General features: G+C 38.2%; 1 protein-coding gene and 1 pseudogene across 2 annotated transcripts; both read right to left on the reverse strand.

Moving 5' to 3' along the window:
- Positions 1–22,437: 22,437 nt before the first annotated feature.
- On the reverse strand, positions 22,438–23,395 carry LOC148211786 (7-deoxyloganetin glucosyltransferase-like; annotated as a pseudogene). The gene is made up of 2 exons (XR_015790389.1): positions 22,843–23,395; positions 22,438–22,751 (listed from the first exon to the last, which is right to left on the reverse strand). The product of XR_015790389.1 is annotated as a 7-deoxyloganetin glucosyltransferase-like (transcript).
- Positions 23,396–26,504: 3,109 nt separating this feature from the next.
- On the reverse strand, positions 26,505–28,183 carry LOC111017578 (7-deoxyloganetin glucosyltransferase-like). The gene is made up of 2 exons (XM_022293385.2): positions 27,661–28,183; positions 26,505–27,569 (listed from the first exon to the last, which is right to left on the reverse strand). Exons 1-2 carry the CDS (start codon positions 28,166–28,168, stop codon positions 26,644–26,646), a joined length of 1,434 nt encoding a protein of 477 aa, XP_022149077.2. The 5' UTR covers positions 28,169–28,183; the 3' UTR covers positions 26,505–26,643.
- Between the last annotated feature and the right edge of the window lie 43,906 nt (positions 28,184–72,089).

Raw genomic sequence — 72,089 nt, forward strand, 5'->3', positions numbered from 1 at the left:
TTCGGTCCAATTCCTTGCCCTGGCTCGCCGGGAATGCCAACCGCAGCCATGTTCCGATGGATTGCTCCGGCTATTTTCATCACACGATGATAACCTTACCAAGGAAGGAGGTCACTGAGAGAGTCCTCACAGTTACCAAGTGTCATCCCAAGGTGAATCCGTCCAAGGTGATTCGATCTTATCACTAATTTTCACTCTTCTTTTTCCAGTTGATTGAGTCGTTTGGAAAAAAAACTAAAAACGTTGAATAGTCGATCAAACAATCTAACTAAATATAAGAAAATACAAGACATTGACTAAAGGAGAAAATTTACATATTGAAACAGAAAAGAAACTCAAATTCTGATGAAAAAAATGTTGGGAGAAAGAGTAAGAAAAAACTTTTTATATAGTTGTAGAAAATAAAAAGTTACGAAACTTTTAAAATTCCTTATTAATTATAATTCAAAATAAGTTATAACTTTTTAACATAGAAATAAAGAGACAAAACCCTCCATATTATAACTCTTTATATTATAACCTTGATAGTTTATTAGAAAGAGAAAATTAATTTGAGAAATGTAAAATTTGTAACAATGGAGATTAAATATTTTAAAAGAAATGAAAAAAAAAAGGGAAAATGGGGTGGGAGGGAGAGAAATGGGGGAGTGAGAGAGAAGATTTTATATTTGAAAGACAAAATTGCCGTCAAAGTATTATGGGAATGTTGAAATTAAAAGGGCAAAATGGGGAGAAAAAGTTTCTCCCCATAACCTCTTTAATATATACTAGCAATAATCACGTGTAATGCACGTGGAATTAAATGTTTGTTTTTCAAATATATTAAAAATGATGTTAAAAAAACTAAAATGTAAATTTACGAAAATTTAAAAGGCAAAATAAGAAACATACATTCTCCCCCATAGATACATCTCTACCATTTGATTGTGATGTTTCATATCGTAGTCTGGATCACACCATATGTGGATGATAACACTTTTATTTATATAACCACATCCAATGGATTAACTTCTCTCAATGAACATATTTACCTGAATAATTTTCTCTTTTCAATAAATTTTTGAAAATTTAAATGGCAAAATAGGAAAACAAAAACCCTTATAATATGAAAACTAATACAATAATCTAATATGTAAATAATTAATTTAACAAATCAAGTAATAAATATTCATGGTCATCTTCTCCATCTTCTACTTCTTTCTCTCAACTCTAAACAATTATATTACCTTAAATATCAATTTCTCGACCTTTTGCTTTTAATATTGACAAATTAGGGCACGAATCCGCAAATTAAAATAGGATCAAATGACACAATTTGCATAGCCAGAGCATTAGATTAGGGTAAATCTCTGTTTCGAACAAACGTGACAGCAAATGGTTTGGATGACATATTTGGTGGCAAAAAACTATTAAAGAGAAGAAGAAATTCTTCCGTACTTCGATTGTTGAATTGAATTCTTCTTTTTATCCAAATGCTTACCAGATGAATTTCGATCACGGAATTGGAGGCTTGATCTCTACCGATCATTCTCTACTCGATTTTTTGATCCCTCCGTGTCTTAAGGAACTTGAGATTATTGGGTTGATAAATAATTAGTTAGATTTATTTGGTAATTTAATTAGTTTATGGTTATGTAGGTTAGAGAGGATTTAATATGATTTTTAATTAGTTTGAAAGATATTCAAATTAGTTTGATTATCGTTTATCGAGGTAGATATTTTAGAGATTTACAACTGATTATAAACCAGATCTGTGGCTCCTAAAATCTAGGCGGGTAAAATTAACAAATGATGTAGTGACAGTCTCTGTGAACCTACAACAGATGTGGGGTGGGCGTAAATATGAAAATTTACCCCTTCCATAATTTTCTCATAAGATGTGTTGGTCATTTTTTTTAAAATTTATAAAACTTTTGGCCCATTAGCGTGTCGTGAATTTGGCCATTATTCAGGATTTCCCTTAAATAGGGGGTATAACAGTTCAAAAAGGGTTTTCCAAACATAGAGCTTTGAGTCTTATATGAACTTGAGCTTAGTTGGCTTTGGACCCAACCTTCGACTCGGGCTTATTTAGGCTCGATGTTGGTTTTAGTGCCCTAAGCTCGTGAGTTTGTAATTTGTAAACATTTTGTTTATTATTAATAAAAGTTATTTTATTATTTCTTTACATTACTCATATTCCAATAAATTGAGATCTAAGGTTATTTAATGTAACTGGAACAGTATATATTTGATATACAGTATATATTTAATATATAGTATATATATTTGATATACAATATATATTTATTATACAGTGTATATTTAGTATACAGTGTATATATTTGATATACAGTTTATATTTAATATACAGTGTCTATACATTATATATTCAATATACAAGTGGATAATATTCCAATAATAACCTAAATGATCTATAATACATGGATAAGATTGGATACCTTATCCTGGTAACACTATGGATACAGCTCGCTTTGTAATAGTTACAAATGATTTTATCCAGGTTGTTCATGTAGAGACATGCTAGTAAGGGTATCCTATACAATGAGTTTGTATAAAACCAGATCGTGAAATAATTAATCGTTGGCTCTAACACCGTTAGTCAATAGATAGATATCTCATAGGATGACCAGGTAACTCGATCTTAATCTTGAACGAGTTATGGACTCCAGCCTATAAGGATCGTCTTTTGATTTGTATGAGTGAGAGTAGCTTGGGTTGTTGACTCAACAATCCTACCATTTTAGGGACAAGACAGAGTGAGGAGCTGGAAAGATAACTACGCAAGATGAAATTCACTCCTTCCCTACTTTAGGGAAGTAGATGAGTGTTCCTTTACATGCTGATTCCGGGATTTGAACAAAGGGCTCCTCCCTCTCACTGACCCGAGAGGGACTTCTGGTTATTGGTCGGACCATAACCGGGTTGTTAATTAGAGGAGGAATGGTATTTAAGGAGCAAGATGTAACTCAGGGGTAAAACAGTAATTTGACCCAACTAGAGTTACAAGCACTCGTGAATGATTGACTTGCCGTTAATAGTCGTACATCCATGGAAATGAAAATATTATGCAGTGAGAAGAGTGTAGCTACGGGTCTTTAGTGGAGTGACCTGCATTTAATGAATGTTGAATATCTCGGTTAATGAGTTTGACTGATTAATCTCGCTAGTTAGAGCTTCTAATTTGTAGGTCCATTAGGTCCCCTTGCTAACTCACAACAGGTAAGACAATGATCAAGAATTATGAAATCATTTGAAATGTTCAAATTATACAAGGGAATGTATATAACGTATATTGATACATTATATAAATATATGTTAATTTTGAATAAAGATTCAAAATTAATACTATTAAGTTTGAGAGTGGGGGCTAACGTTATGGATGAGAAAAATCCATATATTCTACATTTTAAATTCCCTTTAGGAATTCATAAGAAGAATATATCTTGATGGTCTTGGGATTTCCCTTAAATTTAGGAGAAGATATCTTATATTCAAAAGGATAAGATACCCTGATGGTTTTAGAATTTTCCCTTTATAAACATAACAGTAAGATAAACCCTAAAAAAAGCTAAAAAAAAATCTCTTAACTTTCTTACTCTCTCAATCCATTGCAATTGGATTCCACAATCTGGATTCTCGATCGAGAGACTTAGCGAGAAAGATCAAATGGTGTTGCCTTATTGGGTTTATACGAAAAAGAGTCTTCAAAGGTAAAATCCAACATTCTTCCATGTTTTATATTTTTTTGTGATTTAAATTTCAAAATAAATTCAAGAACGCATACTATTGCTTCCGCTTCGGGATTCACATCCCTTCACTCGATTCATCTTAAGTTAATTTGAACTTATTTGGATTTGAGCCAATCCATCCCAATTAGTGGATTTTTGATTATCTAGATTTGACCTCAATCTATAATAGTTGAGTTACTCGGGATTGACTTAATCATTCTTGGTAGACTTTCACTCATTTGGATTGGACCCAATCCCTTCTAGTGGACTTTTGGATTAGAAATAAGTATATACATGGCCTATTTAAAGAACCTAATTGCACAAATGACATGAATCTTTATAATTTATATATTTTTTTTCTAAAAAAGAGGCTGGTTCAAAATGGTACCCACGCAAAAATTACCAAGATAGCCATGTTAATATATTTTTAATAAATAAAAAAAATTACAAATGTGGAAGAAACAAAAATTAGGCCACCTCCCGTAAATCAGTTTTACACCAAAAAACCCTAATCTTTTTCCCTCTCAAGGTATACCCTCCATTATTTTCTCCACTTTCAGCTGGCTCCAGCATAGCCCTCCGCCCCCTCCCCCCAATAACTTTCGGTCACCCAAGCAGCCTGTCTTCTTCATGCACGAGGACCTCCGACTCTGACTACAGCACAGATCTATAGTAGCTACGGAACACCACTCAAACGGTGGTGGCTCTATGCCATGACCGTTACAAATTCCTGGACCAAGCTCTCACTTTTAGCCATGTATTTTTTTGGCGTGAATCAATGGGTCGATAGATCTATTCAGGTCGTTGCTGGTTGCAGATCTTTGAAGAGTATTGCCGTCTGCAAAGGGAGTCGCGCCGCTACTGGGTTGCCGAATCTGTTCGTTGGTCACCAGATTTATTCATTGGTTGTCAGATTTGTTCATGGGTCACTGGATCTGTTCGTTAGTTGCCTCTGGTCATCGATCTCGTTGTCAATCACGTTTCACTTGGTCTCGCTGTCAGCCGTCGTTGGTGCTCTATGCTACTACATGTTGTTGGAGGTGATCGCTTTGCTCATTGCCAGAGAAGACAACCTATGGAGAGGAGTGGGCGTAAAGAAGAAGACAGAGAGCGGGTGACCAATGAAATATATACCAATTTATATTATAAAAATATACATACAAATATATATTATATAATGCATATTGGGGGTGTATTGTTATCATACAATTTGATTAAAAAGTATATATTATATAACCTTTTAATTTTGTATATATTATTATATAACCGTTTGGAGGAGTATATGTTTACCATGCATATTAGAGTAGTCAAATGAAAAATATATTATAGAAAGGTTGTCAGAATATATTAAATAAATCATAATAATTTAGTATATATAAAAAATAGTAATATATTATATAACATTTTGAAGGAGTATATGATTATCGTACTATTAAAAGAAAAGGACGTGTCAGGAAAAAAAGACGCTAGAAAAAAATAATTGAAAAATTAAATAAAAATTAAATCTAATACGGAAAAAATTTGAATATGTTATATTAAATACATGGAATCCAAATATGGAAAAAATCAAATAAAAATCATATCTAATTATTTAAAAAGGATAGAAACCCGATTAAATGTAAAAGACGTTCATAGCAGATATTGCTAACTGCAAGTGTATAGGTTAAGCTTTAATATAGTTGGTAAGTAAATACCGATATCATCGTCAGGATTGGGTTTCTAGATTTCTCAAGTACCACAAATACTTTTGCCCAATTTTATTTAGAAAATAAAATTTGAAAATTGTAATATGATTTAAGCAAATCAACATAAACGATTAAAGAATGTAAATTCAATGGGAAGAACGAGCTTAGGGAATAAATTTCACCGATTGAATCTATGGACCAATTATTTAATTAATAGAGATTGAACATATTATCAATTTAGGCCAAAAACTCTAAAATCTCAATTGTCTCTTTCGAGCGCAAGCCAAATCTCCTTACTAAATTACGAAACAAATATCTCTATTTGGTTTTGTAATAAGTAAAAAATATAATGAATAAGTCTCCTAACGACCTTTAAAGAAATTCTAAATGTCTCGATCTTAAAACCCTTTCAGTTATGAATCCCAGTTCTCAACTCTCAACCACATTTCTCAAGCGTAAGATTGCAAGTATAAGATCAATTAATCTGTGGCCAGTAAATTAAAGGCATGAAGCAAAGAGAAACATAAATAGAATAAACAAATGTATTCAATCAAGAAAATCAAACAATTATAAACGTCAATGGTTACATCAATTCCTAAGACAAGAAAATTTAGTTACTTATGTTCATGGTTAAACTAGCAAAATAAAAGAAAAGAGATAGGAAGTGAATTCGTCGCATTGATTGATCGTCCCCAACTCAATCCCCATAATCGATCTTCAAAACTCGGCTTCTTCCTCGAAATAATCTGCAAATTTCACTCTTCATTCCCTTCCCCCCAGTTGATCTACGAAGGCTCTATTTTATTGAAAATTTCAGGACATCGTTGAGATGCTAGGGGCAGTGTCTCAACACTGTACCCTAGATGTTGGCAAAAAACGAATCCTGACGTCATAGCGTCGAGACGGAGACACTACATGTAGCGTTGAGTCAATACGACGCGAAACATCAATTGTCTCGTTTTTCATAGTAGCGTTGAGACGGTCTGATGTAGCGTCTCAACGCTACCCTTGCTGGTCATTTGGCTGGAATTTGAGTGTTGAGACGCTACTATAGCGTCTCAACGCTACGCCCTCAGCTCTTCTGGCTCTAAATCATGTTGTGGGGTTTTCTCAACTTGCTCGGGCTATTACCTTTAACTCATGAATTTATCATAAAAAAATGGAAACTAGCAATTAATTCCACTATAATTATTATAAAATATAGCTCATATCGGGGGCTATTAACATTAGAACGAAAAAAAAAAGCCAAAAAAAATTAAGAAATTAATGATAACTTTTGAATAAAATTAGAATTGGGAGGATCTTTGTTATAATAGTGAAAATTCGAGAGAGAGAGAGAGAAATTTTTCAAATTTTGATTAAAAAAATGAATGATTTGGTATTAATTGTGATATGAGAACAATATGATAATTTTTAGGTATAGCGAGAGATTTGAAATCCAAATATGGAAAAAAAAGTGGATAAAATTAAATCTAAAAATTTAAATAAAAAAACGCAGTAGTAATTAAGGGCAATCTTAGGATTAATAAAAAGTTTAAATCTCGAAATCCAAATATGTAAAATTTGAAAAACACAAGTGGTGTGAAATATACTTTATAATTTGACCCACAACCTATTTGGCTTTTGCCAATCGCTTCATACCCTGAGTCCAATCGATACCCTTTTGTCGCTGTCAATTATTGTTTCTTAGGCTGACTGTCATAGCCCCCATTCTCTTTCATTGTAGTCAATTGCAATCAAGTCTCTTAAACACTGCTATATGGTTAGTTTCTACCGTTTAGATTTTGGCCTTGGGATTTAACTTCTCAGCAGGGCCAGTGGTACTTCTTTTGGGTTTCTAACCTGTTTGGCTTTTGCCCATGCCTTATACCCAGGGTTCACTCTCGAGTTTTTAACCTATTCGGCTTTTGCCAAAGGTTTTTATACCCTGAGTTTAGTCGACACCCTTGAGTTGCTAACATATTTGGCTTCTGTCAGTTTTTAACCTGAGTTCAATCAACACGCTCAGATTTCTAATCTATTCTAGCTTTTGCCAAATGATTTTCTACCTGTGGGTTTCATTGACCGGTTTAGGCTTGCCTGCTTTTTGTTTTGACCTTGCTGAGCCTATACGCCTGCCTTTTTCAGCACCTTGGGATTTTCTTCCTTGGTTTCACTGATTGGCTTCTAGCTTATCGGTCTGCTTCTAGGTCTGTCCTAGCTCGAGTTCCTTGACCATTGTTACTCACTAGCCCCTACTTGAGGAGATTTTGTTTAAGGTATTAAATGAAAACTATCTCAAGTACCTCAAGCCTTGTCGTTCTCTTCTATGCCGCTTTCTTCTATTTGCTCGTGTCGACTAAGTGACTTCTCCTTGTCGAGCATAAATTTTGGAAATCGGGTCGGCTTTCCAAGCAGTTCTTGTGCTACGTGCTACTGACTTTTGCTGTAGTGTAGTTATCCGGATCTGGTCATTGGAAGAGACTTAGTCGGTAGAAGATGCCTGGTTTGCAGAATAGGTTTGGTCAGCAGAATAAGCCTGGTCGATGGAAGACACCTGGTCAATAACAGAGACCTGGTTGGCAGAAGACATCTGGTCGGTAGAGACTTGCTCGGCCGAGACTTGGTCATGCAGTGGACCTGGTCATGCCTTGGATCTAGTCGTGCCCTACAGTCTGGTCATGACCAGTTATATAGTTCGCTTGTTAGATCTTTACAGTAGCTTTATCCTTCCACGGACCTTAGACGGGCGTAGGTTGCCTTTTCTTTTATTGCTTGAGTTTTTCAAAAGGAGGGTTGTGTTCTTAACACACTCCCTTGACTTTTCACAGCAGCCAGTTTATCTTTTGGATGCTTTAGAACTTCATCAAGTTGCTTTCTCCATTATGGGATTTGTTGATCGTTTCTCTCGAAACCTATTTTAGAATCCATCGATTTGCCTCATCTAGGATCTATCTTGAAACTCGTCGATTTGCTTGCTCTGGGTTGTGCCTCAGAACTTATAGACTTGCTTGGCTTGAGACCTCATCGGGTTTCAGCAGTCCTTCTCTTCTTCGTCCTCTGATGGGTTGACTTATCTTATCCAGGATCTGTCCTGGAATTTGTTGATTGGTTCGTTCTAGGTCCTGCCCCAGAACTTGTTGATTCGCTTTTCCCTCGACTATCTCATAAAATGGCAGCCCCCATAATCCATGTAGATTTGTTTAACCCAAGATTTCCTCGGATCCGAGGTGTTCTGGGTTAATTCGTTGTTCTTCGGATGTTTAAAGGGATCAATTCTGATTCTCCAGCAGGTTTTTCCCTAACTCGGGTGGATGATGCCATGTGATGACTAAGGCTCGGGTCGGCCTTTTCATCGCAGTCGATTGTGTCGTTATCTGTCGAGGGTATCAAACCAGTTGCGTGATTTAATCTCATGGTGTGACTTGTTCCCATCCTTCTGGTGGTTAAGTGATCACCTATTGGAGGTGTTGACCTACCGACATGACATGTTCTCACTTTACCATTAAGACCTTGTCGTCCATCTCGTTGATCTGATTAGGGTTCTAGGCATGTTGCTCTCCCTGTCTTGAAACTCATGGGCTTATCTCCTTTGAAATTTCATCGCGTAGGACCTGCCTTCGGCTCATCCCTCTTCTCGGATGACAATCGTAGTCGGAATATCGTTCATCTCCCTAGAGTTCATATTGTTGGCTTTTAGACCTTAGTCGAGGCAAGGGAAAAAGGTCTTTTGGTCAGGCTTTATTTAGGTCGATAAAGTCTATGTCCGTTCTCCATTTGCCATTTGGCTTCTTTACCAGCACCGTATCAGATATCCCTTGGGGATAATGCCCTTCTCGAATGAAGCTTGCTTTCTGTAGCTCATATATCTGTTCAGCTATAATCTTGTTCTTTTCTTGGTTAAACGCACGACGCTTCTATTTCACTGGTTTACAGCTCTCGTCAACGTTGAGTCGGTGTACCATGACTCCTCGATCGATTCCTGGCATGTTCTCATGCGACCACACGAACACATCGACATTGCTTCTGAGGAAGTCTATAGGGCTCTTTCGTTCTTCAATTCCCAATTGTTGATTCGTCGATCCTCAGACTTCAAATGAATAGATTCCACCTCCTCAGTTGGTTCTCCCCTACCAAGGGTGGTCGGATTTAATCGATGACCAGGGCTCGGATTTGGTTCCTCGAGTGGTCGGCAGCCTCGTTTGGGCTTTTCCTTTCGAAACATTGTCATCTTCCACCAGGGTTGCGTCGACTTGCTCCATGTTACCCTCCTCGGATTAGGATTTCATCTCGACTAAGTTTGCTCGAACTGCATCGTCCCCATAGACGGCGCTAATTATTGATGTAGAAATTTGGTCCCCTGAGATCTCGCCAAATTTGCATCAATCTTCTAAGTATGGAAGGGATCGATGTGACCTGCAAAACAAAATAGCACTAGGACTGGTTTGACTTTGGCCACACGGGCTCCGATGCTTAAGTTAGCATCGGGGAAGTCGAGTGAGGAGAGTATGAGAAGAGTAGGAGGTTTCAGCATACCTTTTAGGTGTGACCTGTTACGTCCACACAACTATGTTGACAACATGTGCAAGTATACATGATTTCTCGGTTGTAGTACGTAACGAGGTCATATCCACAGAGATTTTTGGTTGTATTTTAACGATAAAAGCAGATACCAACAATTAAAAATATACAAAGATTGAGTATGGATATTATCTAGGGAAAAAAAATAAAGTAATAACAAGACAATAGAAACTTGCAAGAGAGAATAGTTTTGAAACTGTCAACACCAGAAAGCAGTAGCACAGAAAGCGATAACGAAGGAATAACAGATATGGAAAAGGCGGGGGAGATTCAGCATACTGTCACAAGTTATCAACCTACTCTCTAGCGTAACTAACATTTATTAGTGCCAAGCTCGACTCGGTTTCCTTTCGAGACACCCAAAACATGAGTAAGTACAATTCTCGTTGCTAAATACCCAAGCTATATGCATGATTAGGGGACCCCATTCCTGAGTATTCCTATTGCTGTAGAAAAGCGCTAATCACAAGCAAAACAAATCAGCACCCATAAGCCCTTCCGAGTCAATATAGAAGCTAGCATACACGAAACAACGGCCAACAATAACGCGAAGATTAAGAAATAAAATCAGATTTGCTTAAAAATAAATGTAGCAGCTAGAGGTGCGGTCTCAAGTCAGTTACAACATGTAAATCTCCGCCCAAAATAGGGTTTAACTCATAATGGGTAAAGAAAACAAAATGGAAGAAGAAGAAATTCAACCCATAGCAGAAAAATAGCTAAATGACAGAGAGAATAAGCAGTCAGCTTGTTCCAGCAGGCGAGCTTCCCCTTTCTAACCTTAGCTCTCTTCCCAAAAATGGGTTTATTCCGTTCTCTTGTCTTTTCAGCTCTCAATTTTTATCTCTCTTGGGATCTGCGTGTCTGACGGCTAGGGCAACATACCCTTTAAATATCGGGTCCCATTTTTAGGCACCCGTCTGGAGATTGTACAGATATAAGTAAATCCCATGTTTTGAATTAACTGTACGGACACTAATGCTCTGGCATTGCAATGCACCAGCATTTATATGCTCTGTCTTGAAAATGCCTTGACTTCTCTGCTTTAGTTCAGCACTTCCTTCTCTTCTTAGCTCTTCTTTAAAAACCTGTGGAAATGAACCACAAATACGAGAGTTTATGCTGTTTTTTGCCAAAGTTCTCAAGACTAAGGATATTTACCTAAGAATTTGCATTTTAACACTATTCATGCTAATTATGACCTAAAATCAACATACTTTGCCATTTTAATGCACATTTTCACCCAAATAATCACTAGAATAACTCTCTTTTGGAGTTATCATCATCCATTTCCTTATTTATAGTTTTTCCCTGCTCTTAGAGTTTCATTATTCGAACCCTAGGTCATTCACATCATCGGGCTTCTTGGGCCATGAGATGCTTCGTTGTTGTGGGCTCCAACATCAGAATTGGGTCGAGGTTCTACAAACACAAGTTTGCTGGGATAGGGACCGAGAACACCTTGGCACCGAGCAGGCCTCGGCACTGAGGTCGGGTCGGCCCTTAGGTTCTGGGCTGACCCCAGTTGGTAGTTGTTTCGAGGTTCTTCCTTCTTCTTCCCTGTCTAATTCTCATTCTCGTTTGGACTGTTTTACTTCCTATAACATATGTTAAAAATAACGGTACCCTAAGTATCCCGAGTATCTTCACAATGGTATGATATTGTCCGCTTTAGGCATAACTATCGCGACTTCATTTTGGTTTCACTCAAAAGGTCTCGTACCAGTGGAGATAATTGTCATCTCTTATATATCATGGATCATGCTCTTCCCTAGCTAATATGAGACTATGTTTTCATTCACCTTACAAACCCAATAATCTACATGTCGTCGGGTCTGATGTTGGCCGCCGGAGTGCTAGGTGTCATTGGAGGGCGCCAATGGAGCGTTACAAATATGTTGTATGGTCTCCAGTGTTCGTGGAAGACATGGCGTGTGGGTTCTATAGTCGTCGGGTTTCCTGCTGTCATGGATGTCGGCATTTGTGCCGCTGCCAGAGTGTTGTCGCCGTTGGGGGTGTCATGTAGGAGTGAGACCTAAGGTTGAAGAATGGAGGAAGATAGAAGAAGGTGGAATTGTAGAGAGAGAAAGAAAATGAAAAAAAAAAAAGAAAAAGAAACAAATGGGTGTCTTAAGAGAGAAACAAATACTTTTCTTTTAATTCACTACTTTTCACATCCAGTTCTTTACTGCCCTCCGTGCTCTTCCCATATGCCTTCTCTTAAATATGCACAGAATGTAATGGTAAATTTGTGGGAAGTCAAATAAAGTTAGAGAAAAAGAAGAGAACGAATAAGTTCCAAGTTTTGACGAGGGAAAAAAAGGAAACAAATAAATTTTCAAAAAATCTTTATTTAAAAAAAAATCTTTTATTTAAAATCAAAATCCTTACAAAAAATTTGTTTTAATTTAATTAAATTTTACCTTAAAAACAATAATAAAGTAAACTTTAGTTTTTTCATTTTTTTAACGAAAATAATTAAGAAATAAAGTACGATATAAAAAATAAAATATAAATGAACTGGACCAAATACGATGTTTACCATTTTCATTCCCACACTTTTACATTTTTCTTCACTAATTAACAATATACATTTGCATTTGCTTCACTCAACTTAAATTTGTAACAATTTTAATTTGTTTGCTGTAAACTTAAAAGTAAACTTACCAAACATAATAGTGTAGTATAAACAAATAAAATTAAATGAGGCTTATTTTATTATTTTTAGTAAATATTTAAAAAATATTAGGTAAAATAATCACAGTATTATGTATAATAAATTTCAAAATTATTCGTATTCAATAATTATTTTACTAACCGCACTTTTAACATTTAAATAATTAATTTATGATTGACAATTGATAATTAACTGTTAATCTCTATATTAAATAAGGGTATTATAGTTAAAAATGATTTTTCTAACATAAAATTTTGAGTCTCAGATAGACTTAGATAGACTTGAGCTTGGTTGACTTCGGACTCAACTTTTAACTCGGACTTGTTTAGGCTCGATTCTCTTAAGGGAACGTTTGTTTCATGGAAATCTTATATTTCCATGGGATGGTCATTCTAGATGCCCGTGTTTGTTTGATAGGAATGTTGGATTCCCGGACATTCTTAGATGTCCGGACATCATAGGATGTCTATAAGGGAGGTATCTGAGCAAATTTAGATGTTCTCCGGTAACATGAGTTTCTAAGATTCCCAAGTTGAGGGCATCTTCTTTTGACAATTTGTCCCTCATCGTTTTTGTTCTATAATATTTTTTCATCAATAATATTTATTTCTCATTTATTTTATCTTATTTTAAAATAAATGTATGCACTAATTCATTGATAAATGTCTAAATATAATTTTATTTATATGCTACATTTAGATATAAAATAACATTAGTCAACGGTATAATATCTTAATTTGTTTTTAGTTCAAATCTAGGGTGCAATCTTTGATTTATTTTACTTTTCTAATAGTCACCAAACAAAAACTAAAATTGACATAAAAATATAATATTAAATTAATAAAAGTACAATTTTTATATGAATTCAAATAATATTAAATTTAACATATAAATTATATGACGACCGATAAGTGCATTTTTGGAACATTACATAAATTTACAATATTTCATAAATAAATTCAGCAAAACAAACGTGGTTATAAAAAATATTGTCAGATATCCTTATAAAATTTCCTACAAAAACAAACGTGGTTATTTGAAATTTCGGATATCTAAAATTCCAGGCATATGAGATTCCAGGCATTTGACGATGCCGGGTTGAACTTATTTGATATTTGATCCGATCTATCCTCATTAGTGGACTTTGATTATTTAGATTCGACCCCAATCAACCATAATTGAGTTATCTTGGTTGACTTAATCATCCATGGACTTTCACTCATTTTGATTGGAACCAATCCCTTCTATTGGACTTGGGTTATTTCAGTTTTTGTCCATTACAATTTGTTTAGACTAATAATGTCTATATAATTTGCTTTTGCCATGCTTATACGATGCCACTCCTACCACACCATATTTTGGTAAACAATCGTTGAAGCTCATACTCTTTTATCGATTTCATTTATTAGTGTCATTATAGATGAGTTTCAAACACTGGCACTAATCTCGATGGAGATTAGAATAAGTTTAATAGACGCTCGTATTCCTTCTTACATTATTGGTAGATACGATTCATAAAGCTAAGATAGTAATCTTGTTGGGAACATTATAATAAGCTTGGACCAATAATAGAAATGATTGAAGAGACATTTATAGAAAATCAACCGCTCATTTAGTTCGCTTTCTTGATTTTTAATAAAGAAAAATGAATTGCACAGCCCGACATTCATTAATTCCAAATATGATAAAATGATTTTTTTATTTATGTATTGAAACAAATTGGAATTGGGAACAAAGAAAAATAAGAAATTTGTTAGGGTGATTTTCAAAATTTCGATACAATTTTGAGAATATTCTTAAAAAAGAAAGGAAACAAGAAATATAATTAGTTGAAAAATGCTTAGATTTCTTCGGAAAATTAGAAATAGAGAAAAAAAATGAGAAGAGTTGCATATTTTTTTAGAATAAACTGGAATGCAAATATTACTTTCTAAAAAACTAATTTTTGGCATTCTTCTCGTGGATAATAAATAATCAGATTTTTCTCATTTTTTAAATATAAGAGATCTGTAGTTGTTAGGTTCCTTATAATAATTTTCATCTATCACCACCAAAGACGCCCACCGGCTATCGCCGGAGGCATTATTATATATTTTTAATGAAGCATTATTATTATTATTATTCTTTATTCTTTATTATTTATTTTTTAAACAAAATGAAGCATTATTACTCATACTTTTTTTCTTTAATAAAATTATTACACATACCTTTCTAAGGCAAAATACCTAACACGTAATTTTTTGACCTTATGCTTCTTTTTCTGGACAATTCCAGATTTACTATTGACCTAAACATAGCTTGTATTATATATCTGTTTTAAAGGTTACATGTTCAATTTTCTACCTACATTATTAATTCTAATACAACATTAAAAAATAATAGTGCCTTACTATGAAAGTTATGGACCAAAATTATTATCTTTTAAAAGTTTATATACTAAAATATAATTTTCAAAAGTACAGGACCAAGATAATATCAAATAGAGTAATTGACAAGTTAAGGCATGTTTGGTAATGTTCTCGTTTCCTATTTTTCATTTTTCGTTTTTTGTTTCTATTATTTTTAGAACTTGTGCTATTCAATGGACTCGAACATTGATCTCGAAGATGGAAGGGTAGCGCCTGCACCAACAGTCATAAGATATCTTCCGCTTATTTATACACAATAGCTTTTATTTAAACATTTGAGAGACGGAAACAACAAAAACGAAACTACTTTTTGTAGTTTCCAAAATTTAGTCTCTTTTTTAGAAACGTTTCTCAAATTTTAGAAACGAGAAACAGGATAGGTTACCAAACATACATGTTTCTAAAAAACGAGAAACAAAAATGAAAAGAATAGGAAATCGAAATGTTACCAAATGGGCCGGTAAAGTTCAAGTTGATGATCCAAATAGGACACAAACCTATTATACAATATGAGAATGATAATAAATACCAAATGGTTTTGTCATATTGGCAAATATAATAAAGTAAATATGACCATTTTTAATGAAAAATGTCAATCGTATATCACCACACATTTATATAAGTGGTTGTCACTAATAGACGTGCAGAAAAAACTGGCCATATTTACAATTATCTTTAGCTTGTTTCTAATTAATTATTCTAGCCAAATTGCTATATATGTTGTTTATGCAAGGATATGCACAACAGTGTACTTCTAGTTGCAGCTCGAACTCGGCCTCCGGACCGATCTGAATACTTGGGCGGACCTGCACAAAAAGGTGAGCACTCCGACGATCAAGTCAGTATAGGTCAGATTCCCAGTTTAGTTCGAGGTCAGAAATCATCGTACCTGATCGTGGAGTGAGGCCCTCTACTTATGGGTGGTAGTCCCGCTACTCTCGCGACGGTTTCACCCGGTAATCTCGGGGCCGTCGGTTACACCCGGTAATCTCGGGACCGACGGTTACACCCGATAATCACGCCGCTGACAGTAGTTCATATCGGCCCCCACCGAGCTTCCCGGTAGGTCGGACCTCGGCCAGGTTCACCTCGGCCCTCATACTTAGCATCTGTCAACGCTAGTGGTGGTGATCTCGGCGGTTCGAGCTGGGCATGACTCATGAGTCATCTTGGAGCACCAATAGAGGTCCTCCACGTGTCCAAGGTATTTTCTTCCCCAAACATTGGCCCCCTCTCTGTCTGGTCCGATCTCGACCTGGCAGAGAAGTTCATTCGATTCGCTTTGGACGCGTGGCGACTTCCTATTCGTGGGAAAATATAACCGTCGCGGAAGATTTATCGTCGGAATATTCAAATATTCCGACGCTTCGGATCTTAGGGAGGATCCTAGCCGCTCGTTGATTACACGTGTACGGTGGGGAAATTCTTCCGACGGGCTATAAATGCCCCCAATCCTTCAGGTCATACCTTACGTTCCCTGAATTCTTGGAGTTCGATCTGAAGGCAGCTCGAACCCTTGGTAGGTCGGTCTCTTCCCTCACTTTCTCTTTCGAACGTAGTTGCCATGTCGTCCTCTTTTAGCAGCAACTTAGGATCCGATGAGGACTTAGCTCGTAGGTTAGAGTCCGAGCTCGAGGAGATAGAAAACTTTAGATTCTCCGATGACGGGGAGGATAGTGACGCCTCCACTTCAGGTCAGGGCTTGGAATACCCTTCGTAGGGGGTTCGCTATTCCTGAGAACATCCTCCTCAGGCTTCCGGAGGAGGGGGAGAGAGCTGACAATCCTCCAGAGGGATGGGTCACTCTCTACTTCAAAATGTTTGAGTAGGGCCTCAGACTTCCCCTTCACCCTTTTGTCCAAGAATTTCTCTTCCGGACTGCGTTGGCTCCGGCTCAAGTGGCCCCCAATGGGTGGGGTGTCATTTTCGCTTTGGCCATCCTTTTTTGGCTACGAGCTCGGGATAGTGAGGAGGCTGAGCTGTTGGACGTAGACCAGCTTCTCGCGTGCTTCGAAGCGAAAAGGATAGCTAAGAAGCCTGGTCGGTTCTATATGTGCGCAAGGAAAGGCGCAGACGGTATAGTTAAGGGGCCGACCTCCATCAAGGGATGGGTGAGGAAGTGGTTCTACGCTTCTGGGGAATGGCTTGCAAAGGACGAGTCAGGTCGTTCCTTCTTTGACGTCCCCACTAGGTTTGGGAACCTAGGTACGGAGTAGTTCTTGCGTTTTTTGTAATTTTCTTTTCTGTCATTCAGGTCTAACTCGGATTTTGTCTTCATGCAGTTTCAATCCGACCAGTCCCCGAGCTTACGCAAGCCTCCTTCGACACGCTGAAATACTACAAGGAGGGCTTTCCGAGGGGTAGGAAGGTCGGAACCCTGGTGACCGACGAGCTGCTGCTTGAGTCCGGGCTGCTAGATTACAACCCTGCAGTTCGTCCCATTGAATCCTCAAGGCCGAACTCTGAACTTGGTATGCCGAGCTTGCCTCACCCATTTTCCCTCTAACCTTGTGATGACCCCTGTTTTTATTTTGCAGCCATGGTTTGTGGATTTGCAAGCAGCGTGAAGCGCAAGTCCAAGGGCCGAGCCCATGCTCTTGAGGCCGCCCAGAGTTCGAAACCTGCCACCCCTGCCGTGCCAGGGCCTGCCTCGGAAGATCCAGCCCCAGTGATCGAGCTGGAGTCTTCTGGGGGTCCCTCGAGGGAGAAGCGCCCCAGGGATCAGACCGAGGCGGTGGACGCCCCGCCTGTGGGCGAGGAGGTGAGGGAGGAAGCCCCTCTGAAGCGAAGAAGGAAGAAAAAGAAGGCGATCTCCCCCTCGGAGGTCGGAGCTTGCAGGGTCTTGCCTGCAAGTTTTGTAGATCGGGTGGACGATCCTGCGACCAGGATGGGCGGGACGTCCGACGTGACGGCGCGGTTCAGAGTTGAGCCGTCAACTTCCGGGGTGAGGGACCAGGTATCCCGCATCTCCGCTGCAAGTTTGGACCGCTGCCTAAGGAGGGCGTCCAAATTTGTGAGCGACCCTGGGTCCGTTCTGCAGAGGACTATCGACTACGCCGCCGAGGTAAGACTAGTGTCCCCATTTTTGCTTAATTTCGCCTAACAGGTAGCTCGGCCTAACTTTTTCCTCGTACCGTTTCTCAGGCGTTCGTTGCTTCCATTCAATCGGCTCTAGCTGTAAAGGCCGAGCTGGATGGGAGGGAAGTTCTGGCAGCGAGGGAGAGAGAGGAGTTCTCTGCTGCCCTGAAGGCTGCTTCCTCCACCATGAAGGATGAGCTGCTGAAGGCTCACTCTGAGGTGGAGATTTTGAAGGCCGAGGTGGAGTCCCAGGCCGAGCTGCTGAAGAAGGAAGAGGACAGGCGCAAGGCCCAACTCCGAGCTGCCCACGCCATCACCAGGGGCTTGGAGAAGGAGAAGTTCCAGCTCCTGAAGGAGAAGGACGACATGCTCCAGGCGCTTGAAGCGAAGGATAAGGAGCTGGAGCATGCGACTGCCGAGCTGGAGACGACGAAGGAGCGCCTCAGCAATGGAGTCCTACTGGAGGAATCGTTTAGGCAGCATCCTGACTTCGATGGATTTGCCAAGGACTTCTCTGACACGGGCTTCAAGTTCCTCATGAAGGGCATTGCTTCCGACATGTCTGACCTTCAGATCGATCTCAGCGGTCTGAAAAGGAGGTATGCCGAGAAGTGGGCGTCAGAGATCTGGACTCTGACTACTCCGACCTCGAAGAGGATCAGGTCGGCACCGCTCAAGAGGGCGCTCCTCAAGCAGGCTCTTAGGCGACCATCCTTCAGGAGGCTTTTCGCTGTCTTTCTTCTCTTTTTTTTGTTTGTAAGTGTCAGGGCAGAGCTGCAAGGTCTATAAGCCTTGGCTCTACTCTCCATTAATGAAGAAGCTTTGTTCAATTTTACTTTGTTGTTGGCAACATCTTTCCTTTCTTTGCTTTTCTTTGAACTGCAGCTAATGTCACCTCGCACCTCTTACTTCTGAGGTCGCGCCTTTAACTTAAAATAGTTGTAAGTTTGAGTTTGAATCCCTTAATGTTCAATGCATTGCACCAACTCTGGATTTTTAACATCGCACCCTTAACTTAAAAAAGGTTAAAAGGCTAAAATCCCAAGTCCGTAGCTATTCTTCATGTCGCACCTCGCACCCTCAAGTTCGGAGGCTTGATCATTTTGAACTTTTCACATCGCCCCTTTGCCTTGAAGGTTTGAGTTTTAAGCTCGTCAGTGGTTTTGACATCGCACCTCGTACCCTTAGGCTTCGGAGGATTGAATTTGAACCAACTGCTGGAATGTGATCGCGTGGGAGTCGGTGGCCCCCATTTAATTTCTGGTCGAACTCGGAAGCATGAAATTAAATCATCACATTTATTCCGATCATAATTCTTTTGGAACAGTCTTTACAGATTCATGGAAAATCCTTTTGACATTTCAAGGATAATAACGCTTCAGGTGCTCCGCGTTCCACGGGTGCGCGAGGACGTCTCCTCTCAGATCGGCCAGTATGTACGTCCCAGGTCGGACGATGCCCTTGACCTCAAACGCGCCCTCCCAGGTCGGATCAAGAGCACCCACATGGGTTTGGACCCGCCTTAAGACCAGATGTCCGACCTGAAAGGTCCGAGGTCGAACGCGGGCATTGTAATGTCAGGCCATTCTGCTCTGATATTCCGCCAGGTGTAGCTGGGCCATTGCTCTTCTTTCTTCCAACAAGTCGAGGTTGAGGAGCAGCTCTTCCTCATTTGTCGTAGGTTCGTAATGCTCTACTCTGTCAGATGGCATGCCGATCTCAACCGGGACTACAGCTTCGGAGCCGAAGGCCAGGGAGAACGGGGTCTCCCCGTCGACTCTCGTTGGGTGGTTCGGTACGACCATAGAACCTCTGGTAGCTCCTCGGCCCACCTGCCTTTCTTGGAGTCCAGTCTAAGTTTGATTCCTCGCTTGATGATCTTGTTGACTGCCTCCACCTGCCCATTTGCTTGCGGATGTGCGGGGGACGAGCTAAGATGACTTATGCCAAGTTTGCTGCAAAAGTCTTTGAACTTGGCGTTGTCAAACTGCTTCTCATTGTCTGTCCCTATGGCCTGCGGTATACCAAAGCGACATATGATATTCGTCCATACGAAGGACGCGACTCTGGATTCCGTTATGTGGGAGAGCGCCTCGGCCTCGGCCCACTTGGTGAAGTAATCCACAGCAACCACATCGAACTTGGTCTGACTCTTGCCCAAAGGGAAAGGACCAATGATATCTACCCCCCACTGCGCGAATGGCCACGGGGCCGAGATGGGGGTGAGCAGCTCGGGAGGTTGGTGGATTATGGTTCCGTAGCGTTGGCAATTGTCGCAAGTTCTAACGAACTTCTTGGCGTCCTGGCTGAGGGTCGGCCAATAGTATCCTTGTCGGATTACTTTGGCTGACAGCGACCGGACGCCTGAGTGATTGCCGCACACTCCTTCGTGGATCTCTCTGAGGACGTACAGGCCCTCTTCAGGGGTTAGGCATCTCAAGAGGGGCAGGGAAAAGCCACGTCGGTACAATGCCCCATCTCGGACCACGAACCGAGCTGCCCGCCTTGCCAACTTTCTGCGCTCCTTGGGGTCTTGTGGTGAGTTGCCCCTAATGAAGTCCGCGATCGGGTCCATCCATGAGGATTCTGGAGCGCCGATCTCCATCAGATCTGCCTCTAAGATCGAAGGATTATCTAAGATCTCGACGGGGACCGACCTGGCCAGGTCGGTCTCGTACGCCGATGCTAACTTGGCCAAGGCGTCAGCATTAGAATTTTCTGTTCGCGGAATCCGTCTTACTTCGTAAGTTCGAAACTGGGCGAGGTACGATCTGACCTTGCCCAAATACTTCTCCATTCGAGTGTCTTTGGCTTGGTACTCGTCCTTGATCTGGCTCACAACCAGCTGGGAGTCACTGAAGACCTTAACACAAGAGGCCCCCAATGCTCTTGCGATTCGTAGGCCGGCAATAAATGCTTCATACTCGGCCTCGTTGTTAGAAGTCCGGAAGCCGAACCGCAAAGCATACTCAAATCGCTCGCCCCCTGGTCCGAGCAAGAGGACCCCGGCTCCGCACCCCTTCTCATTGGAGGATCTGTCGACATAGACTGTCCAAGGTAGGTCGGACTCGCTCAGCTCGGAAGGTGGTGTGAGCTCGGCTATGAAATCTGCCGCTGCTTGTCCTTTCAACGCAATTCTGGGTTCGAACTGGATGCCGTACTCACTTAGCTCTATCGCCCACTTCATTAGGCGTCCAGAAGCTTCCGGCTTATGGAAGATGCTTTTTAGGGGCAAATTAGTGAGCACCACCACCGTATGGGCTTGGAAGTATGATCTGAGCCGTCGGGCCGAGGTGACCAAAGCGAGAGCCAACTTCTCCATCTGAGGGTATCTAGTCTCGGCTTCGGTCATAGCCTTGCTTGTGTAGTAGACCGGGTTTTGCCGCGCTTCCTCTTGCCTGATTAGGACCGAGCTGACGGCACTGTCAGACACTGCTAAGTACAATTGGAGCTTGTCCTCCGGCATGGGCTTGGCGAGCAAAGGTGCCGAACAGAGGTAGCTCTTCAATTGCTGAAACGCTTGCTCGCACTCCGCTGTCCATTCAAACAACCTTTTCTTTCATAGGATTTTGAAGAAAGGAAGGCACTTATCTGTCGATCTTGAAACAAACCGGCTCAGGGCCGCAATCCTGCCGCTGAGACACTGAAGCTGCTTCAGCGTCTTCGGTGCCTCCATCTCGGTCACGGCTTTAATCTTTTCGGGGTTGGCCTCGATTCCCCGGTTATTCACCATGAAGCCGAGGAATTTTCCCGAAGAGACTCCAAAGGCACACTTAGCGGGGTTGAGCTTCATTTGATATGCCCTCAGAACCTCGAAGGCTTCGGTCAGATCGGAGAGATGCGACTTAGACTGCTTGCTCTTGACAAGCATGTCGTCCACATACACTTCCATATTCCGGCCGATCTGCTTGGCGAACATTTTGTTCACCATTCTCTGGTAGGTCGTTCCTGCGTTCTTTAACCTGAAGGGCATGACCTTGTAGCAGTACAGACCTTGGTCTGTTATGAAAGCGGTATGACCTTCATCTGGGACATGCATCTTGATTTGGTTGTACCCAGAGTAGGCGTCCATGAAGGTGAGCAGTTCGTGCCCGGCTGTGGCTCCACGAGCTGATTAATCCTCGGCAGTGGGAAGCAATCTTTCGGGCATGCCTTATTTAAGTTCGTAAAATCTACGCACATTCTCCACTTGCCGTTAGATTTTTTAACTAATACAACATTGGAGAGCCACTCGGGATACGAAATTTCTCTTATGTATTCAGCTTTCAAAAGCTTGTTAACTTCCTCAACAATTACATCACTCCTCTCCTTGTTTATAGGCCTCCACCGTTGATTTGCCTTGCAAATAAGTGGAGTGGACCAATCGTGTAAATTGGAGGAAGAAAGCATGAAAGAGCATCCAAAACTTCTTGATCTAGTGCATCATAAGTGTTCAAAATAATAGCAGAAGCTTTTGGAGTCCACTTCGTTTGTTGAATGAAAAAGTTGAGAAATATGTCATCTGGATCGGTTGTTCTAATGAAACTTGGTAGATCCTTAAGTCGTATATTTTTCATCCCCGGAATCCAGTCCATAATGGTTTCGAGGCAGCCATTGGTTAGATAGCTTTCATCTGCAAAGCGAAACAAAATATATCTTATAAATATTGTTAGGTTCCTTGATCTTTTCAATTCAGGTAAGTTATAAGAGTTTTTAGAGCATACCTTTAAATGGAGTCACCCCTCGCTCTACAAGCTCGCGATAGTACATAAAACCAATCAAGCTACAAGCGCTGACGGGCCAAAACTGTGCAATGGGAAGGCCAAATTGCAAGGCGGCTTGAACAGAAAACGACATACAACCATCGCCAATAACACAACTAACTGGTGGGATGCTATGAGACGAAGCATCGTTGAGTTGAGACAGAAGGTTGCAAAATGGGGTGAGAAAATTCTTACAAACTGCGATGCAAAGTGAAGGCAAGTCTTGTGGTGCGTCAATGTGGGAAGGCGGCGGCATACCGTCTGGAATGGTTTTGAACTGAAAGTTGTGTGCCGTTGAGAGAGTTGAGGGCTCTAGACTTGATTATGTGATTTTGAGTGTATTCTGTATTCACGAAAGTTATGTAAAAACCTCTCTGGTGAAGAAGTTTGGCAACGCTTAACATTGCATTGATATGACTTTGAACTGGAAGTGGGATGCAAACAGCATGAGGCTTATCACTCATTCTTACATCAAAATTCATCTTTCTCTTATAATGATCCCCCATTTCCTTCACACTATTTATAATTATAAATTTTTCATTTTTGTTTTGAATCTGGAAAAAAGTTATTTGACATTAAAAATTATGAACATGATCGGTTAGAAATAATGGGCACCTCAGGTTTTCATAATAAGATAATATTGTCTCAAATAGACATAAATTCCTGTCACTTTTTTTAGCTTCATTCAAAAGGCTTGTATCACGATGTTGTCCCTTAATTATATATCATCATTTTTTCTTTATTATTGTTTTTTATAACACAAGATTTTTTTATTTACCTACTCAATGTAAAACTAGGTCAATTTCCAACTATTTCTTTTATTCACGTTTACGGAAAATAAAAAAGAAAAAAAAATATATATTTTATTCATATTATAAAGTTTTCGAATTATTGCGGTTTATTGCGACCGACAAACCACAATTATTGGGTGCGTGAAGAGGAAAATTCAAAATGCCGCTACCAGCCAAAGGACATATGATGTGTCTAATGGAAAAGGTATTCTGGCCAACCAATAGGATTGGAGCGCCTGCAGAAATTGTTTACAAATTTATTAATTTTTTATTATTTATTTTGCCTCGTTTGTGCAAAACCCTAAGTACACCCCTGTAACTGCGATAAATGAGAATGATTTTTACTTTTCGGTACTGTACCATTATCCAGATTCATAAGCTAGTAGAAGGTTAGATATCTCCGATATATGAATTAAATTTGAGATAAGTATATAATTATCTTATTTCGTAATTCAAATTATAAAATTGACTTAACTATTAAAAATTTACAATATTGTCTAAGCATTAACGTTTTATGGTTGGAATCCATAAGAAAATTACAAATTAGTCTTTTCTAACCTACAATATGATTATATGTATATTATATTTTTTACTTTTAACCTTTTATTGGAGTATATGTTTATCATATTATATATTATATAATCTTTTGTTGGAGTATATGTTTATCATATTGTATATTAGAAGATTAAAGTAAAAAATGTATTATACAATGGTCGTTGTTATATAATCTAGTATATACTAATAACCTTTTCGAGGAGTATAGGTTTATCATACTATTAGAAAACACTGAAAAAAACTGCCGGACAAGAAAAAGCCATCGAAAAAAAAGATGTAATGGTAGTTTCCGACGAGGAGGAAAATAGAGAATTGGAAAAGTTTTGTTAAAGTTAGAAGGATTGATTATTATTGATGGGAGAAAAATCGGATGAGGCGCACGAGAGAATGTATTTTAAAATTTTGAATATATCATATGGAAATCGTTAACTTTTGAATAAATATTAAATTTAATTATCTAAATATAATAGCAAATCTCATTAAATCAAATAGTATTAATTGAGGGCAAATTTGAGATTTAAAAAAATTCAAATCTCGAAATTCAAATATGAAAATAATGAAAATAAATGTCATTTTGTGAAATATAGTTTATACTTTGACCAATGGAAGAACCCATAAGCCTAACTTTTTAAGTTGAACAATAGTTCATCCTTAATAACAAGCTAATCCGAATTTTATTCGGATATCGAAAATGAAATTGACAAAATTCTGTTACTTTTATTAACTAATTAAAAACAAAATACTTTATTTTTTTAGACCATACCTTTCAACAACAACATTTTGTTGATTCTATTTTATATTTCTTTTTTTTCAAATAAGACCAATCTCTTTTCTCTTCATTTGTGAATTTCTTTTTATAAAATACAGAGTTTAATTAAACTACCTTTTGATCAAAGATATATATATGATCTAGACTGTGATGATATATTTTTGCATTATTTTAATTAGAGTCTATGCCAATTATCTTTCATACTATTATTAGAAGTTGGATTTGGGACTCATGATCTACAACTGGACAAGAATACCCGTATCAAAATTATATTCTTAGAAAGGAAATATCTCCAGGGTACCCAAATCGCACCCACATTTAGGCTTCTTGGGAATATAATAAAGAAGGAAGAAACCAAATCTTGTTGACGGAAAATTCGAGAAGAATGTTGCCGGGTCCTTTGGACTATTGAGGCTGTGCATTGTGTATTTAATTTTCTTTTTTCATATATTAATATGAATTTGAATTTTAAAAATGTCGAACATATATCAAATACTATAATTATTTGCCAATACGAACTTTAACTAAATATTAGTGGACACCTAAAAGTGAAGCTCATATGTAAACTAGGCCCATTCAACCAGTCATTTTCTTTTCTTTTCTTTTTCATGTTCTTGTTCTTGTGTTGCGCCTGCATTCATTTCTAAAGAAAAAAAAAAACTTAAAATTATTGCAAATGAAATCCAAGCCACGCGACAGAAGGCTTCTCTTCTCTTTCTTCAACTCTCTTAGTCTCCGACGATCTTTACTATCTCCTTCCGATTCTCTCCGCCGTCTTCCTCCGACCCTCTTCATCGTATCCGCTCCATCTAGTCGGCAGTCACAAGAACGTACCCATATCTGAAAATAACCTAAACACACGGAATAACCAGCGTCGACTGTCCGAATCCGGTAAACCGCCAAGCCGAACCGATAAACCGACAGACTATCAGTTCGGCGCGGCTTGGTTTTTATGATTTTGCAGTTTTGTTATGGGTTTGGTTTCGGTTTTGCTTCAAAATCGAGCCCAAGCGACCCACTTACACCCCTTTCAATTTTCGTACTGACCACTGAGTACAAATATTTGAATATTTAATATAGGAATTAAGAAAAAAGAAATTATGAAAATTACGGAAGAATTTGTTTAAATTATTATTTTTATAAGAAAAAGAAAAATTGAGAAATAAAAACTAAAAAATAGTGGGAATGATAGTGTGTAAGGGGGGAGGAGAGAGTCAATTGAGGCTTATTTTACATCGGTCCAAAGGTACGAGAATGCACAAATCCAATAACATCCTCCTTCCTTCCTACAAAATTTAAAATAGATTGATTAATTATCTCCTACAAAATTGTCTACAAATTCTATTCTTCTTTGAACAATAGAAGAAGAAAAAACAGCTAAAAAATATTATACAACACAAATTTAAGCTACTAAACCCTGCACCCGAAACACAGGTTAACCAACACAACTCTATACTTCAAAAGCTACCCAAACTCAAGTTACACAGCACCCTAAAATCAACCCCAAGTTTAACAAATCCAAACTATAGATATCGAATCTGTGGGCCAAACGGCCCATAAATGTTGGATAGCAACTTCAAATATAAGTTATGAAAATAAAACCATTACAAGAGGGGCCACCACAAGCAACTTTGTGTGGTGCTAAAATTAAGATAGTAAAATTTCAACTACTAGTTTATCAAAGTTTAGGTAAGAAGAGCCTCCAGGTAGGTAGGATTCCTCTGCTTTTCTTTTCAACTCCATGACATTTTTCTTCATCTCTTCACCCTTCTTTCCTTCCATTAGCTCTTTGATACAACTCTCCACTTTATCTCTCTTCACGTCATTGTCTATTTCCAATGCAATGCCCCACTCCACACAACAATATCGACATGTTGTTTGTTGATCGCCAAAGAATGGCCACGATATCATAGGCACTCCACCACTTATGCTTTCCATAGTCGAATTCCATCCATTGTGTGTCAAAAACCCTTTTATTGAAGGGTGCTTCAAGACTTCCTCCTGTGAGCACCAACTAGCAATCATCCCTCTTTTTTTTGTTTCTTCAAGAAAATCATGAGGTAAAATGATTGAACCATCATTGACAAGATCAGGCCTTATGATCCACAAAAATGGTTTCTTGCTGTTTGCAAGTCCCCAAGCAAACTCTGTGAGGTGGTGGAGTGTCATCACCGTAAGGCTCCCAAAATTTATGTAAATCACAGAGTTGGATTCCTTGGAATCAAGCCAATTAATACACTCACCATTCTCTTCCCAAAGATTTGTTGCTATTTCCTCTAGGCCTCCACCGTTGATTTGCCTTGCAAATAAGTGGAGTGGACCAATCGTGTAAATTGGAGGAAGAAAGCATGAAAGAGCATCCAAAACTTCTTGATCTAGTGCATCATAAGTGTTCAAAATAATAGCAGAAGCTTTTGGAGTCCACTTCGTTTGTTGAATGAAAAAGTTGAGAAATATGTCATCTGGATCGGTTGTTCTAATGAAACTTGGTAGATCCTTAAGTCGTATATTTTTCATCCCCGGAATCCAGTCCATAATGGTTTCGAGGCAGCCATTGGTTAGATAGCTTTCATCTGCAAAGCGAAACAAAATATATCTTATAAATATTGTTAGGTTCCTTGATCTTTTCAATTCAGGTAAGTTATAAGAGTTTTTAGAGCATACCTTTAAATGGAGTCACCCCTCGCTCTACAAGCTCGCGATAGTGCATAAAACCAATCAAGCTACAAGCGCTAACAGGCCAAAACTGTGTAATTGGGAGGTTAAATTGCAAGGCAGCTTGAACAGAAAACGACATACAACCATCTCCAATAATATTGCTAATCGGTGGGACGATGCTATGAGATGAAGCATCATTGAGTTGAGAAAGAAGGTTGCAAAATGGAGCGAGAAAGTTTTCACAAACTGAGATGCAAAGTGAAGGCAAGTCTTGTGGTGCATCAATGTTGGAAGGCGGGGGCATACCGTCTGGAATGGTTTTGAACTGAAAGTTGTGTGTGCCGTCGAGAGAGTTGGGGCCTCTAGATTTGATTATGCGTTTGTGAGTGTACTCCGTATTCACGAAAGTTATGTAAAAGCCTTTCTGGTGAAGAAGTTTGGCAACGCTTAACATTGCGTTTATACGACTTTGAACAGGAAATGGGATGCACACTACATGAGATTTATCACTCATCCTTTGGTCACAATTCATCTTTCTCTCTTACAATCTCTTTCTCTTACAATACTCCCATACTTCGAACTATTTATAACTATCAATTTTTTTTAATTTGACTAAAAAATTATTTGAAGTTAATAATTGTGAAGATGACCCGTTAGAAATAATGGGCACTCCACATTTTTCACAATACCATGATATTGTTTAATTTAGACAAATTCTTGTATCTTTATTTTTAGCTAAATAGGTTGTTCCTCAATTATATATTCATGATTTTTTTTCGTTCATCTTTCTTTTCTATAATGTACAATTTTTTCTTTATCTAGTCAAGGTAAAACTTGGTCAATTTCCAACTATTTCTTTTTTTCAAGTTTAAGGAAAATGAAACAAAATTATTTTATTCATATAAAATTTTCGAATGATTGCAGTTTATTGCGACCGATGAACCACAATTATTGGGAGCGTGAGTCATCTAAGCAATTTTCCATCAGATTTTATTTATTTATTTACATGTAACATGCTAATCAGATTTTATTTGTTTATTGTCTCAGAAAGAAAAAAAGTTTAATTTGTTTGTTTATTTATTTGCGTGTAACATGCTAATCAGATTTTATTCTAATATTCCAAAGGAAATAGACAAAACACTCTACTACTTTTATTGACTAATTAAAAACAAATAATTTTATTGTTTGTGCATAAGTACCTTTCAACAACTACATTTTGTCCATTATCTTTTAAATTTAAATCATGCTTTTTTTGGGCAAATAAGACGGATCTCTTTTTCATTTATTGTGATTTTTTTTAGTATAACATGCAGAGTAGAAATTCAAACTCCCAATCTTTTGATCAGATATTTATATTTGAACTATATTCAGATTGACCACTCATTATAATTTGTGGATTGTAATATTTTGATTTATGTGTCAATAATGTGCACAACTTTAACTTGCCCAGACTTTCCACAATTGAAATTATAGTCTATGCTAATTATCTTTCATATTATTATTAGAAGTTGAATTTTGGAGTCATGAACTACAAATAGACAAGAATACCCTTATCAAAATTATGTTCTTAGAAATAATTATCTTTCATATCAACTAAAATCGCACCCACATTTAGGGTTTTGTGAACATAATAAAGAATGTAGAAATAATATATAAAGTACACGTGGTGGCTTTTAATAGGTGTAAATAAAAGAAGGAAGAAACCAAGATTGTTGATGGAAACTTGGAGAAGAGTGTGCTGCGCTGTCATTTGGACTGTTGAGGCTGTGCATTGTGGCTAATGTCTTCTAAATCGGCCACCCTCGCTCAAAGGACAGGCTTAAATTTGGTTAAAGTATATGTATTGGGCATTGTCTTATTGAGAATCACTTGTTCTGTTTTTCTCCGTTGGCAGGTACCATAAATTACATAAATAGTCAATTTTAACATATTAAGGGTCTGCAATCTCAAATATTTACACTTTTAATGTTAAATATATAAACTTGTCTTAGAGGGAGATCATATATAAAGTATCGAGTTGCTCGTGATATATTTTTAATAAATAATTAAACTATTTTCTAAAAAAGGAAATATGAAAAATTTGGGTGGCATTTCATGTTATTATTTTTATTTATTATTATATGTTTCTATTTTAATAAATTATTCAACAAATATGGTGTTGGAAGAAACAAAGACACGAGCCAGGTAGGTAGAGCTTAATGGTCCAAGGTTTAGGCTGAGCTCCAAGATCGACACTTTGATTTGGATCATAGGGTTACCCTCGAGTTCATCGAAGGCGAGCTATGATGTCACAAGGTTCAGTCAACAGCGAGGAGTAGGTCCCCATATCCCAAAAACAGTTGAATAGTTGAAATAGATAGGCAACCACCCATCTAATCCCCTATAAATACACCATCACTCCACTCAATCAGGTATGAAAATCTGTCTGAAACTGATCTGTCCAGCTCATACTCAGAACTAACTTGAGCGTTGGAGTGTTCTAAATGTTTTTGCAGGTCTCTCACTTCCAGCTCGCTTGCCCAAGAGCTCGCTAGGGCTCAGCACGTGTCGCTCAACAACGTAAAGAAGATTTTAGCATAAACAATTGGCACAGTCTGTGGGGAACAACGTCTAGTCAAGCCAATCACTCTCCCATAAAGACGATTGAATGTTCCCAAGGTTCAAGTAACCGAAATGCGGAGGACCAAGATTGTTCTTTAACGATCATAAACACACGAAACTAAACACGCGAAAATCCTCCATCGTCGAGGAACTAGGGTGGACTCACAGAGGATGTGCTCTCTGTCGCCAATGAGCAGGTGGCCAACCTGCAGGACGAGGTCGGCGACATGAGGGCACGAATGGAGGTCATGGCGGAGGTGCTGTAGGTTTCTGAGGCGACACTTTGATAAGATGAAAAATACACCCATATTTTATATATTTATTTTACATTTTATAAATTTATTATGTTTAAATATTTGAATTTAATTACAATTTATCATTTTGCAGCAAATTGAAGATATTCAAGAATAATAATTTAAAAGCATAATTTTAGAGGATAATGCGAACTTCATCAAATTAGGGAAAGCTCAACGGATAAAATACATACACAATTATTATGGCGGGACGCTTAAATTTGAGAATTATGGATTTTTAGGATATTTTGTAAATAGAGAGATATAATCAAAGTAGGAAACATAATCCCTAATTGATTAGGAACTCTTTTATTTAATTTGTTTTTTTTTTTAAATAGGATCTTCCTAATTATTCAGGAATTTCTTATTAGAGATAATTCGTCTTTAAAAGAGGATAAAATTAACCTCTATACATAGAGAAGCCTTATTGGAAGATCCATCATCCCAGTTCCAACGAAAAGCTCTCTTCTCCTAAATTCAAGTTCTCTCCCTCTACCATGAGTAGCTAGAATTTAATTTCTCCAACTTAAGGGTGATTCAAGTCAGATTGTAAGTTTGGGTGGCTCAAGTTAGATAGATTTATTATTTTTCAAATATTCCTTGTTTCTTGTTTTTATTATTTATGAACAGTTTATATTAATTAAATTGACGCCTTAATTCATATTAATTGTTCTACTACTACCCATGAGTTTGTGATCCGTAATTGTATGAATGAAATAAGTAGTAAGAAGTTGGCTTATGTGTGTATATTTATGGTTTCCATGTTTACATAGCTTGCATAATAGACTCTAGGGAAACAAAGGGACAAAATTAATTCACTTGTAGCTATCTCAAATTAATTGATTTTGGTTTAGACATTCTCATTATCCCTAATGCTATTCTTTGATTGATATAGAACTCTATCGTGCTCAGTCGATTAATTAATTAGATTTAATTTTGATGCTTGGTCTAAATTAATTAAATTAGGTGAATTAAAACTTACCACGACTGTTTCGAATAAATAGACTAAATTCTTGAATCAAGAAACCAATTTTGTGTAAAGCCTATGATCAAAATTACAATTAGATGAAAATCATACCTTTGGATTGGAAGTTTGGTAAGATTGACTTTCGTTTTCCTTTTAGTTTATCTATTTAAATTTCAAAATTTGAATTCAAAACCCCCATTTTCTTAACTTTGAGAAATTAATTTCATTGGTTTCCTTGGGATTCGACCTGGTCTCACTACTTCTACAAGTTAAATTTAGTAAAATTAGTAACTATTTTGGAGGGTCTTGACAATCCTTATGACACTCCCTGAGATACTTGAGCCTGAGATTTCCCGAGACTAGATGAAAGGGAAAACAAAGGAAGATGGACAAAGCGCAACGAAGTAGCAAACCCTTGACCCTCCCAACCAGTCATGGGGGAAACAATTGGCCTAGACCCAACGAAGATCTCCGCTCATTCCTTTCCACTCGGTCTTCCTAGTAGAAAGATGAGGACCTAAGAAAGGCCCTGGATCGTAACCTAGATGTAAACATGGAACGACCAACTCGATCATAATCAGTCAACAACGTGGTTTTGCAACTCCAGCTCGAACAATTCAAGGAGCTGTGAGAAGGCCAAGGGCAGGCCTTCTTCCGACTACAATGAGCCTCAATTCACCTAGACGATCTTAACTACCCGATCTCCACTAAAGGTAAATTTCCCAACTTCGACAAATATGATGGATTCGCTGACCTAGTAGATCACGTAGAAACCTAGTCCATGATGGATTTCCACGCATACCATGACGCGATGAAATGTTGAGCATTCTCCATCATAGTGTAGGGCTTAGCTAGGAAGTGGTACCGACTTTGTAGAAGCAGCTTCGAAAAGTCTTCATCGCTCAATTCGCCACATGGCAAGAAACACAACATTCAACCAGGTATCTCCTCACCATTTGACAAAGGAAGGATAAAAACCTCAGAGACTACGTGAAGAGGTTACTAACCAAGCAAATTACGGTGTTGTGCAAAGAGGAGTTTGCCTGTGAAGCGTTCGCCTAAAACGTAGACACAAGAAGTTGAAATACTTCCTTGCCAAAAAACCCGAGCTCATTATCAAGGCTACAATCGAGCGAGTAAGGAAGTTCATGAAGGCCAACGAGCTCATCCAATCATAGGAGGAGCACGCAGCTAAAGGTAGCTCACCCAAGGAGAGAAGGGTCGTGATGACGAGAGCTGAACGTCATCCCACAAGCACAAGAATAGTCAATGTTTAGATCGATGATTCAACTACAGGTCGGACGACCGACCTGAAAATTTTGAAAGATTCACTTGCTGAACGTGGTAGAAATCTGCACCAACATCTAAGATTTGAAGACATTGACGTCTTCACTAAACCAAGTTCTATGCATCGGGAACTTGAGAAACGCAACAAGTCGAAGAACTGCCACTTCCACAAGAACCACGACCACGACACGTTCGACTGTTACAACCTGAAAAGGCAAATTAAGACTCTCATCTAGAAGGGATATTTCAAGAAGTGTGTCGGACAGACCTGAGGAAATGGAAATAGTGGAACTGGCAACTCTAAGAAAGAGAAGGTCGAAAGAGAGAGGTTCTGATCTCCCCCCAAGCGTGCAGATTGACGTACTTTCATTAACATGATATTTGAGGTGCCAAGTAGGGGCTAAAAAATCAATAAGCGAAAGGCGCTAATTCATGAGGCACGACACGAGGTGTGTGCCAACTACTAACATCTCGCTCCCTTCCATATCACCTACTTTGATAAGAACCTCGAGGACGTCCGTGCTGCTCACAACGATGCCCTAGTCATCGTGTCCCAAATTGACCACGTGAAGGTTAAGCGCGTATCGGTTGATGGAGGTGTCCTGGCAAACATCCTCTCATTCTCCACGTATATCACTCTTGCATGGGAGCAAAGTACACTCAAGCCTAGTCCGACCCCACTCGTTGGTTTCTCAAGCGAATCTGTCACTCTTGAAAAGTACGTCGACCTCCCAATCACTATGAGAGAGGGCAAATCCAGGTCACGACGGTGGCAGAATTTTTGGTCGTTGAAACCAAGTCAGCGTGCAACGCAATATTCGGCTGACCTATTCTTCATGACCTCCAGGTGGTACCTTCAACCCTCGACGACTAAGCCTTGAAGTGCCACACCCCAATGGGATAGGGGTGGTGCGAGGTGAATAAAAGACCTCTGGGGAGTGCTCGCAGCAACATTAAAACCCGCATGCACAATCGTCACTAGAGAACCTGAGCAAGTATGAGCTTCAATCACACCGAATGTTTTGATGATAACAAACTTTATTTACTCATGATTTTATCTATTTCATAGAGCTCGGAAAGATGAATCCAACACCTTTTGAATCACTCAAATTAAAGTTCAAACGAATAATTTATAGCCAACACAAGTTGGGAAGAAAAAGTACATGTGGTAGGTGATGTGACATCTAATAATAAATTATGCCACCGTGGTGATGTGACAGTAAAGTGGCATCAACAATTTTGGTGACATGGACAGATTATGTGATGACACGTGGCGCTTTTAATCTTAACAAATCAAATTCCTATTGTTGGGACTTTCTCTACCTTCAAAAAGATTAGAGACTCGTGCAAGCGCACATGGCCATAAGTAATACTTGGAAGAAATCCAAGGTCGAATCCTCAGGGACTTGTTGCTTTTCAAAACAATTTTTAAGAAGTGAATGGTTCAAATATGCAATTGTGATTTAGGAAGAAAATAGTGGTGAAATGTTGTTGTTTGAGGTTTTAACTAACAAGCAATTTAATAAAACTCAACCTTCTTGTCTCCTACTTTAGTTTTGATGCAAAACATGGAAAACACACTATGTTGGGAAAATGCACCAGGCGCAATTCCTGACGTTTCATGGGATTTGAGTTCTACTCTTTCACTACCGCTTTTGGTTGCTGCAGAGGCTAGGATAACCTATAATCGTATGCCTATATGTGATTACAATCCTGGAGAATATCTACCAACTCATTTGCATTATGGGTCAGAGGGCCTATGTCTAGGTCCATGTTTTATGCGCTTATTCCTAAGTCACATCCTTACTCGCTCTTAATATTGGTTTCCTATTCTTTTACATAACTTACCTTTCCCAAGGTTGAGCTTTAGTGTATAAATCAAGTTCCCACTGGCCAAATGGAAAAAAGTCGTAAAGAGAAGTTTTAGAAACCAACCAAAAAAAGTGCCAGGCGCAATCTATCCAAAATCCCGAGCATGTTAAAAATCAAATCATTGGACTAAGACATTCCATAAGGAGATTGATAACTAATTTAGAACATAATAAAATGATAGTAAATGCAAGAAAACACAAAGAAAGTATTTTGCATTGAATTTAAATGAATAAATAAGCCGTACAAGGAGTTCTAGCTTGACCCTCTTCCCTCTCGAGCGTGAGGGGAGTTAAACTCGCTAAAGAACTTTAAAATAAAAGAATGAACAAAGAACGGAAGTAAGAACTCGAATTAAAAGCACTACGAAAGGTAAAAGCGTGAAAAAGGAAGAAATGAACAACTAGAATATGAACATAAACCCTAAAAACGTGTTCTACAACTAGAGAGCATCAAAAAGAAGATGAAATGTAGCTTGGAAGGGATGATTTGCTAATAGAGGGATGACTTTCTTTTATAGCACTATAGGTTGGTTGAAACTCCTCTCAATTTTAGATAGAAATGAGTTGAGATTCACCTAACCACCTCACTTGGACTTGGACTCACGGTTTTGAACATGTGGGAAATAACCTCATTGCCCTTCATTAATCAAAACGTGCGTTTTGACATTTTGTCCTCCAAAAATGCACCGGGCATAATTCTGCAAAAACAGAATTCTGTTATTTTCTTCCAACTTTGACCACATTTATCTCATATTTTTCCTAAAGTACCATAGTTTGACTTTTATGCAGAAATAATTTATTCATGTTCTACTGTAAGAATATGTGGTCCCTTTTGGCAAATAATAATGGGAAAGGGATTAGAAACGTGGTCAAACAGGGCTACCGACACATCTTTCTGCAGTAAAAAGTCAACCCTAACACTTACAATTCTCTCAATTCCACGATCTTCTCTCAATTTCACATAATTTCTGAATCTCCACCAATTTCTCCAATTTCTCCAATTTCTCCAAATCTTCATAATTATCTTTAATTTTTTTCTCTCTACTTTTAATCTCCATCATCCATCCTTTGTTGCCCTAAATCCAACGACCAAATTTAATCTTCGAAACTCTATTTAGAGCCACCAAATTTCACCATTCTCCACACCAATTATCAAAGCAAATATCTTTCTCCCTTCAAATTATTTTTGCTCTCAAGTCTTCATTCTCTCCATACAAAAAGTTGTCCATATTTTTTTCTTGTGAGAGATACATTAGAGTGTAGCATTTTAGCTATTGATTTAGTGCGAAATTTGCAAATCTACCACAGTGAGGTATTTTATTTGTATTTTTCATTTCACATTTTGGGTTTTGTATTAAGGTGTGGGTACACCTTGGGTTGTGAGAAAACACAATTGGTTGAATCCTGAACTAGTAAAAAGGATCGTGGGTTTCTCTTTAACTTAGGCAAAAAAGAAGGTCGATCGGTTTGGTTCTCACCCGTAAAAGAGTCGGTGGAGTAAAAATACCCAATACCCAAGATGGTGTCAAAAGAGGTAGGATTTAACCAGCAACAAAAACAGCCAGAACATATCAGGAGGATCTGCCATCAATTCAGGAAGAACAATTGGGAAGTCAAAGAACGAGAACATGTTCTTTAGGTTGTCTGGGATTATCTCCAGTTTTTAGACGAATGGGTGAATTGATGAAGTCGCGTCAGCGAACAGTTGCATCAGAAGATAAACTCAGCAGGTGCTGAGGTAAAGAATGGAGTTTCAATTCAGGCAGCAGGCTTGAATATAGTTGTCAAGTCATCAGTGGAAAGTTCTTTCTTCAACACTCAGTGTTTGAGAACGAAGAAGGAAGCTTCAAATATCGCCACTTAGTTTGAGTGGGAGCACGTGACTGTGTCTCTTGCGTCTGGGAGACAAGACCACGTAGACTGCCCGACCTCAGGGCAAAGACAGATGAGACCAGCGATTTCTGATATTTTGTTTTACAAGTTTTTAAACTTGCAGGAGAAGCCTTGAAGATTTTTTCAAGAAGATCAGAAGTTGTTGCAGTAGAAGCCTTGAAGTTTTCCAAGATTATCTTAGACTGTTGTTGCAGTGGGAGGCAAGATCGATGTTTTGTATCCAAGTGGGAGATTGTTGGGATAATGGAGCCAAAACAGATGACCTGAGTCCTACGAGGAAAAAGATTTTCAAACACTACTACCAATTCCTACAAGGAGTAGGATATTATTGTCTTATAAGGATTACAATATTGTTTTTCTATAAGGATTTGGATATTTGACCTCTTATAAATAGAACCTTTTTGTTAAGGTTTCATTTGTACAGAATCCAAATAAGAGAGACTTGAGTGGTTGTGGACAGTGTATCAAAAAAGAGATTGTATCTCGTGGGTTTAGTGAGGGTATTTTCAATTGTGTAATCTTAGGTAGCCATTGTTAGGGTACTTAGAAGCAAGATAATAATATCTTGGGTGAGATCTCCATTGTAATATTCCCAACTATAGTTGAACCTGCTTTTTTTGCAGATGACTGGACGTAGTCCCAAGATAGGGGCGAACCAGTATAATCCTTGTGGTGTTAAACTTTTCTATCCCTATCTCTTATTCCTTTGTTATTGTTATTACTTTTCTGCTTTTAGTCTATGGAAAGAGAAAATCAAATAGTTCCTGTTTGAAGAACTTACAGGAGGATCGATTGATCTATATTATTTTTTCCCAACATATTTGGGACTCCATATGCAGTTTATCTCATTGAAAATGTAAATTTCCTCCAATAAATGTTTTCTTTTTAGCCTTTGAAGGATTCCATTTTGATAAGTAATTTGTTCGACTAAAATCTTATGACTTGTTATCTGCTTCTCTTGGTTCCAATGTTATATTGATTTTAGGTAATTGCTGAAGAAATTCTTTAAGTTTTGATTCAAGCACTTCCAATGGTAGTAATGTGATTTTTTTATAACTCTTGATTCCATCCACTATCAAAACATAGGGAAAGAGCTTGCGATGACATTTGATTATTTGCTTAAAAGTTTTGGGCTATTGCTCCTTATCTATTTACAACAGAGTTTGCTCAATTTGCACACAAACTTAGTGCTTAAGATGATTTTCTTTTGCAAGTTTTCCATGACCTAAGATTTATGAATTTACCAACCATGTTTATTACTAGATTTTATTTTGAACTAAGAAGATTGAATATCTAACTTATGCATTGTATTGTCATACGAGATGTAGAGGAGGTGGTATATAACAACATAGTATCTACTAAATATTACCAAGTTGTGGCTGCTTAATTTCTGCTTTAATTACCAAGTTTGGTTGTCGAATTTCTACTTTAATTCCTCGTCATCATAACTTCCACCCTTAGAATACCTTATTCAACTAATTATTACAAGTATTATATTGAGGCATAATTTGGTACTTGACATTGAAAGTTGAGTCATTCCCTTTGATGGTCTTTTTAATTTTCATCTATCAGATTTTAGATGTAGCAAGTAGAAAGTTGAAACTCACATTGACAGGGATAGGACATCCAAAGTAAGATTCAAATTCATGCCCTCTCTTAGGCATAATAAATAGTTTGCTTAGTTTTACTCGACCTAAAGTATTCTTTTCTCTCTCTCCTCCTTTCGTTTGAATATGCTGACCATAGTAATTTCTTATGAATAAAATTTTTTACTCATGTAGTGTAATTTCCTTAGATCAATAGTTTCTCTCTGTTCAGGTAAATAATATCAGTTGCCGTTCTTATTGCTTGATCCTCCTTCATTTATGCATTCAGGCTCAGATGAGTTTGTTATGGTGTTAGGATGATTATAAATGTTTTTAGAAATGAAAAATAGGGTTGAGATCATTAGAATTGTATTTCTTACTATTATAGTATTTAAGTGTTTGCAGGATCCAAAAGTAGTGACTGGCTCCCATGACACAACCATTAAGTTTTAGGACCTCATATATGTTAATCTGGTACATTTAATTCTTAAACCTTTAAGTTTTGCATTCATTTTTATACTTAATTTATGCGTTTTGTAGGAAAGATAATGACAACTGTAACATACCATAAGAAATTTGTTTGAGTGGGTAGATTCTTCAGGGGAAGATGATGATCATGGTTTGTATTTTATTCTAACGTAGTAAAGTGGATAGTACTAGATTTGGTTAGTTTAGGAGGAGTAATAATTTCCAAGGAAGATGGCCATCTAATGATCCATCAACACTTGTCTATCACATCCTTCTGAGTCCAAATGCCGTACAAAGTGTGAGTTATAAGTCATTTAGAGTTGAATAATGAACTTCTTGAAATCTCATTTAGATTTATGTACTTTATTTAGCTTCATATGTATTTACTTGGTACGACTTTAAGCTTATACTTGATATATGTATTAGAATCTTTTAAGAGTTATATGAATTTTTTTTGAGATTATATATTTACTTAATTTGATGTACACTTGAAATTTGAAGATTATATATTATATGTACTTTGAAATTTTTAATATTTTTTAGGCATGAATATGAAATTAGATTTCTTCATGCTTAACTATGAAAAGTATTTCAAATTGTGGCTCAGAATGCTATATAATGTTAAACTAAAAATTGAATAAAAAAAAACTATGAAAATTTGTCTATAGCATTTTTACAAAGTAAAGAAAAGTTTGTCATCACATTTAATAGTTGCTATTAAAGTTTAGTAATAGCACAATCATGCAAATTTTAATAGCATTTTATAGCATTTTTGTAAAGCTATAAAAAGTTTATTGTAGTGTTCTTTACAATGCTATGGAAACATTTGATAACATAAAAATTATGCAATGAAAAGCAAACTTTCTATAGCATTTGGCATAGCATCAAAAAAACGCCATGGAAAGTCTCGGACTTTCAATAACATCACCTACCACCACGTCTCAAAAACACTGGAAAGTCTATGATAGCAATTTTTCGATGCTATCATATATGATATTTGTTGTAGTGTCACTTCCGCAAGGAACATCCTTACGAGAACAAAGCTTCCATTTTGCCCCATCGCAAAAGGTAAGAGGGAGAAGGGGAAGCAGCTGGTTCTATAAGGCGTTAACCACCTACCCGAGAAGGAAGGTGATGAGTCGTATTGAAGGCGTTAATTAAAAAAACATTAACGAGGAATGGTATTGGGAAGAGGAAACGTCGTACGAACAAATTAAAAGTCCCAATGACGAGGCACTGCATGGGTCAGTTCATACCCTCGTGCCACGTGCCTCTTTGAAGGAAAGTCAACCTGCAGCTCGTGAAGGAATCCCCAAACCATACACCTGTCTCCACGGCGGACGCTCCAAGTGCACGTGAGTGCCCAAGTGGCACGTGACGAGTCAAAACAAGAAGAAATATGGAGGGGAAGATTGCGAAGAAACCACGAGGAGAAAGAACATGACGAAAGTTTTAGCTTTATTCATCTAATCGACATTACATGTTACATGAGATATTCAAAGATGCATAGAAATAGACAAAGCGAAAATAAGGCGCAAAACCTTTCAAAACCACAGATCTACAGAAAACCAGTTGTCCTTTCAAGGGCAAAAACGCTACGCTTCATTTCGTGTAGGGTAAACTTCATTCTTTTGAAGTGCTGCTGCACTATGAAGGCTTGTTTCTAGCCATCGCTCATGCACACTTAGAGTCTAGGAACTTGCGATTGCGAAAGTGAGACCGAGGCGACGACAGACGTGCTCCTTAAGGTCACGCTGACCTGGGGAAACCTCCATGGCAGAAAGAAAGAAAAAAAATAGAAGAAATGAGAAGTACAAGGGGCTGAAGGTTGAGGACACCCTCTCAATGGAAAGGTGGCACCGCCACCACCACACATAGAAAAAAAGAGAGACAATAAACAAAGACAGAATAGTGTAGGATCAGCACATAGGGACGTTTCGCACCATCCTCCATTCTAAGCGTCTCACCCAATAAAATAAGGACTGGAAGGCCTGCTCCGTCTCCTTCATCCCTCAAAGAACCTCCCGAACTGTCTTGATAGCGAAGCAACGACCATTCTCAGCATCGACGAACTCCTCCCACATTGTGAGGAGGTCTCGTTCGAGTTCGCAGATCCGCACAACACGTTCATTCTTGTTCAGTTGCATAAGGTCCATAAGAGCCCAAGAAGAGGGAACCCCAAGCTCCAACAAGCCTGCCGCAACATTTGAAGGTTCGCCCTCATCTCATTCATCGAACCCATCCTCGACCTCTCCTCTCCTTCTTCTTCCTCCTCTTCCTCCTCTGAAGGATGCACTCTATTAGAAAGAAGGTAGTTTCTCCTCCTCCGATGAGATATCGTCTTCAAGGGAAATAAGGTAGTTCTCATTTCCATCGATGGGATGCTCTTCCAGAAACGCGGGGCCATCCTCCAAGGAAGTGTCCACCCAAACGGGGTTGCTGTTGGAAGAGCCTGACATCTCCGTTCGCTCAAAGTAGACTCGGAAAGAGAAAAAGGAGAAGTAGTAATGACAACCAAAGTGGAGGCGTTCATCTAATTTATAGGAGAGGGAGACATTCCCTCAACCATTAGATCAAACGACCACATATCGCTTCGACAAAAAGGCGCATCGCTTCGTACTCTGGAGCAAGTGAAGTGACGCACCAGCTGGACCCACCAAGGATGCCTCGAAACGCATGCGACATCATGGCAAAAGATGTTCAAAGGCGGTGATGGTTGAGGTTGCAAAGCCTTAGGATGATCCTCCGCGTTCCAGATATGGTAATAAGTACGCAAATACGTACGAAATGAAAGTGGAGCACCGTGCACCGTAGTCCTCGTAGAACACTTTAAGTTCCAAGGCTGCCCCCGAGTCTGGATAACCTACATTGAACCACTCGACCACGAGCAAGCCTCTGGAAAACAAATATTCGAAGGCATTTCCCCGAATAGAATAGTCGAACAGGGCTCCCACTCGGACGCATTCCTGCCTTCTCAGGAACACTATAAGTTCTGAGGCTGTCTCCGACTCTGGATAGCCTACGTGGCACCACTCGGCTGCAAGCAAGCCTCTGGACAATAGATGTTCGAAGGCATTTTTCCGAATGGAACATTCGAACAGGGCTTCCACTCAGACACATTCTTGCTTTCTGAGGAACACTCTAAATTCTGAGGCTGCCCCCGAGTTTGGATAGCTCATGTTGCACCACTCAGCCGTAAGCAAGCCTCTGAAGAATATATGTTCAAAGGTATTTCCCCGAGTGGAACAGCCGAACAAGGCTCCCACTCAGACGCATTCCTGCCTTCTTAGAAACAGTCTAAGTTTCGAGGCTACCCCCGAGTATTACATAGCCGATGTGGTTCCACTCGACCGAGAGCAAGCCTTTGGAGAACAGATGTTCAAAGTCATTTCCCCGAATGGAAGAGTTGAACAGAGGTCCAACTCGGACGCATTCCTGCCTTCTCAGGAACACTCTAAGTTCTAAGGCTGCCCCCGAGTCTGGATAGCCCATGTGGCACCACTTCTGCAAGCAAGGCTCTGGAGAATAGATGTTCAAAGGCATTTACCCGAATAGAGCAGGAGAACAGGGCTCCCACTTGAATGCATTCCTACCTTTTCAAGAACACTCTAAGTTATAAGGCTGCCCATCGAGTCTGGATAGCCAACGTGGCACCCCTCGACCGTGAGCAAGCCTCTGGAGAACAGATGTTCTAAGGCATTTCCCGAAGTTGAACAGTTGAACGAGGCTCCCAGTCGGACGCATTCGCTAAACCACCGGGCTTGGTAGACGAACTTGGAGAGACGAGATCCGCAGAGTTCGTCGAAGCAGTGCTTCCAACGTTGGCCATGCCGCTCGAAGAAAGTTGGCCAATCTAAAGAAGAGAGCGAATTACAAGTTCACGTCTTACAGGTGAGACAGATGGTGGCTTCGTAGAATCTATACAAGATAAACCAGTAAGCGACGATATCCGAACATTGAAAGAAGAAGGATCAACATCCTACCTATTGGAACCATTATAGGCCGGACGCTCATCGTTGCCTCTGGTTGGGCCGTCGGGATTACCTACCAGGCAATGTTCGACCAATTTCTCATTCGTTATAATAAGAGTGGGACTCTTTGGGTCCAAGGAATTACGATGATTTTCTTTAGAATGCCATGTCGTCCGGAGGCAATGGGAGGGGTCCCACTCGAGAATACTACCAAGAAAAAAAATGAAAACTCAGAAGGCCATCGCAGTCGAAAAAGGAAAGCAGAGAAACTTAAAACATATAGAGCTCCCTAAAGCAACTGAACAAATATCTGACTACCGGACTATCATCAACTAGCCACCATCCGACAATGAAGAACCAGTAATCCTTCCAGATCTTGTTTGAAGTCGGGGCATTGAAGAGCCCAGGGTGAAGGGATGTGAATCCCGGAGCGGAAGCGGATTTTCGTTGCTGATTTTAGGGATACAAAATCGAAATTGAAAGAGGGAAAATACAGAGGAAATTCAATACCTTTGAAGAACGTTTCTTCGACAAAATTCCCTCGAACACGACCACCGAGCCTTCCTCGCTATTCTCTGGGTACGAGATCGTTCTTGTGGGAGAGTTTCTTTTGGAACGAGAGGGAAAATTTTATTGAGAGCTTGAACAGAGAGAGAGAGCATCACCTTGGGAGTTCTGTGTTCTTCTGTTTTTGCAGAACACTTCTGCAAAATTTTTCCAGAAAAACAAGTGACGTGGGGAGTTACCCCACGTCACTTAACTCCCCACTACCCTGCATTAATAAGGGGAGTTAATAATTAATATTAATTAATTAATATATTAAATAATTATTAATCAAATTAATAATTAATTAATTAACTGAAATATAAAATAATTTATTAATCAAATTAATAAATAAATAATTAATTAAATGTAATTTTAAATAATTAACAATTAATTATTTAACATTTAATTAAATATCTCATATTTAATTAAACCATATTCTCTCTTAGATTTAATGTACATCTTATGTGCATTAATTTTTAACCTATAGTTTTAATATGAATCATATTCATATTAATTTTATTTGAATCTCATTCAAATAATTTCTCTCATAATATATAGTTTTAATTTACGATTAACTATATATTATAATGTATCAATATACATATAATTCCTTAAGAAATTTGAACAGTTCAAATTCTTCCAAAAATTTGATCCTCATTTTACCCGTTATGAGCTAGCAAGGGGACCTAATGGACATACAGATCCGAAGCTCCAACGATGCAAGATTAATCGGTCAAACTCATTGACCGAGTTAGTCTAGATTCGTTAACTACGGGTCATTCCATTAAAGACCCGCAGTTGCACTCTTCTCACTGCAGAATATTTTCGTGTCCATGGATATATGACCACTAATGACGAGTCAATCCTTCACGAGTGTTCGTAACTCAAGTTGGGTCAAATTTCCGTTTTACCCCTGAGTTACATCTTACTCCTTAAACTCCACTGCTCCTCTAATGAACAACCCGGTTATGGTCCAACCAATAACCGGAAGTCCCTCTCGGCCAATGAGAGGGTGGGGCCCCTTGTTCAAGTCCCAGAGTCAGCATTTAAGGGAACACTCATCTAGTCCCCTAAAGTCGGGAAGGAGTGAATTCCATCTTGTGAAGTTATGTTCCCAGCTCCCCACTCGGTCTCGTCCCCAAAATGGTAGGAATATTGAGTCGGCGACTCGGGCCACTCTCACCCATACAGATCAAAGGACAAGCCCTCACGGGCAGGAGTCTATAACTCACTCAGGATTGAGAATGAGTTGCCTGGTCATCCTAAGAAATAGCAATCTATTAGTTAACGGTGTTACACCTAAAGATTGCATATTTCGCGGTCCGGTCTTATACAAACTCATTGTACAGGATACCCCCACTCGCATGTCTCCACACGAACGACCTGGATCGAGTCGTCTGTAACCTTTACAGAGTGGGCCGTATCCATAGTGTTGCCAGGATAAGGTACCCAGCCTTATCCATATACTATAGACCCTTTAGGTTATTCACGGGATATTATCCATTCATATATCAGGGGTATATCAAATATATACCCCGTATATCAACTATATACTCAGTATATATACTGTCCCGATTACATAAAAAATAACCTTGGATGTTTAGTTTATTGGATTTTGGACAATACAAAGCTATGATTCAACAACAAATTTATTGAATAAAACTTTATTAAATAGACATTTGTTTTTACAAAATACAAAGTACGAGTTTAGAGCAACACACCCAACACAGGGAATTCAAGCTGAAGAACCTAGGGAAGCCTCTTATGGACTTCATCATGGTTATGGTAAATAACAACGAGATGATCATCGCCTCTCATCCTCCTAGTTCAGGCCACAGGATGGCCATCACCATTAGAGCACCTCATGTGTTGAGAGCAAGTTGAGTTGGAGCCACGCCGACGAAAATGAGGAATGCCTGGACGAAAAGAGAATGGGGAAGCCTGACCCCGTTACAGAACAACTGCAGGTAGAAGCTCATTTAGCCGAGAGGAGGAAAGTCTATCCTTTCATTCGCAGACGGAAGGCGCATAAGACGGAATTGGATAAGTGCTCAGTAGTCAAGACGGAATGTGATGGATAAACGAATGGTGAGCCATGGAAACAGTTTATCTAAAGAGAAGGCAAATAAACATAAATGGAGAAAGGGTGTGATCGTCACCTCGCTAGCAAATGGATTTAAAAAGATCCCTGGGCGCCGTTTCAGATCCCAAAGACCTCGAAGATTGCGGCCGTCGATCCTGCCACTTCAAAAACCACGACAAGGACACGATTGCCCACGAAACAGCGGCAGACACATGTCCCCCCGTCACAACAGCCGTACGTACTGATGACTAATCCGCATAGTCACAATAACTCGTGGGTCCCATAGATCGATCAGATGAGATACGAACGAAGCACACACATGCCTTATTTGACCCCAAACGCTTTTGGGCCCAGCCGCTAGCCGACATGGTTGCCTGGTCCCAAAAGAGGCTAACTGTTATGGGTAGCTTCCGAATAGGGCACATGCTCGCCCCTCCGCTAGCGCGGGCCCAATGAGAACTAATTTTCAGTGAGGATGTCACTGAACAGAAGGCCTGTCTGCTCACAATGGGATGAACACCACGAACGGTTATGCCCCGTACATACCTACAGTTGGTGGCGCGTGCTGTCGGCACGACATGTGCATCCTGCGGTCTTATGCAACATGCTCAGGTGACACAGGCAGCTGGGCTACCCTGTAGTGTGGGGAACGCGCCCCTCTCTGTCCCAACATATAGCACGCAACACCTCTGCCAGTTCCAACCGTCGCCCTTCTTGGTCAGCCTCCTAGGCTATAAAAGGAAGGACGATCCTCCACACCAAGTAAGTGAAAAAACTGTCATTAAATTCTGCAGTGTCTTATTCCTATCTTTACTCTGATTACTAACTTGAGCGTCGGAGTATATTAGGCGGGACACGGCACCCACGTCGAGTACTTTGGTTTTAGGTCCAGTGGATCCATGGTTGGACTGTTCGTCCAGACGCCACGTGACCCTCAGCAAAAATTCGCCGTCAACAAATTTATTTTGAGATATTTTTATGATATTACATTTGAAATTGAATTTGAAATTTTCGATTGTTTGAACCAAAGCTTCTATGATATTATGATATTATGATATTGAGTAGATTGAAAATTTATTAATTATGATTATTCATTATTAATATTGATTTGAGGGATAATTAAAGTATTAATTTATTTTGACTTTCTAATAAGTGAAAATGAGATTATGATTTGATTGTTGTGAAAATTATGTTTGAATGATGAAATTTGTTTTGTAGATTTTTTATTACTTGATAGTCGAATTTTATGGTTGATGTTGTAGACTCGTGAAAGAAGTTTGATGAAAGAAATTTATTTTGAAATCTTTTTCTCTATTTTTATGTATTCTCTTTGAAAGGAAATTTCATTAAAACTATTTAATACTTGGTCTTTAATATCATATTGTTTTAGTTACACGCCTTCAATTAATGTTAAGTTTTTGTTTTTTTTTTTAATTTCAAAATTATTTTTTTCGTTGCGAACTACTTGGAAGAAATTATTTTAAATTTTTAATTAATATTGTTGGTAAAACTTGGAAGTTTATTTCATGATTGTAGCTTGTATGTTTTGATGATTAATTTTAAAGTTGTTATGAATGTTTGAAATTTTTTATTTTTTGTCTGAATCTCTAATTTTGATCTCTCCTATTGGTATTTTATTCAAAGATTTGATGTGATATATATTGGATGGAATTTGATCTCTCTACTTGCAATAAATTTTAATATCGTACCTAAATGATTTAAATTTGATTTTATTTGTGATCAATATGTACTTGATTACAATAATTTTGATATCATGTCTAAATTTATTGAGTTGGGTTCTTGTAATTGAGATATCTTTATATGCAATTCAATATTATGCCTATTTTTAAATTAATTCATATGAATTGGTATGTGACTATAAGTTATGAAATTATTTGTTGTTAAAGTGTTTAAAAGTTTTATAAATGCTATATTTTCAATTGGTATTGTATTGTGATCAATAAATTATTTTAATTCGTATATCTTAATGTTTCAAAGTTTGAATTTTTATTTGAGATGCTTGTAAGAAAATTAAAACTTATAAATTCCATTATTGATATATTTTAAAGTTATATACTCTATTGAAATATCTTGTATTATGCCCTATCTATTATGGTTAATTGAGTTATTAAGATAGTTTTAAATTGCCTTGAGTTATTAAGATAGTTTTAAATGGCCTAAGTTTTGAGTTATACTTAGTTTTAGACGGAGTAGTTCCTTTTAAAATGATAAAGTATTGTCTGCATATAATTATGAGAGTTATTTATCATAATGATTATGAATTATTTATTAACAAAAATAAGCACAAATCTTAAGAGCTTTTAAACGTACCCATCCCATCATATAACTATTTCACACATTTAACATTTAAAAACACTAAACAAGTCCATCCAACATGTTCCAACCACATAACGCTAGCACAAACGACCAACTTCAGATCATGCAATTCCATCACCCATATCTAACACATCCAACAATATTAATTCATGACAATGGAGAAGGAAACCAAAGCCGCCACTTCGGTGATGCTTGAACCCTCTCATGTTTTATAAATTTCAGATATTTCTTGTGTCTATTGCTGTGATAACCACTTGTATGAGAACTATCTAGCTAATCCAGCTTCTATTTTCTATGTAGGTCAAGGTGCCCAGTGGAATTTCAATCCATATTTCAACACCTACAATTCTAGATGGAGGTACCATCCAAACTTTTCTTGGAGTAAATAAGGAGGAGCTAGTAGCGGTGCGCAAACACCCACTCAACAATTCAAACAAAATTACACGCCTTCTGGTTTTCCAACTCAACCGGCGTTGCAGCCTCAACAGTACAATCAACAAAGAGCTCAAAATACTACTCAGCAAGGTGGTAACAATGCAAGTTTGGAGGCCATGATAAAAGAATTCATGACAAGAAGTGAAGCTGTAACAAAAGAGTTCATGACAAGAACTGATGCTGCGATAAGGAACTTGGAGATGCAAGCGGGGTAGATAGCGAATGACCAAAAATCTAGACCCCAAGGTACATTTCCTCGACACACGGAAAATCCTAAACGAGAAGGAAAAGAGCAATGTAAGGTAGTTATCACAAGAGGCAGATTGAATTATGAAGGACCTTCACTTTGAGTTGAAGGAACTGGTGCAATTACACCTGTTCCTGCATCCTCCTCCAATCCACAACAAGAAGAGAAATCAGAACTCGTAAGTCCAGAAGAAAAAGGTAAGAAGACGAATAAAGGTAAACAAGTAGTGCCTTGCACTACTCCACAGGTAGGTAGCTTTAAGATTCCTCCACCTTTCCCCCAAAGGTTAGTTAAAAAGAATCAGGATAATCATTTTAAGTAGTTCTTTGAGATTCTAAAACAGTTGCATATTAATATACCTCTTATTGATGCTTTAGAACAAATGTCTAACTACACAAAGTTTTTAAACGACATCATATCTAGGCGTAAGAAACTAGGTGAGCATGAGACGATAGCCTTGACAAAGTGTGGTAGTGATGCTCTAAGGAATCCATTGCCTGTTAAATGTAAGGACCCAGATAGTTTTACTATCCCTTACTCAATAGGAGGTAAGAACCTAGGAAGACCATTGTGTGACTAAGGAGCAAGCATTAATCTTATGCCTCTTTCTGTCTTTAAAGAGTTAAATTTAGGAGAAGTTCATCCCACTACTGCTACTTTACAACTAGCTGATAGGTCTATTAAGAAACCAGAAGGAAAAATAGAGGATGTCCATATTAAAGTGGATAAATTTATCTTTCCCGCCGATTTTATAATTTTGGATTGTGAAGCAGATCTTGAGGTGCCGATCATTCTTGTGGGGGGGGGGGGGGCATTTTTAGCAACTGGAGATACGGTATTCAATGTTAGGAAATGAGAGATCACGACGAAGGTCAATGATGAGCAGGTAACCTTACAATGTCCTTGATGCGATGCGTCTCCTGGATGAAGTCGAGGAGTGCTCTACAATAGGGGAAATCATGGAGGAAGTCCAGCAAATGATGATGGAAGACTTAGAAATAGATTTTGAGGCCGTAGAAAAAGAAGGGAAAATTGCGCTTGGCTTAATTTTGCCCCAACATGAGCATTTTGAGCTTTTGCAGCCGACAATAGCTGATTTGAAGGTCTTGCAACCTTCCATCATTGAACCTCCAAAATTGGAGAAGAAGCCCCTACCTTCTCATTTAAAATCTGCTTATTTGGGTTTAAACGATACTTTGCCAGTTATCATTTCTTCTTACTTAACTAATGAACATGAATATTTGCTTTTGCAAGTTTTATCAAAGTACAAGAGGGCTATCGGATGGACTATAGCGGACATAAGAGGAATTAGCCCTCCATCTTGCATGCACAAAATCATCCTAAAAGAAGAAACCACCAATTCTATTGAGTGCCAAAGGAGGCTTAACCCCAAAATGAAAGAGGTTGTAAAAAAGGATATCACAAAATGGTTAGACGCTGGGGTGATCTACCCCATTTCTGATAGCAATTGAGTTAGCCTGGTTCAATGCATTCCCAAGAAAGGTGGTATGACGGTGATTAAAAATGATGAAAACGAGTTGATCCCGATAAGGACGGTGTCTGGTTGGAGAGTGTGTATGGACTACCGTCGCCCAAACAAGGTAATTCGAATACACCATTTTCCATTACCCTTTATTAACCAAATGCTTGATAGTCTTGCAGGGAAGGAGTGCTATTACTTCATAGACGAGTATTCTAGTTACAACCAGATTACAATAGCTCCGGAGGACTAAGAAAAGACCACTTTCACGTGTCCTTATGGGACATTTGTGTTTTGGAGGATGCCCTTCGGTCTGTGTAATGCTCCTGCCACCTTCTAGAGATGTATGCCGCTATTTTCTCTAACATGATAAAAAGCACGGTAGAGATTTTCATGGATGATTTTTCAGTGTTTGGTGAGTCATTTGATGTTTGTTTAGAGAACTTAGAGAATGTTTTAAAAAGGTGTGAAGAGACTAACCTTGTGCTTAATTGGGATAAGTGCCATTTTATGGTACGTGAAGGTATAGTCCTAGGTCACAGAACTTTAGAAAAAGGAATTGAGATCGATAGGGTCAAGATAGACTTGATTGCAAAATTACCCTCTCCCACTACTGTAAAAGGTGTTATAAGTTTCTTAGGACACGCGCGTTTCTACCGTCGTTTTATAAAAGATTTTGCGAAAAATTTCTAAACCTTTGTGTCAGTTGTTGAAAGTGGATCGAACCTTTGTTTTTTATGAACATTGCTTGAAAGCTTTTAAGACACTTAAGAATGCACTTAGCTTAGCACCTATCATAATTGAACCAGATTGGAACTTGCCATTTAAACTAACATGTGATGCAAGTGATTTTGTTGTAGGTGCGATATTGGATCAACGAAAAGATAAAGTTCTTCATCCTGTTTATTATGCAAGTAAAACCTTGTATAGTAGTTAGTTCAACTATACTGTGTATGAGAAAGAACTTTTGGCTGTTGTTTTCGCATTCAATAAGTTTCGTTCATATTTAATTGGGACTAAAGTGATAGTTTTTACAGATCCCTCTACATTAAAATACTTGTTTGCTAAAAAAGAAGCTAAGCCTAGGTTGATTAGATGGATATTATTGCTACAAGAGTTTGATTTAGAGATAAAAGAGGAAAGGAACATAAAACCAAATAGCAAATCATTTGTCTAGACTAGAATGTTCTTTACAGCATGATAGTTGTGATATTAAGGAGCATTTTGTCGACGAACATCTGTTAGCTATTTATGAAGACCCTTGGTATGCTGATTATGCAAACTATCTTGTTAGCAACATAATTCCTAATGATTTGAGTAAGCACCAGATAAAGAAGTTCTTTCATGATGTTAGGTTTTATAGATGGGATCAACCTTTCTTGTTTTAACTAGGACCTGACAATATTCTTTGTAGGTGTGTCGCTGAGCATGAACCGAAGGAGATTTTGGAGGCGTGCCACAAATCACCGTATGGTGGACATTTTGTTGGACTTAAAACTGCAGCAAAGGTTCTCCAAAGTGGTTTCTTTTGGCCGTCCCTATTTTGAGATGCTCACATATTCCCTAATTGTTGTGACCGCTATCAAAGATCAGGTAACTTGACAAGGAAATATGAGATGCCTCTAAACCCAATATTGGAAGTAAAACTTTTCGATTTTTAGGGCATCGACTTCATGGGTCCGTTTCCACCTTCCTTCGATAAGAATTACATTCTTTTAGCGGTTGATTATGTTTCGAAATGGGTTGAGGCTTTGGCCACCCCTACTAACGATGCCATAGGTATTTTCTCTATTCTTACAAAAGTTTATTTCACTAGATATGGTACACCTCGATGCTTAATTAGTGATGAGGGAACACATTTTTTAAATAGGGCAGTGAGTAATTTGTTGAAAAAGTATAACATTCACCATAAGATTGCTAATGCATATCACCTTCAAACTAATGGACTAGCAGAGATATCAAATAGGTCAATAAAGTCAATTTTAGAGAAGCATGTGAATGTAAATAGGAAGGACTGGGCTTTTAAACTTGATGATGCTTGTGGGCGTATAGAACTGCATATAAACCCACGTTAGGCATGTCCCCATATTACATTGCTTTGTCTTCCGTTAGAGCTAGAACATAGATCATTTTGTGCTACGCAGAAACTAAATTTTGATTATGTTACTGCAGGTGAAGCTGGATTGCTCCAGTCACATGAGTTGGATGAGTTTCGTCAGTTTTCTTATGAGAATTCCAAGATGTATAAAGAAAAAACCAAAAAGTGGCATGATAGGAAGATAATGGACAAAAATTTAGAACCTGAAAACTTAGTTTTGCTATTTAATTATAGATTAAGGTTGTTTCCAGGTAAGCTTAAGTATAGATGGTCGAGCCCATTCGTAGTTGAACATGTTTATCCACATGGAGCAGTGGATTTAAGGGGTTCCAAAGGTAATATCTTTAAGATAAATGGGCATCAGGTCAAGAAATATTATGGTGAGTATATGGACTGAGGTAAAACCTCTGTATCACTGCAAGACCCATTCGTATTCCCTCAGGCAGTTTGGAGGGTGTTTTTATGTAAAATATTTTTTGTCTTCTTTTTGCAAAATTTTTACATTTTCTTTAAGGTTTTTTTGTGTAGATTCAAAATCTAATTTTTGTTTTTGCATTTGAATTGTGTAGGATCAAGGTCCGGCCCTCGTTAAAATTGCGCCAGGTGTAATTTATGAGTAAAAAATCGATTCTTGAGTTATGGATTAGGGCTTTCGTGAGCTTTATATGAGTTATGTCTAAATGAGCTTTGGGTTGTTTTTAAAACAAAAAAGAGGCCCAATTTTTAACCCAATTATGTTTTCAATATGTTTTAAAAGATAAAACAAAAAGCTCTAGGATTTCAAATTCCCCCCATTCACAATTTTCACCAAGATTTCCTCACTTGTTTTCAAATCTTCTCTGAAGAAATCTCAAAGAATCTCAAAGAGCCACTTGAGGAAGCCAATGAAGAGGAGCCCGATTCTACCGAACAAACACCATCGAGAGTAAAAAGGGTGAGATTGGAGGTGCGAAGGCCCAATTCCACAGCACGTGAAATCCTACTTGAGAGGGACTTTGATGAAGCACAAGAGCCCGTGCCGGAATATGTTAGGAGGAGGCTTGTGGAGAATGGTTGAGAGTCATTGTTTGCCCCAACTATGCAGGTATCTGAGACCTTAGTCAAAGAGTTTTATGCTGCCATTAATCCCAACCGAGGGGATATAGTGAGAGTACGGGGTAAAGTAGTAAAATTCTCGCCTTCCATTATTAACACTCACTATGGTTTGTTGGATGTCTTTAATTCCATAGGTAATGAGATTTTGGTGCATCCATCGAATGAGCAAGTATAGGTGACACGTAGGCTTATTTATAGACCACACAAGACATGGACCGTCTCGACCATGGGGAAGCTTTCTTTAAAGCCCCTTGATATCAATGAAACAGCGATGTTTGGACGTATGTGGTGAGGAACCGGTCGATCCCCACTTCTCACGATCCCTCTATTAAGCACAACAGGGCGACGATGATGTACATCCTCATGAAAGGGATTGAGTTCAACTTTGAGGAGCTCATAAAAACGAGATACGGAGTTGCTCCGAGAAAATGGTAGGTCCTCTTGTTTTTCCTTGACTAATAACTGAGTTATGCTTGCAGGCGGGAGTAGAGGCCGATGATGCAAAAGTAGTGACGCCCAAGAAGCCAGTCACATCCCTAAGAAGAGTTCGACGATATTTGCTTGTTCAAGAGGAAGATTCTCTCATTACCGCCGTGGATCCCGAGACCCGATGAGTGGTGACTAGGAAGCAATATGACGATGTTAGGCACAATTACGAGCTTCTTTTGGCTACTCAACATGCCACATTTGAGTTCCTCAAGAAGAAATACGGTGATGAAGTACCTTCTTTCCTCGACGAGCTTGCGGTCGATTTACCATCATCTTCCCGTCTTCCTACCGATTCCACCGACGATGAGTCTTTCGATGATGAATAGGGAAGTATCTCCCTCTATTTGCTTTGATACTTCGATCTTGCTTTTGTATGTTAAGTTGTTTAGTATAGGTTGTTTAGTTTATGTTGCATATTAGGTTGTATAGGTTGCTTTTGTGTTTTCAGTTTGAATGATAGGGTTTTTAGCTTAGTTTTAGTTGTAGGTTAGTTGTTGGGACTTTGTGCTGTTATGAATGTTTATAAAGTGTGTTTTTGCATATGTTGAAAGTTCAAGCTTGCATGCTTCCTTGTTCTAGCTACTAGTTTGTCCTTGGCTTCTTCAATGCATCTTTTCTAAACTCTCAACATGTTCATTTTTTTAATGAAATGCTTTCCTTTGTTCTTTGTGTTTGTTTCATGTCAATGAAGATTATTAAGGGCATGAATAAGTTAGATTTCCTAGTATTATGATCATGCCGTGAGTCATTTTCTGTTTCTTGTTTTGGTTATAAAACTGTGTTCTGCTTGTTTTTATTTTGAAACTTAAACTTTTTCATTGCTTTGGAGGTCCTTGTCTTTTTTGTGCCAAAATTTTGCATCTCTCAAAATTTCTTTCCACAGTGAGGATATTGTTTCCCTTAAGTTTGGGGGGGGGGACTGTTTGTGTCATTTGTTTAGAAAGAAAATGCATTTTACGTTTTGAAAAAGATAAGAGTCAAGAAAGAAAATGCAACCAATAAAGGAGTCTTATGTAAAAAGAGTCATATACAAGAAAATTTTTTTCGAAAAAAGAGTACAAAAGAAGAAAAGCAAGTCTTGAGGGGAAATAAGAATGGGGGAAAGAAAAGAAAAATAAAAGTGAGAGTAAGAAAAGAGTGGTAAGAAACATGAGAGGAAAGAAAACACACTTATTTTCGTGAGTCCTACTATAGACATTCATTTATCTTTAAATGGTTGATGTCAAGAAAGAAAATGCAACCAATAAAGGAGTCTTATGTAAAAAGAGTCATATACAAGAAATTTTTTTTCGAAAAAAGAGTACAAAAGAAGAAAAACAAGTCTTGAGGGGAAATAAGAATGGGGGAAAGAAAAGAAAAATAAAAGTGAGAGTAAGAAAAGAGTGGTAAGAAACATGAGAGGAAAGAAAACGCACTTATTTTCGTTAGTCCCACTATAGACATTCATTTATCTTTAAATGGTTGATGTTAGCATCTTAGCGGGTAGTAGCCTTCATATTAAGGTGACTTCATGAAAACCATTGTCAACATCATTTTATGCCGAGTTGCTACCTAACAAGTTTCTATGATTGGTTGTGATTTTAAACCGATATTAGTGTGTTGAAAACCTCAGGGGCTAGTAGCCGGTCCACTTGATGTTAGAACTTTTGAATCAAAACAGAAGTGTGCATATTCCTTGGTTCTGCAAAAGGTTTTATGTTTTAGGAAAAATGGAGATTAGAATAATTTTTATTTTCAAAACAATGGTGGTTTAAGGTTTGCTGGCTCTATGGTACTTTAGGAAAAATATAAGAAAAATGCGGTCAAAGTTGGAAGAAAATAACAGAAATCTGTTTTGTAGAATTGCGCCTGGCGCATTTTTGGAGGACAAAATGTCAAAACGCACGTTTTGAATAATGAAGAGCAAGGAGGACATTTCTCATATGTTCAAAACCGTGAGTCCAAGTCAGTGAGATGGTTAGGTGAATCTCAACCCATTTCCACCTAAAATGGAGGGGAGTTTCAACCAACCTATGGTGCTATAAAAGGAAGTCATCCCTTCAGCAGAAATTCATCCTTTCCAAGCTTCATTTCATCTTCTTTTAGTTGCTCTCTAGTTGTATAACACATTTTTAGGGTTTATGTTTATGTTCTAGTTGTTAATTTCTTTGTTTTTCATGCTTTTACCTTTTGTATTGCTTTTAATTCAAGTTCTTACTTCCGTTCTTTGTTCATTCTGTTCTTTTAAAGTTCTTTAGCGAGTTTCAACTCCCCTTGGGCTCGAGAGAGAAGAGGGTCAAGCTAGAACTCATTGTATGACTTATTTATTCATTTAAATTCAATTAAAAATACTTTATTTATGTTTTCGTGCATTTACTTTCCTTTTATTATGTTCTAAATTAGTTATCAACCTTTTTGTGGAATGTCTTATTTTGGTCAGATTGCACTTGAGTATGGTGTTGTAGACTTTGACCATTGCTACAGTTTCATACTCTCCCAACGTTCTCTTCTTTGTGAGTATTTCTTTCAGGAACCTCACATAATTTGGCATTTGCTCTAGAGCTTCCACCAACGGTGTATTCACATGCAGTTGCTTCAAGACATCTAAGAACTTCTTAAATTTAACATTCTATTCTTTCTTTTGCAACCGTTTAGGATATGGTGGTGTTGGCCTGTATTATGATTGAGCATTATCATGCTCTACCTACTTTCTTTTCTCGAGCACTCTGATCTGTGTTGACTCTGCCTTAGGTGCTTTATCAATTACTGGGTTTACTGATTGACTGGACATAATTTGAACTTCCCCTGGTTGCTCAACTATTTTCTCTGGTGAAGTAGGTACAACGACTTCTGTTGGCTCACTGTCTTTTTATGGCTGCGTTTCTCCTTGGTCAACTTGAGTAGGCTCTTTGATTGCTGCTGACGCATTTGGGTGTGTCGGAGGTAATGCTTTCCCACTTCGCAGTGTGAGGGCCTTGCATTATTCCTTACCTTCTCTTTTTGGCACTTCCATATCGCTCAGCAATGCTCTGATCAGTCTTCTCTTCAAATCTGTCACCAACTGTCCTACTTGCAACTCTAGGTTCCTTAATGATTCAGTCTAGCTTTGCACAGTGGCATAATTATTGGCCATGCATTGCTTCATCAGCTTTTCTAACGATGCAAATGATTCTTCTGACTGCTTTTGTGCTACCATCTGACCTTGATTTGCAACACCTGGAGGATAACTTACTTTCTACTGATATGTTGGAGCATTGGACGTCCCAGCATTGTTTCCTCCCTGATTGCCACTCCAACTAAAGTTGGGGTAATTCCTCCAGCTCAGATTGTACGTATTTGAATATGGATTATTTCTACCGTTCTGCAGGTTTTCCAAATAGTATACCGACTCAGGGTTTTCAGGGCAATTCTTATAATGATGATCTCCCTCGCAGAAAGAACAAGAAATCACTTGGATTTGACTAATATTAGCTTTACCAACTGATGCTCCCACTGAACTTTGTTTCGTCATACTTCTCATTACCAAGTCTGTCAGATTTTCAATATTTGAATTCAATATAGTATATGAGTCAGATTCAACTAACCCCTTACTTACACTTCCTTGAACAGCTTTAGGATCAGACCATGAGTGATTGTTCGACGATATCCTTTCCAAGATATTAAATGCTTCATCATAGGGTTTTGCTAGCAAAGCCTTGTTCGCAGATGCATCAATTACTAAGTAGAGCTAGACGTTAGCTTCGGCAGTAAGCTTACCAGATTTGAATGAGTGGGTGCCTTTGTCTGTGACCTGCCACAAGGCACCATCTACCCCTACAAGTTGTAGGGCGTGGTCAAGCTCTCTGATAGACGGCTGCTGGACAAGCTCATTCAACTCTGCATGCGGGTTACTTGGGAGTTTGAGGATTTTGTCGATTCTCTCAGGTGTCCAATCCACCTCGACCTCCCTTACCACTGTGCTGACCACCCTGTCAGCATCAAAGTTTGAGTAGAATTCTCGGACCAGCTCTGTTAGAACTAGCATAGGGGGCGTACAGAAATGCTCCCACTTCAGCTTAGCTGCTGCCTCCTTGACGAATTGGTGCATGTTCGCCTCTATAAAGTCCTTCTCCAGGTAAAGATCTCTGCCCTTGATGGTTCTATAGCTAGCCCGTGCCGCTTGGTCAACGAATTTCTAAAAGGATGCCTGGTGTGAAGGCACAATGTTGATGCGCTTGGTAGAGCTTAGCGTTGATGGTACCTGCAAAACAGAGGGCATGTGTAACGACCCTGAATTTCAACAATTATTTTGAGGTAATGTTATCAAACTCTCTGCTCAATCCCTCCCCAAAAGAAAACATAAAACATCTTATTGTAAAGACAAACGAGGAGATTTCATACTTCAATCGATTCCTAAGAGAAAATCTGTCTGCCTCAGTGGCTAGAAAATTCATAAAGAGAAAGGAACATTCCAGTGTCCAACAACCCTAGCTAAACAAGAAATTCAAATAAGTAAAACGATGGATCACTTGGAAAATCGTTCAACACATCAAAACAATAATAACTAATTTGCAACTAACAACAAGTCCCCAATACTCCTAATAATCAAAATTTATAAACCACTATCCTAAACAAAAGTTCGCAGCCTAATTGTCCTTCCTCGATCAACCCTCCTCCACGTCATCACCACGGCCAAGGATTCATTCTACACCTGAAACAATTAAAGTAGGGGGTGAGTATATAAGATACTCCGTAAGTAGCCTTCACTAACTATTCACAAAACATCATGCATCCTAACCACAACAATCATAAAAGAAAATGATACTAGAAATCAAGCATTGACGGTCATAACAGTCAAATAATCACAAGCGCACAAACACCCGAGATATCAAGACTCATTCCACTTAGGCCACATGGCCCGCTGAACTGTAACTCCTTCACACTTCTTCTGCCCAGTACACTAAGTTAGTCCTCCAAGTTTAACTCTTTGAGTCGTATCGGTTCTTAACCTTTATCCCCAAGACCTTGAACTGAAACTTCTAAACGAGTGCCATGTTAGTCCTCCAAGTCTAACTCTTCAAATTTTATTGGTCTTTGCCATTTATCCCTAATGTTCCGACACTCCTCTACAGAAGTTTGGTGTTCAACCTCGCCATTTATTCCCAAAGGCTTAAACTGTGTGTCAACCCTTGACATTTATCACCAAGGTCCCGACGTACCCAGCGTGTTGGTCCTTGACCGTCACCATGTCAAGGCACAACACTCATCCGCAAAAGACTCATCATGTCAACCCCTAACCTTTTGTACCCAGAGCCTCGACATTCATCTCTACCAGAACTAGACTATCGACCTCCAACCTTTTGTACCCGGAGCCTTGACACCCATTAGTGACGTGCTAATAACCAGATTCCACGTTTCACTCCCTGTCCCAGCCAAGACTAAAGTACTACTTTTCAACCAAAACAACCATAATAGTTTTCCACACCAAGCCACTCCATAAGACATTAATGCGTTACAATCTCAAGGACACACAACTTGACCATGTTCAGAGTATTCCCACCGTAGTATACCCTAGACAGAAAAATCCAAGCCAAGAGTCAACATGCATTTCATGGTTACAAGTCTCAACAACCAATTCCTAGCATTTTCTATACCATAAAAAATATAAAAGTAACAAAATACAAGAGTAACTGTTCCCAGAACCCAGGATCTCCTTACAAGTAGAACTACAGCAAGAAGCCCAACCAATCCATACAACATTTGTCCTCACTCTCTACTATGCACGAACACAACGAGAGTGTCCAAACCTATAATAAAAATAAATTTCAGCATCCTATAACATGGCGAGCCGAGTCATGAGAATGCTACCATATCACATACAAATTTTCAGCACATGATATCATAAAAAAAAAAGACACATCGAGGATGTCACTAACTTTCATAACAATTTTCCAGCACATGATATAAAAGAAAAACACATCATTTAACCTCAAAGCAACTTTCAGAACGAATGCAACCATCAGGAACATCTACGAGCCTTCACACCATGGCCTACAATTTCTTTTACAACATGAGATGCACAAATATAATAAAAATTAAGCAAGCAACCATTTCGATAGCACCCATCGACCCATACACATGCCCCTTAGTGCTACTTACACACTACTATGCTTTCAAACCACGCGTCGATTCAACACTTAAGCATCAAAAGACAAAAATAGCAATTAAAACAAAAATTCCAACTATCGAAATCGATTCTAAGGTGCTTTGAATGGTTCGTTACAACCAAAATCAACTTCGTTCATGTATGGGTAACTTAGATGTAACTCGATGGAGGTGTGGGTTGCATAGATCGGACTGGTAACAGATGCGGGTAGTTGTCGAACACCAATAAAAGCTGCTGTTTGCATTTTATGCAGCAGGGAAACACGCCAACTAGTACCAATATCGTTGTGCCCCATGGGAAAAACTCATACCCAAGGTTACTGGCCACCAAGGGATGTCGGGTCTGACTGTTCAAACGTCGAGCCATCTGAAATCACTCCCAAAACGCCTCAGTGGTCGTCAGAGGGTGAGTTCGCCGAAGTGGTCTCCGGCGGTGGTCATGAGGCAGCAGAAGAGGTGAGATCTCTTTTTTTTTTTTCTTGGGGGGCAACATGTGAAAGTGGGGGAGAAGGGCTAGGTTTCTTTTTCCCTTTTTTCTTAATTCAGTTGATTTTCCACCAATGTGTCCCAACCCTAAAAGCCAAAATTTACCCAAGGATAGGCCTATAGGTTGGAGTAAACAAGTCCCTAAGTTCTCTAAATCAATGCTCGACAAAAAGAGAGCCCAACCGAACACACCACAACTATTTGAGTTAAACAAAATCACGTGACTTCAAAATTATATAATTAAATAAATAAAGAAAGCAAGGTAAAATTCATTTAATTATGTTCTAAATTAGTTATCAACCTCCTTGTGGAATGCCTTAGTCAAATGATTTGATTTTCAACAAGCTCGAGATTTGCCCAGAATTATGCCTGACACTTTTTTGGGTTGGTTTCTAAAAACTTTTCCTTACGTCTTTTTTCCATTTGGCCAGTGGAAACTTGATTTATACACCAAAGTCCAACCTTGGGAAAGGTGAGTTAGGTAAAATAATAGGAAACCAATATGGGATGTGACTTAGGAATAAGCGCATAAAACATGGTCCTAGGCATAGGCCCTCTGACCCATAATGCAAATGAGTTGGTAGATATTCTCTAGGATTGTAATCACACATAGGCATATGATTGTAGGTTACCCTAGCCTCTACTGCAACCAAAAGCAGTAGTGAAAGAGTAGAACTGAAATCCCAAAAAAAAGTCAAGAATTGCACCGGGTGCATTTTCCCAACATAGTGTGTTTTCCATGTTTTGCATCAAAACTAAGGTAGGAGAAAAGGAGGTTGAGTTTTATTAAATTGCTTGTTAGTTAAAACCCCAAACAACGTTTCATCACATTTTTCTTCCTAAATCACAATTGCATATTTGAACCATTCACTTCTTAAAAATTGTTTTGAAAGCAACAAGTCCCTGAGGATTCCACCTTGGATTAGTACCACGTATTACTTGTGACCATGTGCGCTTGCACGAGTCTCTAATCGTTTTTGAAGCTAGAGAAAGTCCCAACACCTGCAAGTTAATGAGATACATTTAAATGGAACCCACCCTATTCCAAAATCCCCTAGTGTTAGCTCAAAGCTCATATCGACATCGAACAATTGGTTAAGTTAGGATGAAGCTTAAGGTAAATTGCCAATTTATTTATTGGTTAAGTTAGGATCTGAGATTACAGGTCGATTACTGATGGATCGATCGAATTTGAAAACAAAAAAGAAAAGACATAAAACTAAAAAAGTAAGCTGAGGTCGTCTCTATTAAAGATAAAGAGAGAGAGTGTGTGAATTTTCGTGAACAAAAGAAAATGCCTCGGTCCTTGGTACATACAACAAATAAGGAAAAAGATTGGTGGGGGGCTCAGTTGTCTGATGGTCGGTCTTGGTTGCGTTGGCCAATGGATCTTTGTCTTGAGCATCAACAGGGATGAGTTCGTCCAACTTCTTCAATCCCGCCTAGATGGCCTCTTCAAGGGCCATCCCTCCGTTAGCAGACACCATCTAGGACTTGACATAAGCGCACTTCAGGGGTACTAAGTTGAGCTTGTTGCGGTGGTTCTTCTTCGAGGATGATGGCTCGCCTTCGAAGTGGGCTGGAGAGCTAGGGGGAATTGGCGATCTCCGAGGACTAAATTCACGCAGACTGGCTGCTACCCGGTCCACCAGCAAAGCTAGGTAATGTCAAGTTACTCTAAAGATCTTAGAAATCCATCACAGATATTCCAGTGTTCGCTTGCCACTTTGGGGCATAGATTAAGGAAGAACTGTGGCAAGGAACTGTGATCGGTAAAAAAGAACTTACACTAAGACATGGGCTAATGACTCAAGGAGATGGGCATTACCTAAGTTCCTGAAGCTGCAAGAGACTTGGCAACTTGACCCGCCCTCACAATTCTTGGCCAACCAATCACCATAGCCGTAAAATCAAATCCTCTTTCCAGTTTTATATCGAAGTGGGAGCCTTGACCAATTTCCCAACATCTTGCCTGGTAGTTAAGTAAAACCCTACCATAATTTTTGGGCAAGTTTTTTACGGTGTAAATGGACGTCGGGAGTCAAATACTCCACGCCTATGGTGTCTAGCCCGAGCCCTCACCACAACATCCAACAACCCAAAAGGATGCCCCAACCATTGGGAGCAAGCTAGGCCGGTGCAAGGTTCACCTCTACAATAAACTCCTAGGTAAAGGGATGGAGAGGAAGTCGAACCCTGAACTCAAACATTTTCACATGGAAGGCTATGTGCCCTGCGAGTGGGTTCTCTATCATTTCAATCTTTATTGGGAACCTCATCCTAAAGGACACTAAGATCTCGTATCTATCCCTAATGAAAGCTATGGTCTTATCGGCTAGCTCAGACAAAATGTTTTCGTACCTCTCCGAGGGGCTACCTCAGTCGACAGAGGCTTGGATCTCCATATTTTGGGAAACCTATATATGTTGGGGAGGGTCCTCTTTGCCCTCGATGGAGGCCGACATGTCGCTCGACGACCTGCCTAGAGCCAACTCCCCACTAGACAATCTACTACGCAAAGACTCATCCCTAAGAGGGGAGCCACCCTCTAGCGAATTATAATTTTCCCCCAAGATATTTTCACCCGACCTGGAGCCATTACCACTGCCCAAGCTACTACTACTCCTATTCGACAAAACTACGAGCTACAACAAATGTACAGAAGGCGAAGAGATTAACTAACCTTGTAATTGTTGAATTGTTTTATTAGATGGGCAATCGCCCATCTAGTCCCTTGTATACAATCGTTCTATTCAATCGGGTATGATAATTTGTTTAAAGCTGATATGCTCAACTCATACTCAGAACTAACTTGAGCGTAGGTGTGCTTGATAACTCTAAAAAAAGATAGTTATTCTGGTAATTATTTAGGTAATTATATGCTCAATATTGATGTTGTGTGTCGGGCTTAGCTATTGGAAATGATAAATGGACATGGAAGCTTAATTGTGAGCTTAATTCCCTTTTATTTGATGCTCTGGCTTAAGTTCCTACTTATTTCTCCTTTGTTGGTTATTTTGTGCGGATTTGAAAGTTGAGGACTAAGTCGAGATAAGAGCACATAATCTAGAGAAAATTATTAAAGCTTCTTTAAGTCAAAGCCTGAGGAGCCAGAGCAATCAAATGATGAAGCATGGGTTCACAATGCGGTAATTATTCCACGCGGAGATTTTTACCATGCCCGTATAAAGTTAAGCTGGGTGTCCTAAAATTGTGGTCCGATATAAAAGGAAAATGAGGACACAACCGACACACACATATCTCAAGAGAGAACATTCCTTGCGTGTTTCTGAATACTAGGAAAAAAACACTCTATTTTCAGGAAGAAGCTGACGATAGAAGGAGGAAGTTGTTAGTTTTCGCGTGCTAGTGTCTCGTCAGTCTGCGATTTTGTATTATTTCTTAAAATGAGTTGTATCTTTTTCTTATCCATTTTGCTTCCCCCTCCCCCATGAACTAAATCCCATTTCGGGCGGATTTCCATGTTGTAACTCATGAACAAATGATACTATTTCATTTGCTGTTAAATAAAGTTGTGCATATTCTTTCATCTTCCTACGCATTGTTGGTCACTTTATTAAGTTTGCTAGCTTCTGTATGATCTGGAAGGATGTATGGTTAATATGATTTGCTCTATTTGTGAATTAGGTACTTTTTTTAGTAGGTTCGTGGATACTCAAGTATAGGGTCCCCTAACCATGCTTATAACTCGTTTTTATTGTTTTGGTATCTAGCAACAAGAGTTGTGGGTACTCATGTTTGAGTATCTTAGAATGAAACCGTGTCGAGTTGAGCAACAACATCAATTTCATGCTACAGTATAGGTCGAGAGTGGGTGAAAGCTAAGGAGTCTCTCTCGTTCTTTCCATATATGTTATCTCTTTTTTTTTTGTTTACTATACTAGAACTTTTTCTTGCCCCAGCATCTGTAAGTTGTTTTTAGTTGTTGGAATCATTTATAGCTTTTGTTTATGATACATCTCTTTACATTTCTTAGCACAATATTTTTTACTTTATTGCATATTTGGTATTCTTGAGCACAGTCTTAAAATATTACAGTAAGTCCTTGTGGATTTTTGTGGATTCGTCCTCATTCGCACTACAATTGATGAATATAGTGTACACTTATACTAGTATTCATCTCAGTTGTGAGCACGCAGCAGTCCTCTAATTGTTTTGCAGGTATTTTGCTTCCAGCTCGCTAGGGTTCCGCACGCATCGCTCCACGATGCAAGGCAGATTTAAGCATCAACATATAAATGGTTTTAAATTCCACTATTCTCATTAATTCGAATATTAATTACCAAAATCCTCAAAACTATTCACCATATTTTGTTTCCATTTTCAGTAAAAGCTAGTGATTTCACCATGTTAACTATCATTTGATTCTTCATTTTTTGCGACTGCAATCTTCATATAAAGGTCGATGATTAATGTTTCAATCATTCCGGCGACTTTCACTATTCTTGGAGCTATTTCTAGATTTTCGACGACTCATACCTTTGATAATAAATAACAATACTAACATTGAATGACCGTTAATTCATTATTTAGGAAAGAATATATTTTAATAATATATAATAAATGGAATAATATGGTATTTATTGAGGGTTAATTTTGGGACAATAAATTTTAATTCAAATCTCGAATTTATATTTGAATATTAAAAAAAAATGGACATTTGTGAAATATCATGTCTAATATAATTCAATAGAGACCATTTTTGTTTTTGTTTTATGCCCTCGTCCATGTTTGAACTTTTAGCTTGCCAAAACAGCACCATCATACAATGTCATGGTGCCTGCAGGTCAGAATTGGGAGCAAAATCCCAAAGAAGCGGCGCCACAGTGCTAGTACACAGCGTCATGGCGCCTGCAGACGAAGCTTGGGCCTCTTTCCGCGAATACAGCGCCGCAGCGCTGTATTGTAGCGTCATGACACTACGAACTTGCACGTCCGTCACAAATCTGGGACAGCGCCATGCCGCTCACTAATGGCGCCATGGTGCTGTAGCGATGTTCTCTCATAAAACGAACCTTAGTGCGCCATTTTGAGGACTTTTGGAGATTCTTACTGGGGAGAATTGGAGTTTTTGAGAGGTTTGGCTCGAGAATTGAAGCAAAGAGGGCGAGGAGACGATTTTCGAAGGCTCGTGATCATGGAGATTGAGTCGGGGACAGTCAATCGACACTACGGCTTTAGTTTCTCTTTTTTCCCTTATCTTTTCTAGATTTATTATGAAATTCTCCACAGGATTGTATTTTATTTTCATGAACATGGGTAGCTAATCTTCTTGTTCTAGGGATTGATGTAGCCGCTCGATTTATGAGTTGGATTAATTAACAATTATCTTGATTGATTTGTGCTTAATCTATTTGTGCATTTATTCGCTTAATGTTTTTAATCTCTTGATCACGGATTAATTGATGCTAAATCTGAATCTTACGCTCGAGAGAGATGGTTTGGATTGGAACTTGAATGCATTACTGGGGTAGTTCTAAGATCGGGAGATTTAGAATCATCTTAGAGGTTGTTAAAAGAATAAGTCTTAAAGCCTTGCTTGTTAATGAAACTAGATAGGAATATTGGTTTCTTATAAGTGGGAGAATTAATTGTGCTCGGGAGAGACAGTTATGGTTTTTGACTTATTGACTTATAGATTAACTGCATATTCAATCTTGACATGTTTAATTTATCCGCTTGTAGGTTCAGTTGGTGAAATCACTTCCCTAAGACCCGTTCTCCATAAGAGTTCTCTTCAGAGTCTTTTATTCGCTTTGTTAATTGATTTTTGTGTGTTAAAAGAAATTCATTGTTGTTTCTCTAGATAAAATTGTACAATAATATATGTAGTACTTGAGTGACTAGAAACCCAATCTAGTGAACGATATCGGTAATTACTTACCATTTTTATTAAAACTTGACCCGTACACTTGCAGTAAGCATTTTCTGCTACAGCTAAGCCTTTTACGAAACTTCACCTTTATAAATAACCGAAATACCATTCATGAAAAAATAGGGTGGGAATAATTTGTATATAGCTTTTGATAACTTTTTCTTTGTTATTTCCCTTTATTGTTCTATTCACACTACACTTATTACCCTAAAATTCCGTCGTGGATAACTACAAAAATCTATTTTATTTTATTGATATAAATTGATGTAAGATGGATAGAAAAAAAAATACTGATTTTTTAAAAATATTTTTGGCTTTATAATTTGAAAATTTTGAAAAATTATTTTTTTCATTAAAAATAAATAATCTAAAAAATTGTACCTAATAAATTTATATGGTAAATCATGTTTGTTTTAATCGAATTAATTCTTAAATGCCAATATGATTATAACTCAGTGGTAATTAGCACTCAATCAAGTTGGAGGTTTAAACCGTGGTTGTACTTAATTTGTTTGTTGTATAATAAAAAAATTCATCCCTAGCTAGGGACTACAGCAAAATTATCATCAATTTCAATTGTCATTTATCTTATATTATATATTATATATATAACGCTTTAACACATAAGTTGTAATCATTGGTGGCCCCTACAAAGACTGTATATGACTTTTAAGCTGCGTTTCTTTTCTTTTTTTTTTTAAGTCAAAGACACTAAAGGTTAAATATTTGATTAAAAACAAATGTCAAACTTAAACCAATAGTGGAAGTCCAAAAAAAAAGAAACCTTAAACCAATAGTGGAGATCTGATCTTTTCCAAAAATAATAATAATAAATAAATCTGGTTGAAAATTATAATAAGGTTAGATAAATAATGGAAATGTTCGAAGAGAAATTTATAGAAAATTAACTGCTCTTTTGATAACGCTCATTTGATAACGTTCTTGTTTCTTGTTTCTGTTTCTTTATTTTTAATAAAGAAAAATGAATTGCATGATCTCAATATACATAAATTCAAATATAATAAAAAAAACTTTTTATTTATGTTTTGGAACAAATTAGAAATGGAAACAAGAAATAATAAACTTATTTTGGTTGTTCTAAAATTTCTATACAATTTTGACAATGTTACTAATAAAGGAGAAACAAGAAACATAGGGCTCGTTTGGAAATTATATTTTAATATACGAACTATTAAAAAATAATAATTTTGGTCTATGAACTTTAATAATGTCTATTTTAGATGCTTAAGTCAGAATTGGAGTAGTTGAGTATAAAGTGTAGAATGTTGTGAGCATACCTTTAGAGTTTGGCTTACTTCCCTATTTATAGGAGTTGAATCTTGATTGTGGAATTCAAATCCTGATACATCAAGTAAATCTAGTTATCTGAATTTGGGGAGAATCTTGAGGCAATGTCTCTTCTTTTGAATATAGATATCTTCTCCAATCATAAGATCATCAACATTTATCTTCCCTTTTGAGGGGAATTCGAATGGTAGAAAATAGGTATTAATATTATATAATATAAATATTAATAAATATTGGATCGGGCTTTTGGGCCGGCCCTATGAGCCAATCCAAATACGGCCCAAACGGGCTGGCCCACGGGCCGGTCCAAATTAAAAAATGAATATCCATATCCAATCCAATTAATAGAAGGATTGGATTGGGCCAGGCCGGTCAAACGTTGACCTTGGATCGAGTTTGGATTGGGCTTGGGCTGGGCTTAAGTCGGCCTTTAGGCTTCGGGCCCGATGATGAGGCTGAACTCTACCTTCTTTGGAGTTGAATTGTTTTTTGAATAGTTTAGCTATATTATTTATTGAATAGTTTAGCTATGTTAATGCCAGTAGCTCTTTGTAATATTATTGGTCTAAATAGGGAGAAAGGAAAAGATTTTTAACAAGGATACATATTGCAACTTTTTTCTTTCCTTCGATATATTATTAAATCTAATCACATTTAAGATCACCAATTTGGATGACATTATTCCAGCCTAATTTAATATTTATCCTCATAATACCAAAATTTACAATTTGTCTTTATCATGAATTAATCAAACAGTTATTTTTTATTTTTTATTTTAGTGTAACAAATGACGACTCTTGTTTTAGATGCTAACAATCTGTCATTTAGACAGGTATACAAATAATTCTTTTTTTCTTTTTTTTTGATATCTGTGAGTGTCTAAACCAGCGTATACAAATAATTCTTAAACACGATTATATATTATGTCACTTTCCTATATACCTCTTGTTCACTCTAGATTGGTTGACACATCTTTTTTTTTTTAAAGATACCATCGATTCATTAAGGAGTATATGATAAACATACAAACAAAAGGAAAGCTACAGGAGGACTTTCGAAAGTGAGGTTGGGAGGTACATGACAAGAAGGGAATTATAAGAATGCTTCCCAATTCAAAGAGATGGTCGAACATTGTAATCACAAAAAAGCTTTGATTTGGAGGACCATGAGATAGCTGCAACTCTTATGTCTTTCCAAAGATGATTAAGCAACTTCTCTTTGTCGTTTCCAAAGATGATTAAGCAACTTCTCTTTGTCGTTAAAGACTCAGTTGTTACGCTCCAACCAAAGGTGCCATTAACACTGAACCTATTGCATTGCACCACAATATAGAACGCCTTGAATTGGAAAGGCTAGAAAGCACTTCCGTTATAAATTCCACAACATCCCTTGCGAGAGGTAGAGGTAATCCAAAGATGGCAAAGAGGTGATTCCATATTTTTTTCGACAAAAGCACAATGCAAAAATAGGTGATCTATAGTTTCATTGCTCTTTTTGCAAAGAACGCACCAATTTTGGGTAAGGTGGAAGGATTTCATATGAGATGGTAATCTATCGCTTCGGTGAGCATACACCAGATGAAGAATTTGCACTTTTTTGGAAAGAGAGATGACCACGTCAGCTATAAGTATGGCATCTGTAATTTGTCGCCCTTGCACGAAGGCTGACTGGTTCGCTGCAATGTGGTAGTAGGAATAACTGATCTCAGTCTATCTGCTGGAGTTTTAGCCAAAATTTTATATACGCTGGTTGTTAAGCTGATAGGGCGGAATTCAGTCGTTGATTTAGGTAATTGGGGACTTTGGTATGAGAGTATGTAAGTCTCATTTAAAGCTCTCTTAACACTACCGTTTCGAAAAAAATCATTGAACACCTCTTGAAGGTTGGATTTATAAGTGTTCCAATTTTTTTAAAGAATTCGACTGTATAACTGTCGGGTCCTGGAGCTTTGTTCTGACCCAAGTTTTTTGTACTGCTGAGAATCTTTCGTCTGTAAAAGGGCCAGAAAGCCAATTAGCTTGATTTTCCGAGATGGGGGCCCAGGATACGGCGAGCTAAGTCATTATCGTCAATGGCCCCAGTTTCTTCAATTTTATCAATAGCCTCGATTTCCTTCAAGATGCATGGAAGATCTTTGAAAATAAAGCTTACTATAAATATTTGTGTTCCAAGCCCGAATTCGTTGTGAGAGAAGTTTCAGTTTCCTGATGATTGCATAACCTTGCATCTCAATGGTGGGCCACCATGATTCAATAAGCTTGAGAAAATCCTTGTGAAGCAGGCAAGGGCCCCACTTTAGGTTCGAAGATTCCAGAAGAATATGAAAATGGTCGGAGAGAGGCGGAAGCTGACAGAGATTTGACCATGTAAAGTTTATGAAATTATTGAACTTTCTCATGCTGGTACGAGGGGGATTTACTGATGATATTTCGCTCTCCATCGAAAAAGATTGAAGTCCCTCCAAGAAGCCAGACAGGGCTGCATAATCCATTGAGACCGTATAATTCACGCCAAAAGAATTTCCTGTTTCTTCTTCTAACAGGACCATAGACTCCTGTAAGCCACCAAATAAAATTATCATAAAGTTTGAGTTTGACTGGTAGGGTGTACTGACCACTGATAACTTCTATGGATGTAGAAGTAAGATTGTCCCACAATATATTAAAAGGCCCCCAGAAGAATCAACAGCTTCCAAAGAGGCCCAAGATATGCCGATAGAGCTCCAAATTGTTTTGATCAAGCTTCTGTCAATGACAGAAGACTTAGTTTCAGACTTTCAGTTAGAATGATGATATCAGGACATATGGAGGTAATGGCGTCTTTAATTGAGGCTCGTTTGGAAGCCTAGCCCAAACCTCAAATGTTCCAGGATAACACTTTCATTGGTTACCGTATAACCCCTTTGAAAAAGGTCAGAAATTTGATCCCTTCTTGCTGCCCAGGCTGTTGCCAAATTCGATTAACAATGGTTTCTGCATAGTAGCTACCGGCATTAAGCGGAAACCACTACTAATGAGCCATTCGTTTAATTGCTCCTTAACATTCTCATTGTTCTTGCCAAACTGAACATAGCTTAGTGGTAATTGGCATATATCTCAAATCAAGAGATTGTGAATTCCATCTCCATCCCCACCTGGTGTATTCTAAAAATAAAAAAAAAGTCTGGTTACTGTTATTTACTTCATCTTTTGTAAAATCTTCCTCGTTGAATAGCACACTGATCCTTTCATCCAAGATCTTGGAAGTCCAAAACAACAGTTTCATTAATATTTTTTGTAGGCGAGGGGTGTGGGCTAGATGGCTAAATCAGAGATGGAAGACAGAGGGTCGAGATCTACTACAAGACTAAAATGTGAGAAGTGGTTTTCTGTGTGGTTAAAAGAAAGAGAATTTATGAGTCTCCCTATTTGTCACTTGATTTTGAAAAATGGCCAGATGATTTTTGTTAATCAAAAGTTCCAGGTTTGAATCTTATCTTTCTATTTAGTTATTATTTTCAAAATCAAAATAATACTCTCTCTTAAATTCTCAAATTTGTTTATTGTTATATTATCTCTAATTTTGTACATTTTTCATCCTAGATTCTAGAAACCAACTACCTAACTTTTTAAATATATATTTGAATATAACCTGACATAACTCAAAGAGGACAACACACAAAGTAAGAGGCTATCACGAGGGAGACAATAGGAATGGACGAGAATTGAGCAAGTGTGACAACAAGGCAGGGAATGGATGAACGAAATTGAGCAAAGGAGACAATGGTGGAGCAACAAGGCGGGTGACATAGTTGTAGGTAGGGCAGGGAGTAGATGAAATTGAGCAAGGAAGAGCAAGGGATACAATGGTGGAGCAACAAGGCGAGTGACAAAGCTGTAAGTGGCAGAGGGTAAATAAGAGAGGTCTGTAAAACCAAAAAATTTGGGCCAATCATAAACAGCCACGTCATTGTCTATTTTATTTAGGGATTAATTATATATTAACCCTAAATTAAAATTAAAGATAATTTGACAATTAAAATATGTAATTGGGTCATATGAGTATTGGGCTTGGAATGGATTTGGTTCACAATCTTGGCCCAAAACCCAATTTACCATGAAATAAAGTAGATTAATATTTAAATTTAAATAAATCCATTTAAAGAATTGGGCTTGGCCCAAAATTACCGAAGCCCAATGACCCACCAAAGCCTATGGAAACCTCTATAAATAGGGGGGACCTCATTGAGGGTGTGATAAGTCTTGATTAAAGGATAAGAAGTGTAGGTTTACATGCTAAGTCACTTCGTTTCTTTTTGTCCAAGTTACTTCTTTTTTTTGTCCAAGTTTCTTCTCTTTTTGTCTAACTCACTTCCTTTTTTCTTTGTGAGTTTCGGGATAGTTGAGGGTTACTTATGATGGAAAGTGTATGCCATGCATATAACTTAGTGAAAATGTGCATATTTTGTGATTAAAGACTCGAGCATTTAGTTATAGGTGAATGAAGGTTAATTAGTGTAAATATGGTTGATTTGTAGGAAACATTGAAGATTGATGATCAAAATATGTTGGGTGAATCACACTCTCCGAATTTCTGGCTTACTTTAGGAATGCGCTAGCCACATTACTTTGAAGATCCTGCTTCACAATGCGTCAACCACATTTATTGTCTAAATTATCAAATTGTGCATAACAACTTTTGACCAAGTAATTGGTCAAAGATTTGGTCTCTTATCCTAAAATCTCTATAACTAAAGTCGTTACCAACTTCGCATGGAATTCTCAACACTTTGTTACCTCTCAAACCTATAAATTGAGCTTTTAAGGATCACTTCTACACACCTCATTTTTATGCTTTAGTTCTTCCTTCCCAAATTGTTATGAAACTTTAGTTTTT

Source organism: Momordica charantia (genome assembly GCF_013281855.1).
Source record: "Momordica charantia cultivar OHB3-1 chromosome 4 unlocalized genomic scaffold, Mcharantia_2.0 BLBB01000004.1, whole genome shotgun sequence".
Taxonomy (NCBI): Eukaryota; Viridiplantae; Streptophyta; class Magnoliopsida; order Cucurbitales; family Cucurbitaceae; genus Momordica; species Momordica charantia.

Coding starts and splice junctions, on each gene's coding strand:
- LOC111017578 (XM_022293385.2), bottom strand. CDS start 28,168: ATGAGTGATAAATCTCATGTAGTGTGCATCCCATTTCCTGTTCAAAGT. Junction 27,570..27,660: donor AGGGGTGACTCCATTTAAAG/GTATGCTCTAAA, acceptor TTCGCTTTGCAG/ATGAAAGCTATCTAACCAAT.